At 52.5% G+C, this 71893-nt stretch overlaps 1 protein-coding gene across 1 annotated transcript; it reads right to left on the bottom strand.

Annotated features, from left to right (window-relative positions):
• Positions 1 to 26741: 26741 nt before the first annotated feature.
• DNAAF11 (dynein axonemal assembly factor 11) lies at positions 26742 to 63796 on the bottom strand. The gene is made up of 12 exons (XM_079796526.1): positions 63713 to 63796; positions 61201 to 61368; positions 57645 to 57722; positions 53539 to 53711; positions 52049 to 52272; positions 51161 to 51352; positions 45900 to 45977; positions 43633 to 43698; positions 40978 to 41047; positions 40149 to 40244; positions 31356 to 31441; positions 26742 to 27111 (listed from the first exon to the last, which is right to left on the bottom strand). The coding sequence occupies exons 1-12, from the start codon at positions 63720 to 63722 to the stop codon at positions 26934 to 26936; spliced, it is 1419 nt and encodes a 472-aa protein (XP_079652652.1). The 5' UTR covers positions 63723 to 63796; the 3' UTR covers positions 26742 to 26933.
• Positions 63797 to 71893: the final 8097 nt, after the last annotated feature.

Raw genomic sequence — 71893 nt, 5'->3', positions numbered from 1 at the left:
TTGTATCAGGGGACTGGATCAGCATCCGTAACTTAGACCACCATTGTATAACCCAGATGTCCAGGTGAGGTCGCAGACCTCCCCTCGGGGCCCAGACATCCCTCCGTGGCCCGAACGACCCTCCCAGAATCCAGACCTCTATCCGGGGCTCGGACCTCCATGCGGGTCCCAGGCCACACACACCGAATCCAGTGTTGTATCGGGGGACCAGACCACTATTCCATAACCCAGATGTCCAGGTGAGGTACCAGACCGCCCCCCGGGGCTCAGACGTCCGGCCCCGGCCCGAAATGCCCTCCCAGGACACAGACCTCCATTCGCGGGGCTCACGCCGACATCCTGTTCCCAGACCATCATGTCGGGGCCGAGAAGTTTAACCCGGGACCTGGGATTCAAAAACAGAATCCTGTCCTATACCAGCGGTGTACTTCGCCATCCGTAACCCAGGACACCATTCCACAATCCAGATGTCCAGGTGAGGTGCCAGACCACCCCCCAAGGCCCAGACCTCCCTCCACGGCCCGAACTGCCCTCCCAAGACACAGACCTCCATTCGGGGCTCAAACCTCCATTGGGGTCCCAGACCTTTAAGGCGAGGTCCAGATGGCCATTCTGAGGACCCAGACTAGAACTCAGTGGCTATTCCTCTATTGGCGTCTAAATGTCCAGGCTAGTCCGGAACACGATTTCATCATCCCGAGGTCCTGCCCTTGACCCAAACCACACACCTGGGCCCATAGCGCCCCCTAGTGACCTCACCTCTCTCCTAGCCCCCAGACCTACATCCGGGGCTCAGACCTACATCCGGGGCTCAGACCTTCATGGTGGGGCCGAGAAGGCCACCAAGGGGCCCAGTCCTCAAACACAGAATGCAGTCTTATATCAGGGGATGACCTCTCGATCCGTAACCCAGACCACCATTCCATAACACAGACGTCCATGTGAGGTACCAGACCTCCCCGCAGAGCCCAGACCTCCCTCCCTGGCCCAAATTGCCACCCCGTAAACCAGACCTCCATTCGGGGCTCAGACGTAAATGCGGGTCCCAGACCTTTACGGCGAGGACCAGAAGGCCATTCCAGGGACCCAGACTAGAACCCAGTGCCTATTCCTTTCTTGGAGTCTAAATATCCGGGCTAGTCCTGACCACCATTGCATCATCCCGAGGTCCTGCCCTTGACCCAAACCTCCCACCTGGGCGCAGAGCGCCCCCTAGTGACCACACACCTCTCCCAGCACCCGGACCTATATCCGGGCCTCAGACCTACATCCGGGTCTCAGACCTTCATATTGGGGCCGAGAAGGCCAACCCGGGACCCAGGCCTCACACCCAGAATCCAGTCTTGTATCAGGGGACTGGATCAGCATCCGTAACTTAGACCACCATTGTATAACCCAGATGTCCAGGTGAGGTCGCAGACCTCCCCTCGGGGCCCAGACATCCCTCCGTGGCCCGAACGACCCTCCCAGAATCCAGACCTCTATGCGGGGCTCGGACCTCCATTCGGGTCCCGGGCCACACACACCGAATCCAGTGTTGTATCGGGGGACCAGACCACTATTCCATAACCCAGATGTCCAGGTGAGGTACCAGACCGCCCCCCGGGGCTCAGACGTCCCGCCCCGGCCCGAAATGCCCTCCCAGGACACAGACCTCCATTCGCGGGGCTCACGCCGACATCCTGTTCCCAGACCATCATGTCGGGGCCGAGTAGATTAACCCGGGACCTGGGATTCAAAAACAGAATCCCGTCCTATATCAGCGGTGTACTTCGCCATCCGTAACCCAGAACACCATTCCACAATCCAGATGGCCAGGTGAGGTGCCAGACCACCCCCCAAGGCCCAGACCTCCCTCCACGGCCCGAACTGCCCTCCCAAGACACAGACCTCCATTCGGGGCTCAAACCTCCATCGGGGTCCCAGACCTTTAAGGCGAGGTCCAGATGGCCATTCTGAGGACCCAGACTAGAACTCAGTGGCTATTCCTCTATTGGCGTCTAAATGTCCAGGCTAGTCCGGAACACGATTTCATCATCCCGAGGTCCTGCCCTTGACCCAAACCACACACCTGGGCCCATAGCGCCCCCTAGTGACCTCACCTCTCTCCTAGCCCCCAGACCTACATCCGGGGCTCAGACCTACATCCGGGGCTCAGACCTTCATGGTGGGGCCGAGAAGGCCACCACGGGGCCCAGTCCTCAAACACAGAATGCAGTCTTATATCAGGGGACGACCTCTCGATCCGTAACCCAGACCACCATTCCATAACACAGACGTCCATGTGAGGTACCAGACCTCCCCGCAGAGCCCAGACCTCCCTCCCTGGCCCAAATTGCCAACCTGTAAACCAGACCTCCATTCGGGGCTCAGACGTAAATGCGGGTCTCAGACCTTTACGGCGAGGACCAGAAGGCCATTCCAGGGACCCAGACTAGAACCCAGTGCCTATTCCTTTCTTGGAGTCTAAATATCCGGGCTAGTCCTGACCACCATTGCATCATCCCGAGGTCCTGCCCTTGACACAAACCTCCCACCTGGGCGCAGAGCGCCCCCTAGTGACCACACACCTCTCCCAGCAGCCGGACCTATATCCGGGCCTCAGACCTTCATGTTGGGGCCGAGAAGGCTAACCCGGGACCCAGGCCTCACACACAGAATCCAGTCTTGTATCAGGGGACTGCATCAAAAATCCGTAACTTAGACCACTATTCCATAACCCAGATGTCCAGGTGAGGTACCAGACCGCCCCCCGGGGCTCAGAGTCCTGCCCCGGCCCGAAATGCCCTCCCAGGACACAGATCTCCATTCGCGGGGCTCACGCTGACATCCTGTTCCCAGACCATCATGTCGGGGCCGAGAAGATTAACCCGGGACCTGGGATTCAAAAACAGAATCCCGTCCTATATCAGCGGTGTACTTCTCCATCCGTAACCCAGAACACCATTCCACAATCCAGATGGCCAGGTGAGGTGCCAGACCACCCCCCAAGGCCCAGACATCCCTCCACGGCCTGAACTGCCCTCCCAAGACACAGACCTCCATTCGGGGCTCAAACCTCCATCGGGGTCCCAGACCTTTATGGCAAGGTCTAGATGGCCATTCTGGGGACCCAGACTAGAACTCAGTGGCTATTCCTCTATTGGCGTCTAAATGTCCAGGCTAGTCCGGAACACGATTTCATCATCCCGAGGTCCTGCCCTTGACCCAAACCACACACCTGGGCCCATAGCGCCCCCTAGTGACCTCACCTCTCTCCTAGCCCCCAGACCTACAGCCGGGGCTCAGACCTACATCCGGGGCTCAGACCTTCATGGTGGGGCCGAGAAGGCCACCACGGGGCCCAGTCCTCAAACACAGAATGCAGTCTTATATCAGGGGACAACCTCTCGATCCGTAACCCAGACCACCATTCCATAACACAGAGGTCCTTGTGAGGTACCAGACCTCCCCGCAGAGCCCAGACCTCCCTCCCTGGCCCAAATTGCCACCCCGTAAACCAGACCTCCATTCGGGGCTCGGACGTAAATGCGGGTCCCAGACCTTTACGGCGAGGACCAGAAGGCCATTCCAGGGACCCAGACTAGAACCCAGTGCCTATTCCTTTCTTGGAGTCGAAATATCCGGGCTAGTCCTGACCACCATTGCATCATCCCGAGGTCCTGCCCTTCACCCAAACCTCCCACCTGGGCGCAGAGCGCCCCCTAGTGACCACACACCTCTCCCAGCACCCGGACCTATATCCGGGCCTCAGACCTACATCCGGGTCTCAGACCTTCATGTTGGGGCCGAGAAGGCCAACCCGCACCCAGGCCTCACACCCAGAATCCAGTCTTGTATCAGGGGACTGCATCACCATCCGTAACTTAGACCACCATTGTATAACCCAGATGTCCAGGTGAGGTCGCAGACCTCCCCTCGGGGCCCAGACATCCCTCCGTGGCCCGAACGACCCTCCCAGAATCCAGACCTCTATCTGGGGCTCGGACCTCCATGCGGGTCCCAGGCCACACACACCGAATCCAGTGTTGTATCGGGGGACCAGACCACTATTCCATAACCCAGATGTCCAGGTGAGGTACCAGACCGACCCCCGGGGCTCAGACCTCCCGCCCCGGTCCAAAATGCCCTCCCAGGACACAGACCTCCATTCGCGGGGCTCACGCCGCTATCCTGTTCCCAGACCATCATGTCGGGGCCGAGAAGATTAACTCGGGACCTGGGATTCAAAAACAGAATCCCGTCCTATATCAGCGGTGTACTTCTCCATCCGTAACCCAGAACACCATTCCACAATCCAGATGGCCAGGTGAGGTGCCAGACCACCCCCCAAGGCCCAGACCTCCCTCCACGGACCGAACTGCCCTCCCAAGACACAGACCTCCATTCGGGGCTCAAACCTCCATCGGGGTCCCAGACCTTTATGGCGAGGTCCAGATGGCCATTCTGGGGACCCAGACTAGAACTCAGTGGCTATTCCTCTATTGGCGTCTAAATGTCCAGGCTAGTCCGGAACACGATTTCATCATCCCGAGGTCCTGCCCTTGACCCAAACCACACACCTGGGCCCATAGCGCCCCCTAGTGACCTCACCTCTCTCCCAGCCCCCAGACCTACAGCCGGGGCTCAGACCTACATCCGGGGCTCAGACCTTCATGGTGGGGCAGGAGAAGGCCAACACGGGGTCCAGTCCTCAAACACAGAATGCAGTCTTATATCAGGGGACGACCTCTCGATCCGTAACCCAGACCACCATTCCATAACACAGAGGTCCATGTGAGGTACCAGACCTCCCCGCAGAGCCCAGACCTCCCTCCCTGGCCCAAATTGTCACCCCGTAAACCAGACCTCCATTCGGGGCTCGGACGTACATGTGGGTCCCAGACCTATACGGCGAGGACCAGAAGGCCATTCCAGGGACCCAGACTAGAACCCAGTGCCTATTCCTTTCTTGGAGTCTAAATATCCGGGCTAGTCCTGACCACCATTGCATCATCCCGAGGTCCTGCCCTTGACCCAAACCTCCCACCTGGGCGCAGAGCGCCCCCTAGTGACCACACACCTCTCCCAGCACCCGGACTTATATCCGGGCCTCAGACCTACATCCCGGTCTCAGACCTTCATGTTGGGGCCGAGAAGGCCAACCCGGGACCCAGGCCTCACACCCAGAAGGCAGTCTTGTATCAGGGGACTGGATCACCATCCGTAACTTAGACCACCATTGTATAACCCAGATGTCCAGGTGAGGTCGCAGACCTCCCCTCGGGGCCCAGACATCCCTCCGTGGCCCGAACGACCCTCCCAGAATCCAGACCTCTATCCGGGGCTCGGACCTCCATTCGGGTCCCAGGCCACACACACCGAATCCAGTGTTGTATCGGGGGACCAGACCACTATTCCATAACCCAGATGTCCAGGTGAGGTACCAGACCGCCCCCCGGGGCTCAGACGTCCTGCCCCGGCCCGAAATGCCCTCCCAGGACACAGACCTCCATTCGCGAGGCTCACGCTGACATCCTGTTCCCAGACCATCATGTCGGGGCCGAGAAGATTAACCCGGGACCTGGGATTCAAAAACAGAATCCCGTCCTATATCAGCGGTGTACTTCTCCATCCGTAACCCAGAACACCATTCCACAATCCAGATGGCCAGGTGAGGTGCCAGACCACCCCCGAAGGCCCAGACATCCCTCCACGGCCTGAACTGCCCTCCCAAGACACAGACCTCCATTCGGGGCTCAAACCTCCATCGGGGTCCCAGACCTTTATGGCGAGGTCCAGATGGCCATTCTGGGGACCCAGACTAGAACTCAGTGGCTATTCCTCTATTGGCGTCTAAATGTCCAGGCTAGTCCGGAACACGATTTCATCATCCCGAGGTCCTGCCCTTGACCCAAACCACACACCTGGGCCCATAGCGCCCCCTAGTGACCTCACCTCTCTCCCAGCCCCCAGACCTACAGCCGGGGCTCAGACCTACATCCGGGGCTCAGACCTTCATGGTGGGGCCGAGAAGGCCACCACGGGGCCCAGTCCTCAAACACAGAATGCAGTCTTATATCAGGGGACGACCTCTCGATCCGTAACCCAGACCACCATTCCATAACACAGAGGTCCATGTGAGGTACCAGACCTCCCCGCAGAGCCCAGACCTCCCTCCCTGGCCCAAATTGCCACCCCGTAAACCAGACCTCCATTCGGGGCTCGGACGTACATGCGGGTCCCAGACCTTTAAGGCGAGGACCAGAAGGCCATTCCAGGGACCCAGACTAGAACCCAGTGCCTATTCCTTTCTTGGAGTCTAAATATCCGGGCTAGTCCTGACCACCATTGCATCATCCCGAGGTCCTGCCCTTGACCCAAACCTCCCACCTGGGCGCAGAGCGCCCCCTAGTGACCACACACCTCTCACAGCACCCGGACCTATATCTGGGCCTCAGACCTACATCCGGGTCTCAGACCTTCATGTTGGGGCCGAGAAGGCCAACCCGGGACCCAGGCCTCACACCCAGAATCCAGCCTTGTATCAGGGGACTGGATCACCATCCGCAACTTAAACCACCATTGTATAACCCAGATGTCCAGGTGAGGTCGCAGACCTCCCCTCGGGGCCCAGACATCCCTCCGTGGCCCGAACGACCCTCCCAGAATCCAGACCTCTATCCGGGGCTCGGACCTCCATTTGGGTCCCAGGCTACACACACCAAATCCAGTGTTGTATCAGGGGACCAGACCACTATTCCATAACCCAGATGTCCAGGTGAGGTACCAGACCGCCCCCCGGGGCTCAGACGTCCCGCCCCGGCCCGAAATGCCCTCCCAGGACACAGACCTCCATTCGCGGGGCTCACGCCGACATCCTGTTCCCAGAACATCATGTCGGGGCCGAGAAGATTAACCCGGGACCTGGGATTCAAAAACAGAATCCCGTCCTATATCAGCGGTGTACTTCTCCATCCGTAACCCAGAACACCATTCCACAATCCAGATGGCCAGGTGAGGTGCCAGACCACCCCCCAAGGCCCAGACCTCCCTCCACGGCCCGAACTGCCCTCCCAAGACACAAACGTCCATTCGGGGCTCAAACCTCCATCGGGGTCCCAGACCTTTATGGCGAGGTCCAGATGGCCATTCTGGGGACCCAGACTAGAACTCAGTGGCTATTCCTCTATTGGCGTCTAAATGTCCAGGCTAGTCCGGAACACGATTTCATCATCCCGAGGTCCTGCCCTTGACCCAAACCACACACCTGGGCCCATAGCGCCCCCTAGTGACCTCACCTCTCTCCCAGCCCCCAGACCTACAGCCGGGGCTCAGACCTACATCCGGGGCTCAGACCTTCATGGTGGGGCAGGAGAAGGCCAACACGGGGCCCAGTCCTCAAACACAGAATGCAGTCTTATATCAGGGGACGACCTCTCGATCCGTAACCCAGACCACCATTCCATAACACAGAGGTCCATGTGAGGTACCAGACCTCCCCGCAGAGCCCAGACCTCCCTCCCTGGCCCAAATTGCCACCCCGTAAACCAGACCTCCATTTGGGGCTCAGACGTAAATGCGGGTCCCAGACCTTTACGGCGAGGACCAGAAGGCCATTCCAGGGACCCAGACTAGAACCCAGTGCCTATTCCTTTCTTGGAGTCTAAATATCCGGGCTAGTCCTGACCACCATTGCATCATCCCGAGGTCCTGCCCTTGACCCAAACCTCCCACCTGGGCGCAGAGCGCCCCCTAGTGACCACACACCTCTCCCAGCACCCGGACCTATATCCGGGCCTCAGACCTACATCCGGGTCTCAGACCTTCAAGTTGGGGCCGAGAAGGCCAACCCGGGACCCAGGCCTCACACCCAGAATCCAGTCTTGTATCAGGGGACTGGATCACCATCCGTAACTTAGACCACCATTGTATAACCCAGATGTCCAGGCGAGGTCGCAGACCTCCCCTCGGGGCCCAGACATCCCTCCGTGGCCCGAACGACCCTCCCAGAATCCAGACGTCTATCCGGGGCTCGGACCTCCATTCGGGTCCCAGGCCACACACACCGAATCCAGTGTTGTATCGGGGGACCAGACCACTATTCCATAACCCAGATGTCCAGGTGAGGTACCAGACCGCCCCCCGGGGCTCAGACGTCCCGCCCTGGCCCGAAATGTTCTCCCAGGACACAGACCTCCATTCGCGGGGCTCACACCGACATCCTGATCCCAGACCATCATATCGGGGCCGAGAAGATTAACCCGGGACCTGGGATTCAAAAACAGAATCCTGTCCTATATCAGCGGTGTACTTCTCCATCTGTAACCCAGAACACCATTCCACAATCCAGATGGCCAGGTGAGGTGCCAGACCACCCCGCAAGGCCCAGACCTCCCTCCATGGCCCGAACTGCCCTCCCGAGACACAGACCTCCATTCGGGGCTCAAACCTCCATCGGGGTCCCAGACCTTTATGGCGAGGTCCAGATGGCAATTCTGGGGACCCAGACTAGAACTCAGTAGCTATTCCTCTAATGGCGTCTAAATGTCCAGGCTAGTCCGGAACACGATTTCATCATCCCGAGGTCCTGCCCTTGACCCAAACCACACACCTGGGCCCATAGCGCCCCCTAGTGACCTCACCTCTCTCCTAGCCCCCAGACCTACAGCCGGGGCTCAGACCTACATCCGGGTCTCAGACCTTCATGGTGGGGCCGAGAAGGCCACCTCGGGGCCCATTCCTCAAACACAGAATGCAGTCTTACATCAGGGGACGACCACTCGATCTGTAACCCAGACCACCATTCCATAACACAGTGGTCCATGTGAGGTACCAGACCTCCCCGGAGAGCCCAGACCTCCCTCCCTGGCCCAAATTGCCACCCCGTAAACCAGACCTCCATTCGGGGCTCAGACGTAAATGCGGGTCCCAGACCTTTACGGCGAGGACCAGAAGGCCATTCCAGGGACCCAGACTAGAACCCAGTGCCTATTCCTTTCTTGGAGTCTAAATATCCGGGCTAGTCCTGACCACCATTGCATCATCTCGAGGTCCTGCCCTTGACCCAAACCTCCCACCTGGGCGCAGAGCGCCCCCTAGTGACCACACACCTCTCCCAGCACCTGGACCTATATCCCGGCCTCAGACCTACATCCGGGTCTCAGACCTTCATGTTGGGGCCGAGAAGGCCAACCCGGGACCCAGGCCTCACACCCAGAATACAGTCTTGTATCAGGGGACTGGATTACCATCCGTAACTTAGACCACCATTGTATAACCCAGATGTCCAGGCGAGGTCGCAGACCTCCCCTCGGGGCCCAGACATCCCTCCTTGGCCCGAACGACCCTCCCAGAATCCAGACCTCTATCCGGGGCTCGGACCTCCATTCGGGTCCCAGGCCGCACACACCGAATCCAGTGTTGTATCGGGGGACCAGACCACTATTCCATAACCCAGATGTCCAGGTGAGGTACCAGACCGCCCCCCCGGGGCTCAGACGTCCCGCCCCGGCCCGAAATGCCCTCCCAGGACACAGACCTCCATTGGCGGGGCTCACACCGACCTCCTGTTCCCAGACCATCATGTCGGGACCGAGAAGATTAACCCGGGATCTTGGACTCAAAAACAGAATCCCGTCCTATATCAGCGGTGTACTTCTCCATCCGTAACCCAGAACACCATTCCACAATCCAGATGGCCAGGTGAGGTGCCAGACCACCCTCCAAGGCCCAGACCTCCCTCCACGGCCCGAACTGCCCTCCCAAGACACAGACCTCCATTCGGGGGGCTCACACCGACATCCTGTTCCCAGACCATCATGTCGGGGCCGAGAAGATTAACCTGGGATCTGGGACTCAAAAACAGAATCCCGTCCTATATCAGCGGTGTACTTCTCCATCCGTAACCCAGAACACCATTCCACAATCCAGATGGCCAGGTGAGGTGCCAGACCACCCCCCAAGGCCCAGACCTCCCTCCACGGCCTGAACTGCCCTCCCAAGACACAGACCTCCATTCGGGGCTCAAACCTCCATCGGGGTCCCAGACCTTTATGGCGAGGTCCAGATGGCCATTCTGGGGACCCAGACTAGAACTCAGTGGCTATTCCTCTATTGGCGTCTAAATGTCCAGGCTAGTCCGGAACACGATTTCATCATCCCGAGGTCCTGCCCTTGACCCAAACCACACACCTGGGCCCATAGCGCCCCCTAGTGACCTCACCTCTCTCCTAACCCCCAGACCTACAGCCGGGGCTCAGACCTACATCCGGGTCTCAGACCTTCATGCTGGGGCCGAGAAGGCCAACACGGGGCCCAGTCCTCAAACACAGAATGCAGTCTTATATCAGGGGACGACCTCTCGATCCGTAACCCAGACCACCATTCCATAACACAGAGGTCCATCTGAGGTACCAGACCTCCCCGCAGAGCCCAGACCTCCCTCCCTGGCCCAAATTGCCACCCCGTAAACCAGACCTCCATTCGGGGCTCAGACGTAAATGCGGGTCCCAGACCTTTATGGCGAGGACCAGAAGGCCATTCCAGGGACCCAGACTAGAACCCAGTGCCTATTCCTTTCTTGGAGTCTAAATATCCGGGCTAGTCCTGACCACCATTGCATCATCCCGAGGTCCTGCCCTTGACCCAAACCTCCCACCTGGGCGCAGAGCGCCCCCTAGTGACCACACACCTCTCCCAGCACCCGGACCTATATCCGGGCCTCAGACCTACATCCGGGTCTCAGACCTTCATGTTGGGGCCGAGAAGGCCAACCCGGGACCCAGGCCTCACACCCAGAATCCAGTCTTGTATCAGGGGACTGGATCACCATCCGTAACTTAGACCACCATTGTATAACCCAGATGTCCAGGTGAGGTCGTAGACCTCCCCTCGGGGCCCATACATCCCTCCGTGGCCCGAACGACCCTCCCAGAATCCAGACCTCTATCCGGGGCTCGGACCTCCATTCGGGTCCCAGGCCACACACACCGAATCCAGTGTTGTATCGGGGGACCAGACCACTATTCCATAACCCAGATGTCCAGGTGAGGTACCAGACCGCCCCCCGGGGCTCAGATGTCCCACACCGGCCCGAAATGCCCTCCCAGGACACAGACCTCCATTCGTGGGGCTCACACCGACATCATTTTCCCAGACCATCATGTCGGGGCTGAGAAGATTAACCCGGGACCTGGGATTCAAAAACAGAATCCCGTCCTATATCAGCGGTGTACTTCTCCATCTGTAACCCAGAACACCATTCCACAATCCAGATGGCCAGGTGAGGTGCCAGACCACCCCCCAAGGCCCAGACCTCCCTCCACGGCCCGAACTGCCCTCCCAACGTACAGACCTCCATTCGGGACTCAAACCTCCATCGTGGTCCCAGACCTTTATGGCGAGGTCCAGATGGCCATTCTGGGGACCCAGACTAGAACTCAGTGGCTATTCCTCTATTGGCGTCTAAATGTCCAGGCTAGTCCGGAACACGATTTCATCATCCCGAGGTCCTGCCCTTGACCCAAACCACACACCTGGGCCCATAGCGCCCCCTAGTGACCTCACCTCTCCTAGCCCCCAGACATACAGCCATGGCTCAGACCTACATCCGGGTCTCAGACCTTCATGGGGGGGCCGAGAAGGCCAACACGGGGCCCAGTCCTCAAACACAGAATGCAGTCTTACATCAGGTGACGACCTCTCGATCCGTAACCCAGACCACCATTCCATAACACAGAGGTCCATGTGAGGTACCAGACCTCCCCGCAGAGCCCAGACCTCCTCCCTGGCCCAAATTGCCACCCCGTAAACCAGACCTCCATTCGGGGCTCAGACGTAAATGCGGGTCCCAGACCTTTAAGGCGAGGACCAGAAGGCCATTCCAGGGACCCAGACTAGAACCCAGTGCCTATTCCTTTCTTGGAGTCTAAATATCCGGGCTAGTCCTGACCACCATTGCATCATCCCGAGGTCCTGCCCTTGACCCAAACCTCCCACCTGGGCGCAGAGCGCCCCCTAGTGACCACACACCTCTCCCAGCACCCGGACCTATATCCGGGCCTCAGACCTACATCCGGGTCTTAGACCTTCATGTTGGGGCCGAGAAGGCCAACCCGGGACCCAGGCCTCACACCCAGAATCCAGTCTTGTATCAGGGGACTGGATCACCATCCGTAACTTAGACCACCATTGTATAACCCAGATGTCCAGGCGAGGTCGCAGACCTCCCCTCGGGGCCCAGACATCCCTCCGTGGCCCGAACGACCCTCCCAGAATCCAGACCTCTATCCGGGGCTCGGACCTCCATGCGGGTCCCAGGCCACACACAACGAATCCAGTGTTGTATCGGGGGACCAGACCACTATTCCATAACCCAGATGTCCAGGTGAGGTACCAGACCGCCCCCCGGGGCTCAGACGTCCCGCCCCGGCCCGAAATGCCCTCCCAGGACACAGACCTCCATTCGCGGGGCTCACGCCGACATCCTTTTCCCAGACCATCATGTCGGGGCCGAGAAGATTAACCCGGGACCTGGGATTCAAAAACAGAATCCCGTCCTATATCAGCGGTGTACTTCTCCATCCGTAACCCAGAACACCATTCCATAATCCAGATGGCCAGGTGAGGTGCCAGACCACCCCCCAAGGCCCAGACCTCCCTCCACGGACCGAACTGACCTCCTAGGATGCAGACCTCCATTCGGGGCTCAAGCCTCCATCGGAGTCCCAGACCTTTATGGCGAGGTCCAGCTGGCCATTCTGGGGACCCAGACTAGAACTCAGTGGCTATTCCTCTATTGGCGTCGAAATGTCCAGGCTAGTCCAGAACACGATTTCATCATCCCGAGGTCCTGCCATTGATCCAAACCACGCACCTGGGCCCATAGCGCCCCCTACTGACCTCACCTCTCTCCCAGCCCACAGACCTACATCCGGGGCTCAGACCGACATCTGGGTGTCAGACCTTCATGGTGGGTCCGAGAAGGCCAACACGGGGCCCAGTCCTCAAACACAGAATCCAGTCTTGTATCAGGGGACTACATCTCGATCTGTAACCCAGACCACCATTCCATAACACAGATGTCCATGTGAGGTACCAGAGCCCAGACATCCCTCCCTGGCCAGAACGACCCTCCCAGAATTGAGACCTCTCTCTAGGGATCGGAACTACATTCGGGTTTCCGGCTACAAACACCTAATCCAGTGTTGTATCGGGGGACCAGACCACTATTCCATAATCTAGATGTCCAAGTGAGGTACCAGACCGACCCCCGGGGCTCAGATCTTTCTCTCCAGCCCGAACTGCCCTCCCAAGACCCAGACTTCTATTCGGGCCTCAGACCTACATCCGGGTCCCAGATCATCAAGGAGGGGCTGAGACGATGTACCCGGGCCCCAGGACTCACAAACAGAATCCAGTCCTGTATCAGGGGTGCAGTTCTCCATTTGTAACGCAGACCACCATTCCATTACCCAGATGTCCAGGTGAGGTACCAGACCTCACCTCGGGGCCCAGACATCCCTCCCAGGCCCAAACGACCGTCCCGGAATCCCGACCTCTATCCGGGGCTCGGACCTACATTAGGGTCTCAGGCCACAAACACCGAATCCAGTGTTGTATCGGGGGACCAGACCACTATTTTATAACCCATGTGTCCAGGTGAGGTACCAGTCCACCCCCGGGGCTCAGTCCTCCCTGCCTGTCCCAAACTGCCCTCCTAGGACCCAAACCTCCATCCGGAGCTCAGATCTACATCCGGGTTCCAGACAATCATGGCGGGTCCGGGAAGATTATCTTGGGTCCCTGGCCTCAAAAACAGAATCCAGTCTTGTATCAGGGGTGTAGTTCTCCATCCTTACAGGACCCCCAATTATATAACCCAAATGTCCTGCTCAGGCAGGAGACCTCTCCCGGGGTCCCAACCTCCCTCCCTGGCCCGAATTGCCCTCTCACGACCCAGACCTCCATCGGGGCTCAGACATACTTCCTAGTCCCAGACCCTCATGGCGGGGCCAGGCCTCGAACACAGTGTCTATTCCTATAACTGGGTCTAGATATCCACAGTAGTGCAGATCACATTTTCATAATCTAGAGGTTCTGCCCCTGCCACAAACCTCCTCCTTTTCCCAAACAGCCCTCAGAGGCCTGATCAGCCCTCCCAGGACCCAGACATTTTCCTGTGGCTGAGACCTACATCCAGGTCCCAGATGTTTATGGCGAGGACCAGAAGGCCATTCCAGGGTCCCAGAGTAGAACCCAGTGCCTAATACTTTATTGGAATCTAAATATCTAGGACATACCACCATTTCATCATCCCAAGGTCCTGCTCTTGACCCAAAACTCCCACCTGGGCCCATAGCGCCCCCTAGTGACCATACCACTCTCCCATCTCCCAGACCTATATCCAGGACAAAGACCTTCTTGATGGGGCCGAGAAGGCCTACCCGGGGCCCAGGCCTCAAACACAGAATACAGTCTTGAAATGGGGACCAGATCTCCATCCATATCCAGACCACCATTCCATAACCCAGATGTCCTGCTCAGGCACCAGACCTCTTCCCGGGCCGACCTACTTCCCTGGCCTGAACTGCCCTTCCACGACCCTGACCTCCATCCTGGGCTCACACCTACATCCGGGTACCAGACCTTTATGGCGAGGACCAGAAGGCCATTCCAGGGACCCAGACTGGAACCCAATGCCTATTCCTTTATTCGAGTCTTAATATCCAGGCTAGTCCAGACCATCATTTCATCATCCAGAGGTCCTGCCCTTGACCAAAACCTCCCACCTGGGTCCATAGCACCCCCTAGTGACCTCACCTCTCTCCCAGGACCCAAACCTCCATCCGGGGCTCAGACCTACATCTGGGTCCCAGACCTTCATGGTGTGGCCGAAAAGATTTTCCAGGGGCCCAGGCCTCAAACACAGAATCCAGTCTCTTATCAGGGGAGTAGTTTTTCATCTGTAACCCATACCACCATTCCGTAACCCAGAAGTCCCGCTCAGGCACAAGGCCCCCCCCCCCCGCCGGGGCCCAGACCTCCCTCCGTGGCCCAAACTCCCCTCCCAGGACCCAGACCACCATCCCGGGATCATACCTACATCCGGGTCCCAGACCTTCATGGTGGGGCCAAGAAGGCCATCCCGGGGCTCAGGCCTCAAACACAGAATCCAGTCTTGAATCGGGGATCAGATCTCCATCCGTATCCAGACCACCATTCCATAACCCAGATGTCCACCTTACGCACCAGACCTCCTTGTGGGGCCTTGACCTTCCTCCCTGGCCCGAACCGCCCTCTCAGGATCCAGACGTCCTTCTGGGGCTCAGACTTATATCCGGGTCCCAGACCCTCATGGCGGGGCCTAGACCTCGAACACAGTATCTAGTCCTATAATGGGGTCCAGACATCCAAAGTAGTGTAGACCACCATTTCATAATCCAGAAGTGCTGCCCCTGACCCAAACCTCCTTCCTGGGCCCACCGCGCCCCCTAGTGACTACACCTCTCTCCCAGCACCCTGACCTAACAGATGTCCAGGTAAGGTACCAGACCTCCCCCCAGGGCCCAGGCTTCCCTTCTGGGTCCGAACCGCCCTCTCGGGACCCAGACCTCTATCCGGGGCTCACATCGACATCCGGGTCCCAGAACCTCATGGCGGGGCCCAGAAGGCCATTCAGGGCCCCAGTCCTGGAACACAGTGTCTAGTCCTATAATGGGGTTCAGACATCCACAGTAATTGGGACCACCATTTCATGATCAGGTGGTCCTGTCCCTGACCCAAAACTTTCTCCTGGGCCCAGAGTGCCCCCTAGTGACCACACCTCCCTCCCAGGACCCAGACCTCCATCTGGGGCTCAGACCTATATCTGGGTCCCATATCTTCATGCTGGGGCCCCAAAGTGCCATCCTGAAGTTCAGACTTCCAACTCAGCGTATAGTCATTTATCACGGTCCAGACATCCACAGGAATGCAGACCACCACTACATGATCCAGAGGTCCTGCTCCTGCCCCAAAACTCCACTCGGGGCACATACAGTCCTCCGCAGCCGATCATCCCTCCCAGGACCCAGACCTCCTCCTGGGGCTCAGACCTACATCCGGGTCTCAGACCTTTATTGCGAGGATCAGAAGGCCATTCCGGCGCCCCATTCAAGAACCCAGTGCCTAGTCCTATATTCGGGTCCAGACCTCCACAGTATTTCAGACCAGCATTCCCTGACCCAGAAGTCTATCCCCTGAGCCACCCCTCCATCCTGGTCCCAGACTGACCTCTCATGCCCACACCTGAGTATTATGATCCAGACCTGAAACCGGGGCTCAGACCTACATCTGTGTCCCTGACCTTCATGTTGGGGCCCAGACCTCAAACCCAGTATCCAGCCCTTTATTGGAGTGTAGACCTCCACAATAGTGCAAACCACCATTCCAAGTACCAGAGTTCCAACCCCTGACCCAGACCTCCATCCAGGTCCAGACTGCCCTCCAGTGCCCAGACCTCAGTCCTAGGGCCCAGACCTTCCCTCGGGGCCTGAACCTCCCTTCAAGGGCTCAGACCTGCATATGGAACTCAAACCTACATCTGGGTCCAGACCTTCATGTCAATGCCCTGAAATATATCCTGGGGCCCAGACCTCAAACTAAGAATACAGTCTGATAATGGGGGTACAGACCTATATCCGTAGTTCGGACCACCATTCCATGACTCAGAGGTTTAGTCTACCAATCAGAGCCCTCCCCCCAAGGGCCTAGACCTCCATCTGTGTCTCAGAAGTACATCTGGATCCCAAACCTTCATGCTAGGGCCCAGATGACCATCCCCGGGCCCAGACTTCGAACCCAGAATCTAGTCCTGTATCGGGGTCCCAGAACTCCTCCGTGGTCCAAACCAACATTCCATGATACAGAGGGCCAGCCTGTTACCCACACCTCCACCCGGGGCCCAGACCACCATCCGGGGCCCTGACCTCCACCCCAGGACCAACACCTCTTTCTGGGGTCACCATCTGGGGTCCCAGGCCACCATGCCATGGCCCTGACCTCCAATCCAGTATTCAGTCCTCTACTCATAGCCCAGGTCACCATCCTGGGCCCAGACCTCCATCCGGGGCCCAGACCTCTTTCTAAAGTGACCCCAGAGAAATACAGAAAAGGTTTATGACATGTCAGAAAAGGGGGGAATTTCCTCCATGTTGGGACATCCCATTGCACTTAATCTTTGGAGGAAATTTCCCTCCCTTTGCCAGCCCTGTGCTGAGTTCCAGTGGAACAACAAGGAGAAAAGCAGAGGCTGGTCACAAATGGGAAGGTCCCAAGCTTCCCTCCCTGTCCTGGCCATTCTGCCAGGTCCTCTTCAGATCCCTCCCAACTCCCTGCTCGCCACATCCCAGAGCCTTTTCCAGGTCTCATCCGTGTGGTCAGTTTGACACCACTGGCCATCTTCTCCATGAAACGGGTCTTTCCTCAGTTTCTCCTGGTTCAGTCCCACCCTCTGGGTTCTTTACTGGGATCATGTCTGCAAGTAGGCGCCCCTTGGACCTTCTTTGCCTCTCAAGATAGAGAAATTTCAAACATCCCGCAAAATTCTGCCTCATCCATAGGATCACTTATTTCATTAGCAGCACTAATCTTACTAGTGTCTGTAGCACAATAAATCTAATACAAGACTAAGGGCAGTGAACGTGGCACAGATGGTTCCCTCATGAGGAGAAGACACGATGTAAACGGGGCCATCATTTTTCACCCGAAGCCAGAGAGTATCGGGGGGAGTAGATTCTAAGGTACTTAGTCAGGGGAGGCAGGATGTCAAGTTGGATGGAGTTTATTGACTCGAGTGCACTTGCCTTAATTATAGAATTCAACATCATGCCCAGGACCCATCGACATGGTATGAATTCATGATCCCGGGGACATCGACAAGGCAGTGTCTTAAACTTGAGGAAAGTTGAAAATCTAATGGCCTGAGTGGTGGTGAGGGGAGGGATTGAGGGATCAGGGAAGTGAGCATCTGGAATCGATTCACTGGTTTACAGAATGATTCGAGGGAAGGCTCCAAACAGAACACAAACCGTGTACCACAGACAGGACTCCTCTGTTGAGGGCCCCAGCCTCACAGAACGTGGTGGGTCTCCTGAGTGGGTCAGGGCTGAGGTAGGACTGGCTGTTAAAGGACATGGCTTGCAGACAGCGATGGGGAAGACAGGGCCCTAAAACGAGAGAGGCCAGTCAAAAGCTTAACTGTCAAAAGCCGAGTGGCTGCAACTACTACACTTGTCAGGCTGGGGGGCTGACACCCGGACGATGGAGACGGTTAATACAATGGGGCATCCTTAGGGGCAAACCAGATGGCAGGGGTGAGGGTCGTGCTCAGCTCGTGGCAGTAGAGGAAACCAAGGAAGAATGGCCACCACTGTGGTAGCTGACGGCAATCACTTTGTCCTACTAAGTGCCCCTGAGGAAGAGCAGCCCACCAGGATCGACGCCCCCAATGTAGGTGGAGAAGCAGGTCTGAGCAAGGCAAGGGGGACTGCCGCGGACATGTGGACGGCCTGTCCGGATGCCTTTTGGGAAGAACTTGCTGCCAGTCACAGGGAGCAGGGGAGCACACGCCCTCCAGTAGTTTGTCCCTTCAGGGTTAGACTGAGCTGCCGCACCAAGATCATGTCTGTGGCGGGGCAGCTAGTGACCAAGGGCAAAGGTGACAATCCCGCTATTACTCGTCCTTGGGACTCCTCCATCGCTTGCCCACACCCCTGAGTATAGTCCCCTTCATAGGCCCTCCTTCGTTCACCTCACCGGAGAGTGCCTTCACTCCGATTCATACAATGGCCAACGAGACTGGTTCACCCGCGAGACACCCGTCAGTGAAAGACTGGGGGAGGCAGCACGTTAAGGTCCTGCTTTATTGAGCAGGTCAGTGTAAAACTAGGAAAGCTCGGGTTACAAATATGAACACAGGCCTGCAATGTGCATCCTGCTCTGAGTTTTCTGGAAAAAAAAAATTGCATGTGTTCTCAACAGCCTACGGGTGGGGCAGAGTATTCTCCTCCCAAGCTGCCGACCGCCTGTCTTAGATGTCACCCACCGAGCACGGCACTGAGCGGCCACCCGCCATCAGCCTGGCGTCGGTCTCTTTCCAACACCACAGATTTCGCCAGGCTCGAGGGAGCATTTGTTCTCTGGGGGCTTCCAAAAATATTGACAGTTCTTGGGAGAGATTCAACACTAATTTGGGGGCCTCTCTCTCTCTTCTCCAGGGCGGCAGCTTCCCTGACAGCAGGTGGCCGAGCATTTCTGCTGCTTAAGTGGTGATTTTTTTCTTCTTTTTTTTTCAGATGGGGATGATCTCATCTCCGCGGTTCTGCCTGGGTGGATGAGTGGCAGAGGCACGCACGTGCCAGCCTGTGTAATGAGCTCTCAGGCGGCTGATGAGCTCAGCGGTCTGCCCGCATGACTGTGGGCTGGGGCTGGGCTGGGTCCGTGGCATCTGGGCACCTTTGCTTCTGAGATGGCATTTTATTTCCCAGCCAGCCCTGCAGCGCCTCCCTGTAGGGAGGCTGTTTCCACAGAGCCTCCTCCGCAGGCTGCCCGAGATACGCCCTCCTGGAATGTGCCCCTTCCGGGACTCTCCCCAGACCTTTGCTGTCCCCGCTCCCGGGAGGCCTGCTCTACCGTTTCCACGTGTCCAGATTCTAATGATCTTACAGATGCTGCTATTTCTATGAAGCCTTTCCCAATCTCTCGTGTTGGATTTAACATTTTCTTTGTCTGCATGTCCGTAACATTATGCTTTGATGACAACTTGGAAATGATTTCCGTGCAGCATTTCAGTTTTCTAAGCACTTTATGCATGCATTACCTAATCCTTAAAACTTACGACACCATTCCAGGAGTTCCGAAAGCCTTATCCACTGGGGCAGTCCCTGGTACTGTGCACCCTAATTCCCAGTTCTCCTTTTTCTTTTCTTTTTTTTTAATACATTTCTATGGATTTCTGAGAGGAAGGGAGAGGGAGAGGGAGAGGGAGGAGACAGAAACATCAATGATTAGACTCATTGATCGGCTGCCTCCTACTGGGGATCAAGCCCGCAACCTGGGTATGTGACTGGAATCAAACCCAGGACCCTCTATTCCCTGAGCCAAACCAGCCAGGGCCCAGTTCCCCGCTTGGCATGTGGGCGAGGCGCTGCCCCGCCCCTGTGAAGTGGAGCACAGCTGCGCGACCCCCTTTGGCCAGGAAAACAGAGCTGATGTGTCCTTCCCGGGCGAGGCTGCGGCTAGCCACACTCTTTCCCAGGCCACGGTGACCAGCCATATTTGAGGTCGTGGCTGCCGACAGCCTGGATTCTCTGCTCGGGGCTGAGGATACAAGGCGGTGAGAGCTGGTCCAGCCTTGGAGATGCTCAAGGTCACAGGCCAGACTCACCAGGCGGCTGCTGGGGCGTCCCTGGTGCTGGCACAGAGATGACTATGACGTGATGAAATACCTGCTCTAACGGAAACATTTTCAAACCCGGGTCGGCATGTGAGAGGAGGGCCCTCAGTTTGCCCGGAAAGTTCCTGGAAATGGTTACATTTAAACCGCTACTCGAAGGGTGAATCAACGTGTGCCAGGTCACAAGGCAGGCGTGGCTGTTCGGAGGCGCGTGACAGGCGCAGAGGCAGGAAATAGCTTGCACCGGAAACGGAGGCGATGAATGTCCTCCCAGAGAGGGAGGCTGCGGACAGCGCGCTGGGGCCTGCCCAGGCCCGGCTGGGGCACCCTTCCCACTGGCGGCACCAAGTAACGGTCGCTCCATGCCTCTCCCCCATGTCCAACTCCATGCCTCTCCCCCATGTCCAACTCCATGCCTCTCCCCCATGTCCAACTCCATGCCTCTCCCCCATGTCCAACTCCATGCCTCTCCCCCATGTCCAACTCCATGCCTCTCCCCCATGTCCAACTCCATGCCTCTCCCCCATGTCCAACTCCATGCCTCTCCCCCATGTCCAACTCCATGCCTCTCCCCCATGTCCAACTCCATGCCTCTCCCCCATGTCCAACTCCATGCCTCTCCCCCAGGTCCAACTCCATGCCTCTCCCCCATGTCCAACTCCATGCTGTTTCTAAGGCTGAGGGCGAGGCATCGGTTCATATTCTCTACATGGAGGGCGTGTTAGGAACCTGTGTCTCCTCCCCGTGCCGGTGCCTGTCTCCGGCTCCTTTCTCCAGCCGGCGAGGAGGCAGGCGGATCCGCGAGGAACCTGCTCCTCCTCTCGGGCTGTTCCAGTCCGTGTGAGCCTTCTCTCGGCCCCTCTCTCCCGTGGCTGCGGGCCTGGGACCTTCAGTCCGTTCCCCAGCCCGTGGGAGGGAATCCAGTCCGAGAGGCGGGATGGAGCTTCTGTTTCGTTCCTGGATTTCCTGCGCAGGCGTCCTCGCCTGGCTCTCAGGGCCCCATTCCTGCAGGTGGAGAAGCACAGGCACACGGGGTCCCCGTCCCCCCAGGAGGACATCGCCCCTGCTGTTCCTGCAGAAACACTGCTCCGCGGGCCGAGCTGTGAGCGTGGCTGCGCTCCAAGCCAGCGAAAGGCTCGAAAGCGGGATTTTACCGTTTTTTCCCCCAAGTGAGTGGGAGGCGGCTGGCTCTGGATCTGAGCTCAGACAGAGGGAAGTTGAGCTGAGATACGCGAGGATTTTCTTTTTCCATCTAAAACCTTCTTCAGCGGGAGAGGAATTCTGCGCGGAAGGGTGGTTTCCGATTCAGGTTCAAGCGCAGGCTCGTCAGCTGGGCTGGGATGTCGGAAGTACTAAGCTCTGCAAGTGAGTGTCCTTCGCTGGCCACGAGGCGAGAGAGACTCGCCGCTGAGTGTCCCCGAAACACGCGCACCCAGGGCCCGGCTGCCCAGGACGCCCCTCGTCGGCTCTGCAGGAGGCAGGCGCTGGTGATACAGCAGGTCCCCGGCCGAACCCACCTCCCACCGCCCCGACCACCGTCCCTCCCACTCTCACAGATCTCAGTTCAAGTTGCCTCCAACCCTTCAATGCCACCCTTGACCTCGCTCTCAAAAACCCCCCCAAAAACACATTCATTCCATCTGCAAATCCTGATGCGTCACTCAAAACCTGTGCGGAACTACCACTTCTCCCAACCTCTGCCCCCGCCCCGTCCAAGCCAGCGCCGCCCCTCTGGATTGTCACCACCGCTTCCAACAGGTCCCTGGCTTTCTCCTCGCCCCTAGGAAGCAGCCCAAGTGGGCCTCTGGGAACAGTCTTGCACATCGCCCCACCCTCGGTCCTCCCCGCCACACTGACGTTCCACTCGGAATAAAGAGGTGACAGAGCTCTGAGGTGCCATAGACTCTGGCCCCATCAGCCCCCTGACGGCATCTCCCTCACGTGACCTGCCCTCCTTCTCTAGCCATGTGGCCCCCGGGTCACTCTTCAAGGCTCATTCCCACCACAGGCCTTTGCATCCATTCCTTAATCCACTTGGAATGCTCTTCCCTAAGAAGTGCAGCCTGGCTCTGACAGCTCCCCGAGTTCTTTGCTTCGAGGCCACCCTCCCGGACCACACCCCGTCACAGCAGCCCCCGGGGCAGTGTCCGCGCCTCCCTCCCGCTTACACTTCTCCATCCCTCTGGCACCACGGGGCTGGCTGGCTTGCTTATGTGTTCGTCTGTTTATTAATAGCCTGTCTCCTTTTAGTACAATGTCAACTCCATGTGTTTGGAGCCAGCTGGAAAAGGGCTGCACCCGCATCCAGACCCTGGCACTGGGTGTTCATGAGGCCTGGAGAGAGACGACGGGTCCTGGAGAACAGATTCCGAAACCATGCACCCACTGCAGGCATGGACCCGGGTCACGGGCCTGCCACACAGACACGCAACAGGTGGGACCGAGGCAACGGTTTTCCTGCCAAGACTCATCCCAAGCTTTGCTCACCACGTGGGAACAAGAGGAACGGATTGCACCACATGGATTGAGGGAAACGGAAGAGGAAGCAGCTGCCCTCACTCTCGCTTTTAAGACATAGTGACCTGGCTCACTATTAAAATGTGCGTCGGTGAGCAACGGGGACAGACAGAGTGCACTGACCGCCTGGGAAGGCCCCAGCACGTGACCTGCTGTCCCACGTGAGGGAGATGCGGTCAGGGGGCTGATGGGGCCAGAGTCTATGGCACCTCACAGAGCTTATTACTTCCCGCATTCAGAAAGGTTAGCTAAAAATCACCTTTTGTGTGTTGGGTTTTATGTGCGGTTGGGGCCAAGCTTCATTTTCCCATATGGATCGTCACTTGATCTAGCACATATACTGAAGCAGCCCTACTTTCTCTCCTGCGCTCTAGTCTCTCCTTTGTTACAGAGCAAGTGTCCATACGGGGCGGTCCTGCTTCTAACTCTATTCTGTTCCAGTACCACACTTCTCATTACTAACTCAGTTGTATACATTACTCTTCTCTGTCATCAGAATAATGACTACCACCATCACCATCACCACCACCACCATCATGGCCATCACCATCATTATCACCAATACCACCATCACCATCATCAACATCACCACCCACCATCATCACTATCATCATCACCATCATCATGGCCATCACCAATACCACCACCATCATATCATCATTACTATCATCATCATCATCTTGATAATTAATAGTTATTGGTATGATTATTAAGTACCAGCAGCATCACATGAATTTAACCAACTCCATGAGATCAGTATTATTATAAGCCATATTTTACAGATGAGGAAACTGAGGCCCAAAGGGGGTGGATAGGACTCCCAAGATCACACAGCTCGTAAGTAGCAAACAAGGATGTGCTACATCTTTGTGGGAACCTGCATCTTCTAGGACTTTCTATTTTCACCTCAGTCCTTCCCTCAGCTACCATCTGCCCTTCCACTACCTGGCCCCTCTCTGGTGTCGAGGAGGCTGTTTCTGGTTGTGGGACAGATAGGCTTGGCCTAAGTTTGCTCTGTTTTATGAACAGATGAATGAGTAGATTTAATCTCAAATAAGATTATCAGTCCTTGTAAACCTTTTTAAAGATCAAGACTGGCCGCTTTGGTGTTTACCCTGGGGAGAAAATTCACGTTGCAGGCAGGGCTACCCACAGGCGGGGCTGCCTAAAGATGCACTGGAGGAAACTCCACTAGGAGCCTCCCGCTGAGCTTCCTTTTGCTGACACCCCTCACCCAGCTCCTCATCCACCTGGCATGGGGCTTGCGGGGAGCTTAGACCCAGCACTGAAGGCAGGGGTAGTGTCCTTGGTGCCAGGGAGTTGCCCCGACCCTGTCCCACGGACACAACTCACAAGTGGTCTGCCCTCTGCCTGGAGAAGCAACGCGCTCTATGTAAGGGCCAGCCCTGTACAGAACAATCCCGGGGGGACCAAGTAGCCCTGGAAGCCTGGGGCCCAGAGTGCCAGCAGCTGAATGTGCAGGGGAGAGTGCAGCCGAGGGGAGCAGAGGGTGGGAAGGACACTGCGGCCACGAAGGCCCCGCCTTCTCCGAGCTCAGGATGCTCAGGATGCTCGGAGGGCGGGCGGCTGATACAGCCTTGCTGACTCTTCTGCTGAGTCCCCACTGGTCGGAAGCCAGCGCGGAGGGGGTGCTAACTGCACTCGGGTAGCACTTGGGAAGGCGATTTCACACACTGCCTCCGAGCTGCGGAGGCACCATCAATTTGGGGACACTTTAACACCACTGCACGGTGGTGTTAACACCAGCTTAGCAACCTGGCTGGTTAAGAGGGGGGGAAAGAGTAATTTCCCCCCTGTTATTTAAAGAGACACGGCAGTGATTTAAAGAGACACGGCAGTGAGAAACTAGAGTCACTGTGAATATTTTCAGACAAGGAGAGAGTTTGGGATTCTGCACATGTCATTTGAGGTAAGGGTATAACCTTGCTGATGTACACGTATGGAATTTCTTATGAATCAGTATGGTGTCGTGTAGATCACAGTATCGCATTGGAAAGAGAGTTAGTAAGACAGGACATGAGAAGAGAGAGGCGTGGGAAAAGGTGTTATGGAACGAGTGTGGGTGCATAGGGCATCTCTCAAGTCCTAGGATGTAATGCCCCTCGGATGGCAGCCAAGGGGCGGGGGCAGGTCCATTTCTTCACCCACTGGGGCAAGGCCGGCTGAGCCCCTGACCCCGGGAGGGAATTCCTCACACCTTCCTGGACAGCCAGCATGCGCTTTACGTAGGCGGAAGGCCGGCTGTGGTGGCAGGTGGCTCCATCACTGCGCTCATTGTCAGCTACCTGCTGGGGCGTGGCCATCGTCTGCCTGCAGGTGAAGACAGGCCAGAGAGGGAAAAGGTGTTGTCACTTCCAGTCCAGTGCTACCAGCCGCCACACCCCCCGAGGGCCCGGCGGAAGGGCATCCCCCGCAGTCGTGGGGCCTCCAGGTAAAGCGGCACATGCAATCGGCAGGCGCGCTGCGTGGTCAGGGCCCTGGCAGAGATCAGACAGGCGCCTGGAGGAGAGGATGTGCCCCGAGGGCCGGGCAGGCTGGGTGGAGGAGCACTGGCACGCGGAGGGCTCCCCAGGAGTGTCTGGGACACAAGCTGTCCCTTCATAGTCAGCAGATGGGCTCAGGCAGGGAAATTCGAGTCGGGCCCCGAGCATGAGCTGATGCTGCACCTTCTGGCTCACTTTGCACTGAGCAAAGCTCAGACCGATTGGGCTCCCCTTCAGGAAGGCCCAGGCAAGGTGATCTAGAGGCTCACCTTTCACACTTAGCCCTAAAAATAACCTTGTAGTGCCCGACCGGCATGGCTCAGCGCCCACCTATGAACCAGAGGTGACGGTTCGATTCCCGGTCAGGGCACATGCCTGGGGTGTGGGCTCCATCCCCAGTGGGGGACGTACAGGAAGTACCCCATCAGTGATTCTCTCTCATTGTTGATGTTTCTCTCCATCTCCCTTCCTTTCTGAAATCAATAAAAATATATTTTTAAAAAATAGCCTTGATGTGTTGAGCTTAGTGGGAGGCGGGGCCTGGTTTCACGGTCTCCCTCCAGCAGGGCCCGCACCCCGGCCCTGGGCCTTGGCAGCACACGCTGCTCCCATGACCCTGAGAGGCTCAGCCGGCCCTGGGAACACCAGCCCCACCCTCCGAGGGCCGTGTGCACTGGCAGGAAGGGTGGCGACTCCCGGTGGGGGGCAGCTTGGTGCCCAGGGGGCAGTGGTGGGAGCTGTGACCTCACAACAGGTTGGGCCCAGATTTGTCCCCTAGGCAACCGGGAAAGGGGGCATTCATATTGGGGGCGGGGGCATGTTGACACAGCAGATGCTTAGGTTGTTGTAACAAAATACTACAGACTGGGTGGTGCTTGAACAACAGAAACAGTTTCTCACAGTTCTGGAGGCTGAACGTCTGAGTTCAAGGTGTGTCTGGTGCGGTTCCTGTGAAGTCCTTCCTGGCGCGCAGACAGCTGTCTTCTCAGCGTCCTCACACGGTGGAGAGAAGGGTGGGGGGAGAGAGCAAACGAGCTGTGGTTCCCCTTTTCTAAGGACACTAATCCCACCATGGGGCCCATCCTCATGACCTCATCTGACCTCATCACCTCCAAACACCACCTCAGTGGGATTAGGGCTTCAACATGGGAATGGGGGTGGAGGTGGGGAGGAGCACAAACATTCGGTCCATAACACCATGTTTTTTGGTCGTTTAAGAAATATTTGCATTAGGTTAGTTCTATGATTTAAGCAGAACATTTATTTTCACTAGCAAACACTTTATTCTAGACAAATAGTGGGTTATAGCATATTTAAGGTACACTTTTCTTTTTAAAGTAGTTTAAGAATATTATTGTAGCAAGTGGGAGCTACAACACTGGGGTGGTGATACTGATAAATAACTCTGTGTGTGTCCCATAAGCGAGATGCATACACCCTCTGCGTTGAGCAAAGCTGGGTCTTGGGAGGGGTCCCAGTCGATGCAGCCTGACGTGTCAGATCAGCGGGGGCACTTCCGGGTCATCTTCAAAGCCTGGATCTTCCTCACATGGCATGACTTTGGGTTCGGGTTGGACTCTTCTGGGTGCGGGTGCTTTCCCTCCGACTATGTTAGCCACGTCGGGGAACGAGTGCTTGCTGGGATCCACCTCTAGTTTCTCAGTTTGTCTGCTTCTAGAGCAACCAAAACGGCCAAAGGAAATTGGAACATCATTTAAAATTCAATCACAAACAGATTCAACTCGCACATTCATTTCTGCAGCAAACGTGGGAAAGTGCTACCCCGACAGCATAGGAACTCCAATAAGAGTCTGTGCCTGGTTTTCCGTGGCTCGGAGCCTTATAGAAGCACGAGTGTGACCTTGGAGTGATGGGAGTGTTAACAAAGTGCTACCGGGCTGTGCTAACGCCCAGGCAGCTGCGGAGTGGTCAGCTGGTCCGAGGTCTGCTTACCTAAGTCCAAGTCTGCTTACCACAGCCGGGATCACAGTGGAATCACTCCAGGCGGGTCTTACTCCTGAGTGTCGCTACTAAGGCTCATGGACCTGCTGGGTCACACAACCCAACCTGTGGTGGTTCTGCAGGAGCATTTACACTGCAGGTTCAGGTGCTTAGCCAAGTTCCGCCCACCACGTTCCTCTCCCACGAGAACCTGCTCCTACTGCCCACACCCAGTGCTCCCAGCAGCAGCTGTAGGGAAACAGGAAAGAAGCCCCACTGGCCAGGGATTCCCATTGGAACAGTCGGATCAGGGATGGGGAACGTCTGGCCCGCGGGCTGTATAATGCCCATAAAATCATTTGGCCTTGTTGGAAGCCGCCCATTGTCCTCACTAGCAGAGAGGTGTGGACAAGGAACCCGGAAGGCTGGTCAACCTTGAAGCTCTGAAAGGTCAGAGCCAAGCACCCACTGTCTGGTTGAGACAAAGGGAGCTGAAGGAACTTCCACCTTTTAGTCTCAAGTAAATCCTTACTGATGGGCTGTCATTGGAACTGCCTGCCTAAGGGCCAGGGGTGTATCCCAAAACCTGAATAAAAGGGACGGCCAGGCCGGAGCAGAGCGGAGTCCTTCCTCTCGAGCTGGGCTCCCGCCTGGCCCCCAATACTTCCAAATTAATATTTTCTAGTCTCTTTCATTTGTGTGCGGCCTCCTCCAGAACCTGAACCCTGAACCACGCAGGACATGGGGGGACACTCACATTGCCTGGCCTGGCCAAGGCATCAGGGGTGAGGTGATTAAATGTTTGACCAAATACAGCAGGCTAATTTTTAAGCTGATAATTTTGTGTGGCACACGGATGATGTTATAAACATCCAAATGGCCACTGGCAGAGAGAAGGTTCCCCACCCCTGGTCTAGATAATGCAGGCTGCTGGGCTGCTTTTCTGGCCATTTCGATTCCACAGGCCTGGAGTTGGGCGCAGTGAGCAGTATTTCTATAAAGTTCTCCCGGTGATTTTGCCAATCAGTCAGATTATTTTGGAATCACTGCACCATTCATCTAGTCAGTTATTCCATAGATACATGCTAAGTGTCTACTATATTCTAGACACCAGCCACCCAGTGGTCCGTGCAGACAGGTCCCCTGGTAACTACATCCAACAGTGTAGTAAGACCTTGATTGTACACTATAAACTATGCAGGAAGTTATAGTTTTCAAGGACCTACATGAAAGTCAGTATTAGCACTGACTGATGTGGCTCAGTTGGTTAAGCATTGTCCGTGCACTGAAAGGTTGCCAGTTCGATGCCCGATCAGGGCCCTTGTCCTGGTTGTAGGCTCCATCCCCGATAGGGGGCATGCAGGAGGCAGCCAATCCATGTTTTGCTCTCACATGTATGTTTCTCTCTCTTTCTCTCTCTCTCTTCCTCTCTCTCTAAAAGAAAATCTTTAAAAAATATTTAAAGTCATTATTAAATAGAGTTCTACTTTTTAATTACTAGATTCTTATTTAAAAGAATAAGAATAAACCACTATGATATCAGTGGTTTAATTAAGTAAACACCCAAATCATCTATTAAAGTTGCGTTGTCCTTGACTTTGTGGAAAAGCAGCCTCTCTCGCTGCCCGAGTGTCTCCTGGGCCACAACTTCCGGTCTCAGTAACAGAGAGTGAGCTCAGCCAGGATGGGTTATCTGCCACTCTCCTACCTCCGAGGCCCAGGGCTAACTGGCAGGCGGGACTTTAATTACTCATGACGCTCTGGGTAAGGAACAGCGAGCAGCCAGGCCTGGGGTGAGAGGGTTGCACTAATCCCCACAGAGAGAGGCGGCGGCTCTTCTCCCTGCTGCTTCCCCCTCAGAGCCCGAGGCCTGAAGCCCAGGTGCCCAGCGTGGTCTTACCCACCACCTGGCTGCCAGAAGCAGAACTGCTAAGTCTCGTAAGAATAACTGGAAGACAAAATTAATATACTTACTGCCAAAAAAGGAAGCAAAAAAACCCAAACCCATCAAAGATGGATTCCTTCTATTAAAGAGCATAAGAATCGTGATATGCGGGCTGGCATACTTGGCCCAAAGACTCCCATTTCCAGCTGAAGTTTTTCTGGAGGTCATGAAGAACCTGACCAGATAACAAGGAACCACCCCGATCAGAACTTAGTGAGTGCAGGAGTGCAGAGGGGAAGCAGATCCTGAAGCCACTTTTGCCCGAGGGCATCTGCTGGGCCCCTGAGGCTGTGTTTTGGTCACGCTGAGCCCATGGAGTCCGGGGACTGAGGCCAAGGTCCTGAGCAGGCCAGGTGGGCAGTCTTACGGGGCGCGGGTGGGGTCTCGGAGGGCTTCTCTCGCGTAGGAGGGAATAAGAAGTGAGCCCGCCTCCCGGGGCTGTGAGGAGGGCTGCCCAGAGGGGCAGAGGAGAGCTGAGTTGTCACCACACGCTGCCATTTCCATAAGATCTGGTGGTTTCCATGGCAGCTGGTGGTTAAAACCCTCAACCTGGAATCTAGAGTCAAGGGGTTCCACACTGGCAGTGCCTTAGGGTCTGCCCCAGAGCACCTGCCGCGGCTTCCTGGCCGAGTCAGGGCACAGGGCAACGTGGGGAATGAAGTTTGTCGGTGGCTCAGGGGCACCACACACCAGGCATGGTGGCGAGGTGATCGATTCTTATCAATAAAGATGAAAATCACATCGGAGGTGCTACTGGGAAGAATGGCGCAAAGACCTCTCTGGTCACCGAGTGTGACCATAGTGATGACGGGTTTCCTGGGTGTGAAAACCGGCTCCAAACGGCTTGTGCCACTGGGCTCCCTCCCAAATGAGGTGCTGACCTTTACATGGCTGATGCTGCTGAGGGTTAATTATGACCGTGCATATTCATGCCCGTGAGTCTCTGTCAGTTACACGTGTGTCTGAAATGGAAATCACGGCTGGGACACACGTGAGTGGGTTTCCAAGGTTAGCAACAGCTCCGCACTTCCCAGTAGGAACTGAATTCCAGACCTGTTCAAACCACCCCGTGTTAGAAGCCCCTGCAGACTCCGACAGCTATCTTTGAACGCACGCACGCCTGGCTGCTTGTATGATGCAAGAGATGAATACAGCCCCTGCTCAGGTGTTTTTATGATGACAATCCCAGCACAGACATTGGGGTCACCAAGACAGTGTGCATGGCTTCAAAATAGACACTGCCATCTGGACGGCAGGAGTCTGGAACCATGGCAAGTAGAAGGAAAGTTGAAAGAATTGGGATGTTCATTCTGAGGAGGAATTGGGGAAATAACGAGAGCTTTGTCTGAAATACTGTAAGGGGCATCCCTGCCTGGAGGGGGGTGGGGGTGGGCTTTGTTTGAGGGTCCCCAGGGGGCAGAGCCGGAATCTTCAGTGAGGGATCATAGAGGCTTGCTAACACCAGGAAATACTCAAAAGGGGTGGACGTTCTCTCGAGAGGGTGAAGGTCCCGGTGGGACAAAGCTTAAGCCACGGCCGGACGATGACCTCTGATCAGGAGGGCGACAGGAGGAGACAGGATGGGGCCTCTGGCCCCGGCAGCCTGACAGTTTGGGCTCCAGGGGGTGACCCGTGGGCCATCCAAGGCGGGCAGTGTCGCAGCACCGCACGGCGACAAGACCTCCGCACCTTCTACACCTCCCTCTCCCTCACGTTCCCATCCGTGAACTGAGGACTCAGCTCGTGCGGGTTCAACGTGTTGGCACAGAGCAAGGGCTCAGGAAACGCCCGCAGTCGTCGCTGTTGACACCACCATCCGTATTATCGCAAGAAACTGGGACCTGGAGGGACACTGATTTGTTTTCGGGGACCCAGGGTCTTGCCCATCAAGAGTCTAAGTTTTGGGAACGAACCTCCATGGTGTGACTCACTTTGAAACTTAATAATTGTATCTCTTTGGGAGGCGCTCCCAGCCGCCCGGGAGAGTGGAGAGAATGAGATGACGACGCCAAAGACAGCCCAGGGGCGGTACCTTTTGTCTGTGTGCTCTCTGCTGCCGGCCCAGGTGCTCTGCGCAGGCGTGGCCGTCCGCGGGCCCCCTGTGATTACTTCTCCCACCTGGAACAGAAACACGGCACACGCTAAGGGGTGTGTCACGCTCTGATATGTCTTTTAAAATATTACATATGAATATGGATGTATTTTAAGATGCTAAAGTGCTTTAATTTTCACTACACGGTCCAGGGCAGAGTCTCACTTTGCACTCTGCCTGTGGCCTGAAAGGGTGTAACACAGAAGAGATCTGTTCACTATAGTCTCGCAAGGCCAGAGCTGTTTCATTTGCCAAAGGACACGCCGGGGGATGAGGGGAGTGAGTTCGTTTACTAATGAGTTTCCTGAGGGCCAGCAGCAGGCCCCACCCTTTGGGGAGTGTTGGGGACCCAGATGGGACTGACACCCCGCCCCGAGGCGCTCCCTGCGAACGTGCTGCGGCGGAAAGCGCTCTGAGCCGGGACCACAAGTCCCGTCTTCCCGGCTCATTGGGCTCCGGGCTCTTCCTCTGAGAAATGAAGGAATTAGATGTGATCTCCAAGGTGCCTTCCTGGTCTGAAAAATTCAGTGATGTTACCGCTTCTTTTCACTAAATGACCTCAGTGCTGCGCATGGGAGGTCTCCACAACTAAAACCGATAGATACGATCCAACAAACGTACAGGACAGCTTGCTCAGACCCAGGACCCTCCCCAGGAAGCTCATCGAGAGAGGGGCGGGGAGGCCCTGCAGGTGCGTGTTAGCCCCAGCAGCATGCTGCACCACGCTACTGTGCGAGCCAGGCAGTTTACACGTTTCACTTACCGAACCCCCCAACTCCCCATGTCCCCAGGAGACGGGGATTGCGTGTAGGCGGCGAGAAGGAATGTGAACAGTCCTGGCCTCCTGCTGCCTTGGGACCAAGGTGGGGGCCTCCACCCTTTCTTTTCAAGGGAGAGAGCGATCCGGAGTGTCCATTCCTCTCTCCACCCTGATCAGCATCTTCTCTGTGGCAAGGGAATGCTTCATTTACTGGGCACATCTCACTGGTGGGCAGGTTACTCCTCTGACAGGTGAGGGACACATTTTAATTACATGAATGAGGCCAATGTTAGTGAAAATTTACTGCAGCATGACTTCCAATAGCCAAGATCTGGAAGCAGCCCAAGTGCCCATCAGCAGATGAGTGGATAATAAAGCTGTGGTACATTTACACCACGGAATACGATGCAGCTGAAAAAAAGAAGGAACTCTTACCCCTTGTGGCAGCATGGATGGACCTGGAGAGTATTACGCTAAGTGAAATACATCGGGAAGGGAAAGACAAGTACCATCTGATCTCACTCATATGTGGAATCTGATGAACAAAATAAACCAACAAGCAAAATACAGACAAAATCATCGAGAGAAGGCTGACAACTGTTGGGGGTGGAGGGACAGAGGAAACAAGAGAGAAAACTCATGGACATGGACCACGCGTGGTGTCTGCTGGGAGGGGGAGGAGGGAAAAGGGGATAAATGGTGATGGAAGGAGACTTGACGTGGGGTGGTGAGCACACAATACAGTGTACAGGTGATGTGTTGTAGGGTTGTGCACCGGAAACCTGTATCATTTTGATAACCAGTGTCACCCCAAGAAATTCAATAAAAAGGAAAAACATTTTAAAAAGATAATTTGAATTTCTTCTTAAAGTTGGTGGGATTAAGTAAATGATAAGACTGTGTAATAAAAGTAGATATTACAGAAAAGAATATCAGCTTTAAGAAGAAAGCTGTTGAGCCCAAGGTCAAGTTTTGTATCGCTCCATGTTGCAAATGCACCAACCAGAACGGGAGCACAGGCATAATTAGAGTCTTAAAACACCCATTTCTAACACTGCTACTTGTCACGTCACAAGCGCAGACAAAGATCCTCTGTGTTTACGGAAATGCAAACAGGATCACAAGTGCGGGACTTTCTTCGCAGAGAATTTGCTGTGCCCCAGAATCTAAATGTGCTCCTTCTTCTTAAAAGCTATTTTCAGCTCAGTTAGTTTCAAAGGCCCCTTTCCGCTGAAAGTTAGGAGGGAGTGAGCGCTCAGCCGTGTGAGAGATGCTAATGCCGACATCCACACGAACAGCAGGTGAAACTCTGCGGGAGAGAGAGACTCCTTCTCTGAGCCGAGGACCGTGGGCTCGGCGCTCGGAGGCAATGACCTTGGGCCCCTGCCATGCCCACCGGCTAGGGCTGCTCTTCCTCTGGGAAGCCATGTTCATGAACTTTTTTTTTTTTTAATATATTTTATTGATTTTTTACAGAGAGGAAGAGAGAGGGATAGAGAGTTAGAAACATCGATGAGAGAGAAACATCAATCAGCTGCCTCTTGCACACCCCCTACTGGGGATGTGCCCGCAACCAAGGTACATGCCCTTGACCAGAATGGAACCTGGGACCCTTGAGTCCGCAGGCCGACGCTCTGTCCACTGAGCCAAACCGGTTTTGGCAACATCAAGCATCTTATTCATCTGTGCTAAGCATGCTCAGGAGCGACTAACGGACAGGCGGGGAGGGCCAAAAGACAGCATCCTACCTAATAAAATGGTAATATGTAAATTACCATCACTCCGCTACGCCCACGATTGGGCCAGAGGGAGGCGCAGGGGGCGGGACTCGGGGTGGCCGGGGTAGCCGATTGGGCCAGCAGGACGCTGAGCTCGCGTCGCCAGTGGCGGCGCGAGCTCAGCGTCTGCGCCATGGCTGTGCTGCGGAACAGAAGGGGCCTCGCTGACGTCCCGCCGCGGACCATCAAAAGCGGGGGAGCTGGGTGCTTGTCTGCTCCGGCACCAGGCCTTTCGGAAGCCTCCGCCATGCCGGAGGCTTCTGAAAGGCCTGGTGCACCAGTGGACAGGCACCCAGCTCCACCGCAATCGAAAGCGAAAGCGTGTAGGGACCCTACACGTGCATGATTCAATCATGCACTGGGCCTCTAGTGTTTAATAAATTAGGTAACGTGGGACTAATGGTTTCCTGACTCCACAGAGAGGAATGTAAGCAGCTACCTGAAGTCTGGTTGTGGGAGAGGCACGAAGGTACAGATGAGTGTTTTAAGGATGCCAAGCGTCACTTTCACACTCGCAGAGCCGCGCCACGGACTGTCCTGCAGCCGGCACAGTCCCTCCCGACACCTTCCTGACAGGTGACCCCCGGCCTCTGCTTAGTGGCCCGGGATGAGGTCACACTACTTCCCGAGGCAGCACACTGCACGGACACAGTCTCTGTTCACTTTGCCAAGATGTGTGTGGCTGCTTCACCGGCTATGAGAGCTGCGGACGCGAGACGCCGGGGCCAGGTGAGCCGTGTCAAAAGCCAGTGAACAGGTGCCAGGGATAGAGACGTGGCTTTTCTTCCCTACGTTGAGGTTGAACCACAGAAATGACCAGTATCTGATCATTTTTGACCCACACAGCAGTACTTCACATGGTTCAACGTCAGAGTTATTTGTGTGAAGTTGAATGAGAAAGGGCCGACATCACTGCTTTTCAGATGCAGACTTGCTGGTGGCAAATGAAAGGAGTGACTGGGCAAAGAAAACAAGTTGTAATCAGACATATTTGCTGAGCCTGTTTGACACTGGGAGGAAGGAACGGGGCGAGGGCAGGCCTGGGCCTGCGGGGATGATGGTCAGAGGCGTCAACAGGGAAAAGGCGGGAAGAAAGACCAAGGAGCCCAGGGTCATTCATTGTTCTCCCCACAGCAATTCCCACAGTGCTTTCTTCATGCCAGGTTCTTAATACATCTTTGAGGAATTGAATAACTATTTTATTTGCTTGATTAATAATTCATTCATTGTCTAAAGTTGTTCATGATGTTGAAGAAAGCTTCCTATTTCTGAGTTCTAGCACCCTACTTCCACATTGGGACAACCCAACAGACTAAGTAATTCCCTCCCCTGGTATTAATACCTCCGTGTAATTTATTTACGCGGGCATCAGCATTTTGTTTGGTTGGTGTGTACATCTCACCTCTTCGCCTATGCCTCAGAGGTAGTTTCTAAAAATGTCTCCCCATTATTTTCCTCGTAAAACTTCCGCACTGCCCATGCCCATTAGATACCAGTGGCCTTGACATAGGCCCGTGGTCTGATGGGTGGGAGGGGGAGCAGGATCAGTTAGTGGGTGGGCCCTCAGCCATGGGCCCGCCCTACACTGAAATGGCAGCTGCTTCCACCAATCCTATAGCAGCTCCAGAGACGGTGGGTCACATAAACTATCCACCTACTTACATATCTCTGATGTTTATGTTGATTGGTTAGTTACCCATAATTCTGATATTGAACATTTGAATATACAAAGTTCAGATTCCTATAACAGAGTAATCCTATATAATAAAACCCTAATATGCAAATCGACCAAGGGGGGGGGGGCGACCGGTCGCTATGACACGCACTGACCACCAGGGGGCAGACACTCAATGCTGGAGCTGCCCCCTGATGGTCAGTGCACTCCCAAAGGGGAGCGCCGCTCAGCCAGAAGCCGGGCTCACAGCTGGCGAGCACAGTGGTGGTGGCTGGTGGCGGGAGCCTCTCCTGCCTCTAGGGCAGTGCTAAGGATGTCCGACTAATGGCTTAGGCCCGCCCTGGGAGTGGGCCTAAGCCATCAGTCAGTCATCCCATAAGGGCTCCCGGACTGCGAGAAGGCACAGGGCGGGCTGAGGGACCCCTCCAAGTGCACGAATTTCATGCACTGGGCCTCTAGTATTAATATAAAGCTTAAGAATCTATAAGACATTTTTGTTTTCCTGTGGTATTAGACTATGTTTATATATAAATCAACTCTTTGAACAGATAAAAATACCTATATAAGTCAAACATTTCTGAAGTATATTCTATCTCAAATAAGTACATGCATAGCAGCAAAGAAAAATTTAATTTTGAAAAAAACACACAAACAAACACAAAAATACTAGCTTTGATTCCAAAGTTACCCAAGTTGTCGGCGGAAATTTTTAAAAGGTGCGATTACTGATCTTTCTATGTGAAATCAATATTGACAGTTACAAGACTTTGAAGTAAAAGTAGGACATGTCTAACTAACAATAGGTCCTTCGAAATTCTTTCATGCTTGTAAGGTACAATCTCATTTGACACCCATAACACAGCCTAAAACGGAAAATATTTGAGGAAGTTAGGACGAACATCAAGGGTGATAATGATGTTTAAAAAGAAGAGAAAACATTCTTTTACAGTCTCACTAGAGAGTCTGGTGGAAATGTCCTCTGTCCACATGACCACCCTGCTTGGTCCATGCCAGCAATAGGGCGGAAGTGCTGGGACATTTATACCACCCCTCCCCCACCCCATCACCCCCACAGCAGGAGCAGCCATCAGCCACAGAGCCTCGGGGCTGGTGTGCCCCATCCCAGCCCCATCGATCCTTGGGCAGAGGGATCCCGAGGTGTGCGATTTGCATCCTAGAGCTGCTGGCTCAGTAGGCTGCTTCCCTTCCCTGCTTCCGGACCAGCATCCCCTCACTTACCAAACAGACTGCTGCACTCACAGCTCTACATTAGGTTCCGCTTCTGGGAGACCTCAAATTAAAGCAGTGTTTTCCAGTCTGTGTCCCAGTTTCACACTGCAGCAACCGTGGGACCTCAGGAGGAAGAGAACAGCCTGGTCTAACCAGACTCCCAAACGCTGACTGCGTTTCTCCTGGCTCCCGCTCATGTCTCAGTGAGCGCCCAGCTTAACTTGGTGTGCTGTGGGCTATTTGAAAAAAACAACAATTATCTCTCTCTTTATTTATCTACCTACCTACCTACCTATGAGTCCATGGTGACTTTAACTTCCTTACTGGGTTTGTGAGGCATGTGTGAGTGGGTGGTATTCGCCTAAGACTACCTTCATTCAACTCAAGGCCCAGTTTGGGAACCATTCAGACAGGCTGCAAGACCTTCTGAGGATCGGGTGTCCTCTCATTGACCTCCCTCCCAGGTCATGATCCTTCAGTCATATCGCCAAGTCGGGGAGGTTTCTAGAACCCCTATCCATGGCAGCCTCTGAAATGTGACTCTTTTCTTCTCATCCCTGCAAACATGGTTTGTGCCCTCGGCCATTCCTGCTGGATCAGTGGGCGGCAACTGCTCACTATCTTAGCAGGTACTGACAATCCTGAGATGTTTTAAAAATATGTAGTCTGTCTCCCTGAATTTTCCTCATTGTGTTTGCTATTCCGGATTCTCAAGTTGGCAATTGGCAGATGATGGAGACCTAGAGGTGTTATTTAAAATCCTTAGATTAGAAGAGATTATGTGGGGATGAATGCACATAGAGAAGAGAAGGGGTCCCAGAATTCAGTGACCAGGCCTGCCAACGCTCAGAGGCCTGGCCAGGAGAAGGAACCAGCAAGAAAACAGAAATGTCTGTGCTAAGAGTTTAGCTGTAAAGCAGGTCAGGGCACTAAATGGAAGGGGGCGTTTTTATTGTGCTCTGTTGTTAGGAAGGGAGATGGCTCAGCATGTTTCCTAATGTAAGACGCGGAGCAGCCAAGAGAACAGGGAACTGTCGAAGGGGACAGCGGTCTCTCCAAGGCCAGTGGAAACAGGACCCACACACACCTGGGGGGTTTGGATGGATCACAGACAGCTCATTCGTAGAGTCAGGAAGGAAGGCCTAGCAGGGGAAGACAAGAAGGATGAAGTATGTGGAAGTTAACCTGATGCTTCGGGAAGTTTTAGGAATGAGGAGTAATGTTCTAGAAAAGAGTGGAAGTATGAATGGAACAGGATGACCCAGCAGACCTCACTGCAGACCCACCTGAAACCATCACCCGGAGACTAGAGGTGAATTCAGGGTGGCACAGGCAAGGCTATCTGAGCAAAAAGTCCTGAGAAATGGATGTCCAACCGATAAGGAGAAGGGCATCTGAGACAGTGTTTTTTAGAATCCTGGCCTGTAACAGTGACCTTCACAGTGACCTTCACCTCTGTGCGCACGGGAGCAGAACCGAGCAATATGTTCACCCACTGGAGCTGTAAATATATTTTGCTGTTCTGGTCGCATGGCAACTTCCTTAATCTCGGTTAATTATTCTGCAAGAACCCCCAAAGGACGGAGCATATTCCTGGAGTGTCCCTGTAACTTGTCCGTTGAAGGCCTAGATGGGAGTTTAATTTAATGACTTGACGCAAGCCCCTCGGTGAACGCAAATGTTCAGTGAAGTCCGGTTAGGCTGGTCTGGGATGAGATCAGGTGCCCCTCGCTCCCCGGCCACTGATAGGGAGACTGTTTACAGGCGTATAACTCAGTCTGACCTCACACTTAAGAAAATATACGGAAGGCCAAGCACAAACTCTAGGAAAATGTAATGCGGGAATTCCCACTCAAAATGGGAACCACAACTGTACGTATGGTACCTGCAAATATGTAGCAACTCTAGAGAAAAAAAACTATAAAATCACTTCTGAGAGACATAAAGTAAGAGTAATAAATGGAAAACATACATTATTGGATGTGTAACTTTTATGGTCTTCAGGTGTATTGAATATGAAAAACTTACAGATCTAAAAACCGAGAGGATCATGGAGATAGGATGCTGTGTTTATCTGAAAGATGCATTAGCAGCGGCAGCAAAGGCTTCGGATCAGCTACCTGCCCCCGGCGACAGCACAGGAATCACGATCTCCTTTTAGGAAGTAGCAGCTGCCGTTTAGTCTTTGGCTTTTCAGTTAGAATGGAAGTTTACACACACACACACACACACACACACACACACAAAACCCCTGCTGATCACAGTGTTATACAAATGCCTCCATCAAAGTCCTTACGTTATCTCTTCCATTTCCCTATAGGATATTCTAATTAGCACTCATTTCCTTAATTCGTTGCCTTCACCAAGGACAATTCGATTCTTCCAGTTGTGTTTATTTTTTCGCTTGACAACAAATTGTACTTGCTGTTTTATTGCCTCTGAGTGAAAATACATAGATTACCCATAATCAATCTGTGGCAAAACTGGCTACGGGAAAACGAAGGATTATTAGATCATTATCGAAGCCTCCCTGGGCGGTCAAGGGCAGACTCGCTGCGGCAGTCACGCCCGGCCCGTCTCCTTCCCTTCTTCACAAGCCAAACCCCATGTTAACTTGCTTATCTATCCTTCCCCTTGGAACCGAGTGACTCGGGCAAAGCTGACCCACCCCGAGCTCATGGCATGAGATGACAGTAACCAAATAGAAAACAATGGACACTCAACAAAGCACTACCATCTCTTTGGCCAGAGATCGGTTCCCTTGTCCAGGATTGAACCACAGACTCAATCGGCCTAACCAACCAGAGGACCTGCTATTCCGCAGCCACCGGAGAGATCTCTTTGTCTCTTTCTCTGATTCATAGCAAAAGTACATCTACGCCACCCCTCCCCGCAAAGAGTAGGCAAAAAAGAGTTTTAGTTAAAAGAATACCTTGTCACCCTAGCTGGCTTGGCTCGGTGGACAGAGCATTGGCCTGTGGACTGAAGGGTCCCAGGCTCGATTACGGTCAAGGACCAAGGCTGACGCTCTGGTCTGCAGAGGCAGGGCTGGCTGCCGCGGAGACAAGAACTCCTGGCAGGACCAGTCACCCTGGGCCCCGGCCCCGTCCCAGCCCCGGCTCTCTGTTCTCCTGGGTCTTCGTTCTCCCGCCTGAGCTGGTGGGAGTAGACTTTCGGGCTTCCTCAACCAGAAGAACCTGGATCAGAAGTCCTAATCAACCCTGGAAGGTCAAATACCTGCGGGAACCAGCGTACCCAGACGTGAAGTGGACCCCAATGCCGTCCCCTACCTTGGGCATGCAGACGACCAGATGCCCTGTCGTCTGAGACCTTTTAGCAGAGCTGCTGTCAGGTTTGACCTCTGCCGGAAGGACGAGCTGAAATGGCTGAAAGTGAATACCAGGTGTCACGGAGCAAGTGCATCTGACATGAGAGAGTAGTTGCTTGAGGAGGTACTTTCGTTACAAGTTTAAGACTCAACATTCAATTTTTAAAGACGAGCTCAGATTTACTAGAAAAACACTAATACATGGGCTGTGCTTGACATGCATGATCTGTTTTACCTATTTTAATGAATAGTCCGTCTAAAGAATAATCACCAATCAAAATCAAATGAAACACTCGTCGGTCCATTTTTGTTAACGTGGCTGATAAAGAATTTGCGGATAAAAATCACTGTCATAAGACATGAACATGTTTCCATTTTAAAGTCTTCAAGCGACCTCATATGAATGATCAGAATTAGCACAGACTGCTCTTTCAAACATGATGAAACTACACTTACTATGAATGGAAAGCGTTGGCAATTTAAATTTAAAATGGGCATACTATTTAAATATAATTTCAAGTGTAGCCTATGACACATATAAAAGTCAGCCGTGGACAAAGTACCCACACAACAGACACAGGATAAACATATTAATTTATGCAGCCACACAGTGGTCAGCAAGCATTCCTGCTGTATACCCCGCCCCCGGCAGAATCACGTGCCTAAGAAACAGCTCTCTGATTGGCTCCCTCCTTTCCATTTTAATATTGCTCTAAAAAAAAATGTTCAGGCAACTAGCGTAGTCCAAGGCTTGGCTTTGGAGACTGCGCCAGCCCACAGGGCACCCTTACCTTTCCCTTGACCGTTACTCGCACATAAGTTGGCTGCACGTCAACATTGATCAGAGAGGTATCCATGTACCTTGAAAATTCAACACATGAAACACACTCAGTCTTGTGAGTTTCCAAGAACATTAAGTTCGCAAACAAATTTACAAATACAAACCCACGCTTATGGGACCCCTTTAAATGGAGAGATGCCGGAAACCGATCATTGTCCCACTAATAGATGTGGACAGGGAATCCGGAAGGCTGGTCAACCTTAATTGCTCTGAAAGGTCGGAGCTAATAACTCATTGTTTAGTTGAGACATTGGTAGCTGAAGCAGCCTCCACCTGTTAGTCTTATGTAAATTCTTGCTGATTGGCTATTATTGGAATTTCCTGCCTAAAGGATATGGGTGTATCCCATAACCTTAATAAAAGGGATAGCAAAGCCAGAGCGGGTATAGTTCTCCCCCTAGAGGTGGGCTCCCACCTGGCCCCCAATATTCCCAAATTAATACTTTTCTAGTCTCTTTCATTTGTGTGCGGCCTTCTCTAGAACCCGAACCCTGAACCTGAACCCCGAACCACGCGGGACGTGAAAGGGGTTCCCACAGAGAGAGTTTAAAATGTCCATGCTAAACAGGCCTTAAAAAATTAGCTTTGAGTTAATCCTCAGACCAAAGGAAATGCAGTGTATCAGCAATTTCGTTTTTAGACCCTCGAGTACACTTGGCATTGACTGCCCCTAACCCAAAAATATCAGAGGTCTGAAACGTCAGAGGCTTGCAAAACCCAGCTTGCCATGGTCTTTCATGAATATTTTATTTTAAGCCTCTAAGACTGACGTGAATCGCCAGGAATGCTGACTGCACTCTGCTCGGGGCCTGCAACCCCGGCTCCGCTTCCTTAGCCGCTCTGCATCCCTGGCGTTGCCCTGCAGCTGCCCGATAGCATCTCCCCCATGGGCTTTGCTTCCCTGGAAGGCACGGCCTGCTGAGTGAGCAAAGTCTATGGCAGTGACCCCGGGATCGGGTGGCAATTATTCTCCTTGACTTTCTGAGCAAATGAAAGATGTAGATTTCGCCTCTCTCCTTTAGCCAAACACTATATTTATACATTGTTTCTAAATATACACTGAGTGGCCAGATGATGATGATCTCTGAACGCATAATAATCTGGCCACTCAGTGTATATCCTATATAATAAAAGGCTAATATGCAAATTATCCCCTCAACCAGGAGTTCGACCAGCAGGCAGGCAGGCCGGCCAAGCGCCCATGTCCCCTCCCCCTGGCCAGGCTGGCTGGACCCCACCCATACACGAATTCATGCACCGGGCCTCTAATAAACACACACACACACACACACACACACACACACACACACACACTGAGTGGCCAGATTATTATGCGTTCAGAGATCATAATAATCTGGCCACTCAGTGTATACGTACTTTTTTTTCAGAGAGGGAGAGAAATATCAATGATGAGAGAGAATCATTGATCTGCTGCCTCCTGCACACCCACTACTGGGGATCAAGCCCGCAACCCGGACATGTGTCCTGACTGGGAATCGAACCGTGACCTTCTGGTTTATAGGTTAACGCTCAACCACTGAGCCACGCCGGCCGGGCTGCTTATATATTTTAAAATACTGACTGTGAATAGTAGAAAATCCAGTGATGATTCAAAAATCAGACACATTCAGGCAGGTGGGGAGCCTCGGGGTTACAGGCACAGGCTTCAGTCACACACGCCTGAGAGGGAGGACTCCCGCCTTCCTGCTTTAGTCCCTTGGACCCCGTTCCTTCACCTCTCTAAGCCTCAGCCTCCTCATCTGTAAAATCAAGATAAAAATAGTGCCTGTTCCCTGAGATAGCTATGAAGATGCATGCCTGTGGCCTAGTACATAGTTAGCGTTTATAAAACATCATTTTATTTTTATAAAATCCTGGTACTAAAAGGTAGAGTCAAGGTTTCCTAAAACTTCAGGTTCAGTAACTTCACATGAACGGGTGGCATCTTCTTTCTCATGCTTAGGGCCTCTGAAGGTATGTCCGCCTGGCCCAACCGGCGAGATCTGGGCATGCGCTGCTTTTCTGCCTCAAACACCCTCCTGCCGGTTCTGTGCTGACCTCACAGCTTCTCATCCCTGGATTTTCAGTGCTCAGATCGCTGACTTTCCCTCACTCTCTGAAAATTTACCCCCTCCTGGATAATTCCAGGATAATAAGCCCTCCTAGTTCACCAGGTTATGAGAGACCGAATAAAATAGAGCATGTAGAAAAGCCCTTAAAAAGAGAAGACCTTTATTATAATTCACGTGTACAAATGTTGACTCCCATCATCAGTATTCATTCATTCCTTCCTGTACTTATTGAATTCCCACCAGGTACCAGGTACTGTTTTAGGTGCTGGAGACATAAGAAGGGGGAAACAAACAAACAAAACAAAGTTCTTGCCTTGACCATAGATGTTTAAAAATACAAGTAAATTTATAGTTTGTCAGGTAGAAATATAAAAAGTGGGGGTGGGGAGGTGGGGAGGGGCAGAGAGAAGTGCTGGGAGAGGAGTGCATACTATTTTTTATCAAACCAAGTTTCATTTCAAAATGTTTCACAACTCAAGAGATCGCAACAGGTAGAAGTGCCGTTAAATAAGTGCACAATAAAATGTCTTTACCTGTACACAGCCAGGTCCAGGATGATCTGGTTGCGTTTCTCATCATCTTTCAAAGAGAAGTCAAGTCTAAGGAATAATCCATTTTGGGAAAAAGAAGAAAGAAAAAAAAAGATGACGTCTTTGGCAATACTTTATAGATAGCTTCGTCCCATTACCAAAAGCTAATTTCATAATTGTTATAATTTCCACTGACACACTTATTTTGGTAGCTGAACAATGTCTACGTTGATTTAAAAATTTCAACAGACACCTATAATGTGTTCATAATTTGTTTGTTTACATTGTTTAAGTGTGCGGGTCTCAAGGTAAATTACATACAAAAATGAGCATTGGTGCAGGGACAGAGACATCTGGTGGTTAAAGTTTTCTTTTCCATTTTATTGGAGTTAGCTAGGAGCAAACTCAAACACTGGAAATATTCATGGAGAACTAATGCTGTATTTGGCTCCCCTTATCCAACATGCATGCTAGTCCTTCAGTTCTAAACGGTCTTGTCTCCTTTTCCCCGGCCACCTGTTTTCTTCTCCCTTCACCGTTGACTTTTCCATCGCCTTGGGAAATGCCGAGACGCTGCCCATTATTTTATTTTATTTTTCTAAAAACATTTTTTTTATTGATTTTAGAAAGAGAGGAAGGGAGAGGGAGAGATAGAAACATCGATGATGAGAGAGAATCATTGATCGGCTGCCTCCCACACACCTTCTACTGGGGATCAAGCTGCAATCCAGACAAGTGCCCTGACCGGGAATGGAACTGTGACCTCCTGGTTCATAGGTTGACCCTCAACCACGGAGCCACACCAGCTGGGCCAGCCCATTATCCCCTCCATTTCACAGATGAGGAAACAGAGGCTCAGAGAAGCTGACGCCGCTGGGAAAGAGGCCACGGGCCCGGTGAGGCAGGATTGTGAAGCCCTAGGTCTCTCAGCTACACCAGGCCAAGCCCTCAGTGTGACTCCCATGCTGTGCAGAATCACTGTGCCAGAGTTACTTGGTCAATTTTATTTCCAGCACTTCACTTACCACATTATTCTGTAAAATACGTAACCCAGCAGTCGTAAAGAATATCAGTTAAATCGTTTGGAAAATGTAACATTAGCCACAGGTCTGGCTGTCAGCAGTATGTCTGCTTGTAGCAGCCACTCTCCTTGATTCCAACAGTCCAGCTGTACGGGACTTCAGTGACTCAAATGGCCTATGCATTTTTTAGATCTCATTTCGGGAGCTTTTTTTAATGTGCTGGCCCCTCTGCCTTAGTTGCTATTCCCCGATGTTCCAGCCAGCCAACCCAAACTCTCCCTTCATACAGCACTTGAAAGGTAATTTCAGAGGTTTCCCATGGCAGAGATTGCGTTCATTCCCCACGATCTGCTTCCCCTTTCTCACTAGGAATAGCACCCCTGATTTTAACTAGGAACATGTCTCTGCAGAATAAAGACTACATTTTCCAGCCTCCCTTGCAGCTAGATGAGGTCATGTGACTTAGTTCTGGGAAGGAAAGTGTTATATGGCGTTTCCTGGGAATTTTCCTAAAGAGAGACAGTGAGTATCCTTCCTTTCCTTCCCCCTTCTTTGTTCAGCTGAGTAGAAGAGATTATAGGAGGCCAAGAGAGGAACCACAGATTGTACTTAAGAAGCTATTGGAATTATCCAGGTTTTGTTGACACAGAATAAGCTCCAGAGGGCACTGTGGATTTGGGGTGTGTGGGGGGAGTCTAGGAAGGGGGGAGAATGAATTGGATTAGAGATGGTAGATCAGATATTATTACACTTAAGGATTTCCAGTGTGAATGTTTTTCCTCTCTCAATAACTTCATGGAGATATTTATATCAATTTTCCCCTAGCTCTCAAATGCTTTGAGGATGTGTTCCAGGAAATAAAGTAGATGGGTTGGAGACATAGCAATATGCTCAGCCAGCATGTTCATGGCAGAACTTAAAAAATTAATACACATAAGAATGATGCACTGGCAATTTTCAGATATAAAATTGTAGATGGCCTAAAGTTTCGAGGGAGACATAAACATCTAGGATTTCCATATGTCAAGATCATTTTTTGGATGCCAAGGAAATAAAATGTAACATTATGCACCCACGAACATAATGGATGTTTTGCTTTTGAATGTGCACACGTGTGGTTCTTGTTAGAGTCATTGAGCTGACGGAGAGAGGTCAGGAGGTCAGGTGTATTCTCTGCAGAGCAAACCTGTCATGGGAATGACCGACACCACCAACTGGGCTGCTTCGTCTCCACGTGGGCTCACGTACTTGGGCTCGTTCACGTTCAGGGCTCTCCCATCTGCAGTGATCAACATCCTGGGTGGTTTCACTTTCTTCTTCTTGTCGCTTAAGGTTGGGGGTGGGTGGGAACAAGGGGCAGAGGGAAGAGGGAAAAATAAACAAGAGGAATGTAAGTTACCGATCTGAGGAACAGCGTAAGAAAAAGGAATCAGATATGTGTGAAAACATCCACACTTGACTGTTAGGAAGTCCATTCTGTGCTGGAAATGGACCGCGAAGCCAGGCTTCTGTACGGTTGTGTCTATGTCTGTAAAGCGAAAATGTGAGCAAGACAATTTGCCAGATAATTTAATGGGGGGAAAATCCTTTTCATGCAATACCCATTAATATTTAAATAAGTCAATTTTATGCATGATTTACCCAGATCACTGTCAATTCTCCATTTGTGTACGCAGCTTCTGCTTTCGTTAAAATGACAATTTTTAAAATGCCACGTAGAATTCATTTTATAGAAATAAAAATACCAGCACATAAGGGCCTATGTAAATGGTCTAATCACAGAACTGTCTGCCGCGGCCACACCCTGGAACTGTCCCCAGTGCCCACATGGAGGAGGGATTGGGTCGTTGTGGCATAGTCATAAGGTATTCTGTAGCTATGAAAAAATGTGCTTTCTCTTTACCTACTGATGTAAAAAGTGACAGGAAAGTATTGATGATGGCCCTCGCTGGTTTGGCTCAATGGATAGAGCATCGGCCTGCAGACTGAAGGGTCCCAGGTTCGATTCCAGTCAAGGGCACAACATGCCCGGGTTGCAGGCTTGATCCCCAGTATGGGGCGTGCAGGAGGCAGCCGATCAATGATTCTCTCTCATCATTGATGTTTCTCTCTCTCTTCCTCTCTGAAATCAATAAAAAATAAATTAAAAAAGAAAAGTATTGATGATGTATTTAGTGAGAACCAATATATAACATAGAAGTTCATTTTTGTATTTTTGTTTTTAAAAGACCCCAAATCCTACATTTGCAGAAATAATTCTTGCAGTTATAGAGGTGATAAAAGTTCTGGTGGGATCTCCCCAAGCCCATGAACACTCATTATGCTGAAAGGTTAAGGACAAGAGGAAAAGAAATGGAACAAAGAGGGAAAGATTCCCAGGTAACAGGAAAAATGTGGCATGTAAGTTCTGTGTATTTAAAACTTTACTGAAAATATATAAAAACAAAACTAGGCACATATCTAGAAGATCAAATGGGCAAATTTGTTTAGATGACAAAATTGGAGGTAATTCCTTGCCTCGGGTTTGTATTGTTCTTTTTTTAATTTTATTTTTCAGTTACTGTTTATATTCAATATTATTTTATTAGATTCAGGCGTACAACATAGTGGTCAGACAATCATATATTTTACAGAGTGATCCCCCAATATTTCCAGTACCTAACTGGCACCGAACATAGTTCTTACAATATTATTGACTAGATTCCCGATTGTTCTTTTGGTATTTATGTCAGTTAACTTCATTTTAAAATATAGATTTATTTACACTTTCCTGCCTCTTAAACCAGGCCCCAGGCCCAATAAGTTAATGTTCCCTTGAACATGACTGTTCATGAGCCAGACGATGAAGGGGCATCCGAGAGCCCAACATCTGTTCGGGTAGAATGCAGAGCACCGAACAGCGGCCATGTTCCCCCACGTCAGCCATGCTCTTTGAGGCTGTCAGGAAAGGAAAAATGTCTCCTGCTTTCAGGCTCAATGAAATGTAATGTCTATATACAGGTTGTTCTCCAAAAAATGTATACACACTTTAACAGCTGATAGCTGTTGATTCTATTACATTTTGAAAATGAAATGTATCCTACCTTTATAATTATTCAAAGTGGACACACAACTTTTGGGACACCCTGAATATGTATACATTTATATACATATACTAGAGGCCCGGTGCATGAAATTCGTGCACGGGGGTGTGTGTCCCTCAGCCCAGCCTGCACCCTCTCCAATCTGGGACCCCTCGAGGGATGTCTGACTGCCCATTTAGGATCAGGCCTAAACGGGCAGTCGGACATCCCTCTCACAATCCAGGACTGCTGGCTCCCAACTGCTCGCCTGCCTGCCTTCCTGATTGCCCCTAACCACTTCTGCCTGCCAGCCTGATCACACCCTAACCACTCCCCTGCCAGCCTGATTGATGACTAACTGCTCCCCTGCCAGCCTGATTGCCCCTAAATACCCTCCCCTGCAGACCTGGTCACCCCTAACTGCCCTCTCCTGCAGGCCTGGTCCCCCCTAACTGCCCTCCCCTGCAGGCCTGGTCACCCCTAACTGCTCTCCCCTGCAGGCCTGGGTCCCCCCCAACTGCCCTTCCCTGCAGGCCTGGTTGCCCCCAACTTCCCTCTTCTGCTGGCCTGGTCACCCCTAACTGCCCTCTCCTGCAGGCCTGGTCCCTCCCAACTGCCCATCTTGTGGCAGCCATCTTGTATCCCCATGGGGGCAGCCATCTTGTGTGTTGGATCGACAGTCAATTTGCATATTACTCTTTTATTAGATAGGATAGAGGCCTGGTGCACGGGTGGGGGCTGGCTGGTTTGCCCTGAAGGGTGTCCCAGTTCAGGGTGGGGGTTCCCTTGGGGTGTGGGGCGGCCTGGGCGAGGGGCCTGTGGTGGTTTGCAGGCCGGCCACGCCCCCTGGCGACCCAAGCAGAGGCCCTGGTACCTGGGATTTATTTATCTTACTTTATAATAGAGAAACATGCAAATTGACCGCACCTCCGCTATGCCCACGATTGGGCCGGCAGGGGGCTGGGGGCGGGACTCCGGGTGGCATATCCGCCGTTGAGAAGATCAACATGGCGGTGCCCAGTGGCCGGGCTCATGCCGCCGCTCCCGGGGGTGCCTGGGGCAATCGGCACCTCGGGGGGGCGTGGCCAGGCCCATGCCGCCGCTCCCGGGGGTGCCTGGGGAGATCGGCACCCCGGGGGGGCGTGGCTGGGCCCATCGGCACCCCGGGGGGGCGTGGCCGGACCCATGCCGCCACTCCCGGGGGTGCCTGGGGCCATCGGCACCCCGGGGGGCGTGGCTGGGCCCATGCCACCACTCCCCGGGGTGCCTGGGGCGATCGGCACCCCGGGGGACGTGGCCGGGCCCATCGGCACCCCGGGGGGGCATAGCCGGGCCCATTCAGCTGCTCCCGGGGGTGCCTGGGCCCATCGGCACCCCGGGGGGGCGTGGCCGGACCCATGCCGCCGCTCCCGGGGGTGCCTGGGGCGATCGGCACCCCGGGGGGCGTGGCCAGGCCCATGCCGCCGCTCCCCGGGGTGCCTGGGGCAATCGGCCACCCGGGGGGCGTGGCCCAGCCCCTCCCGCCCCTCCCAGGGGTCCGGGTGTCGATCGGCCACCTGGGGGGGCGCGGCCGGCCCCTCCCGCCTCTTCCAGGGGTCCCGGGGGGCGATCGGCCACCTGGGGGGGCGTGGCCGGGCCCATCCCGCCCCTCCCGCCCCTCCCGCCGCTCACAGGGTCCCGGGGGTCGATCGGCCACCTGGGGGGGCTTGGCCATGCCCATCCCGCCCCTCCCGCCGCTCCCGGGGGTCCCAGGGGCCGAGGCTTTCCGGGCCTTGGGCACCAGCGGGGAGCCTGCACCGATCAAAGGAAACCACTGGGGGTCGGCTCCTGTGATTGGTAGCAGGGACGCTGGGTGCGGCGAGCCCAAGGCCAGGAAAGCCTGGGGCGGAGGCTTTCCCGGCCTTGGGCACCAGTGGGCAGCCTGCATGGATCACAGGAAACCACTGGGGGTCGGCTCCTGCGATCCTTAGCAAGGATGCTGGGTGCCGCCGAGCCCAAGGCCACTGCCCGGGGCCAAGCCCCGACCCTGAAAAAGGCAGAAGGCGGTGGCCACAGCCAAGGCCCGGGTCCCTGGTGCCGGCAGAAAACTGGTGCAGGCAGCCAGGTGAATGAAGGTCTATTGCACGAATCTTCGTGCAAACGGGCTACTAGTCTTCTATAATTGAAACATTGTAGCCTTGAGCAGAGGCCAGGGCTGGCCAGGGCAGGGCGGGAAGCTTGGCTTCCTCCATCGCCGGGGACAACCCAAGCCTCCTGCTCTCTCTGTAGCCACAGCCATCTTGGTTGGGTTAATTTGCATACTCGCTCCTGATTGGCTGGTGAGCAGAGGTACGGTCAATTTGCATGCTTATCTTTTATTAGTGTAGATACAGTATATAGATAAACTATACAAGTATATTGTACATATACATATATATACATATAGATGGGTGCATATACATCAGAAATACTGTACTTGTTAAGTAAACATAGAATTCCATTTCGAAGAGTTCTTGAGCCTGCAAAGCACTTTTACCTTTATTGGCCCATTTGATTCTCTTAACAATACAGTGGGGCAGGGAAGGCAGGTGTGTGGTCCCTGCTAACTGAGGAAGAAAGAGAGGAGGAGAAGTTACCCAGCGTGAATGGCAGAGCTGCAATGGGAATCCACACTTTCTGATGTCATCCAATGTTCTTCCCAAATCACCAAGTTGTGTAAACAAGTATTTTAACGAAATTCGGTCCTCATGTTTGTACCCGTCTATCTGTCTAATTCATAAGGAAAATGTGATGGAAGCAGCACTGGCTCTGCTCCTCTGTGGGTTTCTTACTGCGTTTCGGAGCTGACTGCATCCCCAGCTCGTGAATCAGAAGCATTCCCAAGGGTGACACAGTTTGCACACTGGACTTAAGCAAGGACATGAAATGGAAAGACACGGAGCCTATCTTTTAAAAAAATCCTACCCCGGAAATAATAGCTTGTGCGTTCTAGCTTTTGACAACTACACATAAACAATGTGAAAGCGAAAGCATACCGTTAAATGTCCAAGAGAGCTGTAGGAGGAAAATATAGCACCTAATGAAATTAATTTCTAATTATTGATTTTGCAAATGAAGATATACAAAGGAACTCATTCATCCCACCAAGTGGGCTTTCTCTCGGTGTCATGCTGACTATTATCACTAGCCCAGGCCCTACTAATACTCGGCACGTTTAAAGCACTAAAGACATCCAAACGAAACTCTACCTAAAATGCCGTAACTCATGACCTTTTAAAGAAGGTAATTTGATATTAATAAATGTTAGAGGATGCAATTCAACGAAACACTGAACTTAAAAAAAGCACCGTTTATGTGTGATGGCTAAGGAAGGTTGACCACAGATAATGATGAAAGAATGAGCAACCGTGAAAATAGAGTCCGTAGGAGAGTGCTACCTTACTCTCAATGATGGGAGAAATGGAATACCTTGATTTTTCTTTGTCTTTGCGTTGTTTTTCCATATGTCTAAGAGTTTCCAATCTCGACTCTGGAGTAAACAAAGAGGGCTTATTCCAGAACTCCAGGTCATCTTCCACGTCGTCTACTTTCTTTCTGTTGGGTTCCCCTTCCTGTACTTCCGGTGCCTGGAGCTGGTCTCTGCTCCCTAGAGAAGGTGGGCTAGGAGAGAACAAAGGGACACAGAGCACGTGAGACCGAAGATGGACGTGTGGGTTTCATCCCTAAGGCTGCTCCTTTCATACCTTATTCATTTTCTCGTGTATCTTCTTGACAGAACGTGTCTGAAAGAGAGCTTATCTGAGCCACGCTGGAGGAATCGCCGGCCCAGCACTGGGGCGGGCCCTCTCGGCTGGCGGCTGGCACCGGGAGGACTATGGCAGTAATCAGATTCGAGGGATCACACACCTGGCTGACGGGAGCCACCTGGGAGCTTTACAAACAGGACCGATTCCTGGGCTCCCGCAAGAGAGTCTAACTCAGCAGCTTTGGGTTGAGGCCCAGGAATCTGTCTTTTATAATATTTGGCAGGAGGTTCTGATAATCGGATGACCTCAGGGCCTACTGAGCCTTAGCCCTGGAGGAGGGACAGGGAGAAGAGGGCAGACGCTTCCTGTGAAAATGAGGTCGTTACACCCAGTCACTGGCTTTCTATTTGTGAGCCCACTGGCTGGTTCTCGGGGACAGTACCGGAGCCTCCGCGTACAGTGGGGGCTGCCAGAGCCAGCAGTGTAATAATTCACTCTTCTAATGAATCGTCTGGGATGCAGGTGATGCTGCGGACTGCTTGGGAGGAGAACACGGCTGGCCGCTTTTAACAAGAGTTAGCGGGAAGATGAACTCTAGTAATTTACATACGGATTCTCAGCGACGTCTGCGTCCCGGCGTCCGTCCGAGCCTGGGTGGCCTTCCTTCTCTCCGTGCTCCTTCTCTTCTTGAAGTTTCCTCTGAGCCTCGCTCTTGTCTCGGGCTCGTCTGAGGCAGTAGGCTTTCTCCTGCTCTCTGATTTGTCGCTCAACTTCAGGGAAGTCCTGCAATGCCTGGATCCTTTCCGAACGTTCTATTTCTTTCCCGTCCAACCACTTGAAAAAAAAAAACAGCCGACATGGAGCGATTAGCCCAGAGCCGCAATCTGAATCAGCCCCAGCTGACTTTGATGGGAATATTTTAAACTTAGAGACAATAAACAGTGCACCAGGTGATATGGGGAACACCAGAAACTCTGATCTATGTCGATGTTGATTTCATATGATCAAAACTATTCCTCTCAAGTAGATCACCGCTTTCATCGAAATAAATGGTGATTAAGATCCTCAAGTTGCCCGGCAGGCGGGGCTCAGTGGTTGAGCGTCGACCTATGAACCAGGAAGTCACGGTTGGATTCCCGGTCAGGGCACATGCCCGGCTTTCAGGCTCGATCCCCAGTAGGGGGCATACAAGAGGCAGCTGATCAATGTTTCTCTCTCTTTGATGTTTCTATCACTCTCTCCATCTCCCTTCCTCTCTCTCTAAAATCAGTAAAAACAAAATTTTTTAAAAAAAGATCCTTGAGTTAACCAGCCTATTTTTAAGTTCTAGTAAACAGTTATGAACGCTGTTTTGAGAGAGAGGCTGTTGCCTGGTGTAACCGCCGCGTCACAGCGGGCTTTCGGGCAGGAAGGACTTGCTCCGAAGCCCGCACATCAGCGGAGGGAAGCAGGGAGGTGGCTGCAGTGTGAATGGTGGGCTGTCGGGTTCAAATCGCATCCGAGCCCCGTGCCCCAAGCCCCCCACCCTGGGCCCCATGAGTGGCTTCAACAAGGAGCACCAGCTCTCCGAGGCCCGACTTCCTGCCCCGAGTGCACTCACCACCTCCCTGCTGGGGCCCAGGGGGGTCTGAGACGTGGAGCCTAAAGCACCTGGAGCAGCCAGGGCCTAGGGGTCGGGCACCCATCCGATGGCGCTCACACTTCCAGCGGGACCCTGCGGCACGGAGGCGGGCTCAGCTGGGACGCCCGCACCTTTCCGGGTACACGGCTCCCGGGTGATGCCACAGGACCCACCTCTAGGGAAGCTGCCCCCACCAGTGTGTTCTCGAGGAGTCTCTGGACAACGACCATCAGTCAGTGTCTCATTTATTCTAAACATTCTAGATTCAAGGACCCGAGTCGCTCATTCTCTTCCTCAAGGAAATGCTACATGAGAAATGTGTCCTGTTAACCCAGACATCTCAGCCAAGCCTTTTAAAGGCTCAGTATGTCAAGGAATTGGTTTTGATTTTCTGGGATGTTTCATTCTCTGAATCGGGAGAACTGCGGGTGCTCGTTGGCATTTCCGCTGAGATTTCTGCGTCGCTGGAGCGAGCGCACCTTTAACTGTCGGAGCGTTGCCACCACGAACGGCCGGTAGCCGTGGAAGTCGGCGCACGGGTTCCCCATGAGGAAGAGCTCCCGCAGGTGGACGTTGCCCCGAAGGGTCTCCACGCTGCTCAGCTCCCCGATGAAATTTACTGTCAAGTCAAGTTTTGTCAGCCCCTCACATCCTGGTGGGAGAAATGAAAGCAAAGAAATAGATCACGTTGGTCATAAAATGTGAGAGCCGTCCCCATGACCTGCCGGGAACGGTTCACAGACGTAGCAGTAGCCACAGGGCACGTAGGTCTGCTGGCGCACCGCACTGCTGACCAAGTCCGACCCCCTCACAGCCTTGCGCTGTGGCCCGGGGAAGTCACCAGCCTCGGCTTTCTCACGTGTGGAATCAGAATGGCATTGGTACCCAGTTCAGAGGTCGTTGGGAAGATAGTGTGAAATGATTCAAAACCCCAGGCACCATAGCCCAGGTCTCATTTCGATATCCCACATGTGAGAGAAAATAGAAGCAGGGTGGGGAGAAGGGACGGAGAACCCTGGGGGTGGGGTGAGAGCGAAGCCTGCAGCTTCCTCCCCAGGACGTCACAGGGCGAGGCCCCCAGTGAGAACATCGAGGGCGGCGGGTACAGCACAGTCTGAGCACACTGTCTGGAAACGCCCCAGAGCAGAGGGGAGCTGAGGCCAGGCACCCCTCGCAGCAGGGCGTGGGGGTCTGAGGGCAAAATAAAGACCCACGTTTTCCAACAAAAGTATAGAGTGCGCTTTGAGTTTTTAAACTGGGAATTTATTACTACAGTAAGCACATTAATCAGTAAAAAGATGACTTTCCAAAATGCACAAGAACAGCCCTAGCTGGTTAGGCTCAGAGGATAGAGTGTCGGCCTGCGGACTGAAGGGTTCCGGATTCGATTCCAGTCAAGGGCACGTACCTGGGTTTCGGGCTCCTCCAGGCCTGGGCCCTGGTCGGGGCATGTGCAGGAGGCAACCAATCGATGTGTTTCTCTTACATCGCTGTTTCTCTCTGTCATTCCCTCTCTCTTCCACTCTCTCTAAAATATATCCTCGGTGAAGATTAAAAACAAAAACATGTATAAGAACAAATAAACACTGTTATATATTATAGATTCTACTACACAGGTGATGGCAATTCATGACTTCACATCTTCAAAGACAATCATATATATGAATAAGGACAACAAAGTCGTTATTTCTATTAAACTAGCAACAATAGAGACAAAATTCTAAATAAGATTGTTAAGCTTATAAGACTATAATTATACTTTCCAGCATTCAATCTGACAATACATAATACAGGCTTTTAACTGTTTTCCCCTGGGTCCAGAATTTCATTTGGATACATCAACTGAGAACAGGTGATTGTACAAAGCTGATCAGAACAGCTCTGTTCACAATGGCAGACATCATTAAAAACACTGCAGGCACCACACCATAAGGATTGTTTGAAACACGTCAATATGCTTGGTAATTCAGTCATTAAATTATAAAACTGTGGACTCGGCCACTTATGTGAAGAATGAGCATGAAACCGCATGTGTCTATAAATACAATTAAGGTTACGTCTCCACGTCTGCATGTTTGTTCTGCGTTGGGAAGAAGTGTCAGATGGCGTTGATGAAATGTGGAAGATATATTTGGGGCAATCTAACTTAAGACCCAGGTTCCCGGGTCTTTCCCAGTTACTCTGACAGATTCTGGGAGCCATTTCAATGCTGTTTCTCTTTCATGTAAGAGCAGCCTGACATTTGCAAGACTCCAACGGGTTTAAGAATTCATATATTTTTGGGTTTTGCTGTAACGTTGCAGTTGAAGGACCCTCCAAATGTCCATCGTATTTTTCAGAGTGGTGGATTCTTCATTTTCCGTCTACTCAGCCCACACATTAGAAATCCAGCCACACAGGCCACCTTACAGAACAATTCCTGCAGGGCGAGCCAGGCTGGAGAATGCCTCCTCGTGGGAGTGAGCGCTCCTTTCTTTCACTGAGTCCCACCCCGGTCTCTGGCTCTGCGATGACCCAGCTCGATGACCCCCAGGGTGTGAAGGTCATTGAAATCAACCACACTGACTGCCCAAGGGGGAAAGCTCAGGCTGTCAGGAACCCCACTTCCCGGTTAGGGTGGGTGAGGAGGAGGGATGGGAAAAGAAGGCACTTTATTCTACCCCAGGGATTCCACAACAGGGAAAAAGGAAAAAAGGATGCTAGCTATTTTTTTTCCAGTCCAGCAAAACAAACAGAAATGCAACTTATGTTTAAAATTATATTGAGATTTACTCAAGTGGGTGGGCTGAGTGTGTATATGCATCTTCCTCCTCTCTCACCTTTAAAATTAAATAAAAAGTGCATATTTGCCAGCAGACAAGCCGCCCGTCCCTCCATACATATCCTCAAACCGCCCTGGCCCGGTGCATCCGTATCAGAGCTGGGAGGGGGGCGCCGCAGGAAGAGGGGTCCAGGTAACAAGCCCCAGGTGGACCCTGGTTCCCCAAGCCCCAAAAGACAATAGTGACGATGCTGCCCTCCAGTGGTGGATGACCAAGCCAGGCAGCAAACATAGAACTGTCCATGTCCTTTCAGATCCTTTCCTAAAAATAACAAGCCGTGGCCACGCCAACCGAGAGTGAGAGTTTTTATGAGTCCTCTGAAAACTTAGACTGATATTTTACGAAACTTGGACGCTGATTAATTTGTCATGCCTTTTGCTTACAGGGGAACACGGTGACAGGGCTGCAGAGCGGTAGCTGGGAGAGCAATGACGCCGTTTCTACCGCAGAAAAACGCCCGACGCGGGAAGGACCATCTCAGCGCCAGCTCTGATATGGCCTTGGGTCTGGTAGTGATGACAGTCTAGGCTTTGGGGATGAAAGTCTTAAATGCATGATGAGTATGTATGTCAATTTCTGCACCAGGAGGTGAAGAGGCTAAACTCGACCATCACCTAAGTAAAATCCTCCTAATGTTAGCCGAAACCGGTTTGGCTCAGTGGGTAGAGCGTCAGCCTGCGGACTGAAAGGTCCCAGGTTCGATTCCGGTCAAGGGCATGTACCTTGGTTGCGGGCACATCCCCAGTAGGGGGTGTGTAGGAGGCAGCTGATGGATGTTTCTAACTCTCTATCCCTCTCCCTTCCTCTCTGTAAAAAATCAATAAAATATATTTAAAAAAATAAAAAAAATAAAATCCTCCTAATGTTAGCTCCTGGCAGATGGGAGTGGGCGTGCCTGCCGCTGCGCCCGCCAGCCAGGCCGGAGGCTGGACCTGGGATCCCAACCTCACAAGGGCAGAGGAGCCCTGCCAGCCACCGAGTCAACCAAATCCTTTCAGATTAACAGACACTCAGGAAAAAAAAAAAAAAAAAAAAAAAAAACAGTGCAAAAGAGAAGCCTGCAGAGTAAAAGAGGAAACCTTCCATTGCAGAACAAGGCAAGGCGGGTTAAATAGGGATGCAGGCTAAAAGGCATGGAGGTTTGTAAAAGAAAAGAAACAAAAAGAAAAAATAAATAAATAAAAGGCATGGAGGATCGATCTAAGAGCGACCAAAATATAGTTAAAAGAAGTTTGGGGGGAGATCAGATAACACAGAGGTGATGGGCATGTCTATTACCTTTGATTGTGGTGATGGTCTCGCACATGTGTACATATGTCCAAACTCATCAAACTGTATGCTTTAAACATGTGAAGGTTTTTGTAGGTCAATTTTACCTCAATAAAGCTATTAGTTAAAAAGAACAATTGTGCTCTAAAGCAGTGGTCGGCAAACTCATTAGTCAACAGAGCCAGATATCAGCAGTACGACAATTGAAATTTCTTTTGAGAGCCAAATTTTTTAAACTTAAACTATATAGGTAGGTACATTGTTATTAACTGAATTAGGGTACTCCTAAGCTGGCCTTTGCTAAAAACTCAAGGGGCCAAAGAGCCGCGTGTGGCTCACGAGCCGCAGTTTGCCGACTGCTGCTCTAAAGGACACCATCAAGAAAGTTGACAAGAAGCCCCACAAAATGGGAGGATATATTGTTTAAGCAATACTGTTTAAATCAAATCTTAAATCTCCATTTTAATTCGCAAAAATAAGAAGAAAATTCTTACCTTCCAGATTTTCAATTTTTTCAATGTTGTTTAAAGCTAAGTTCAAATATTCGAGTTTCTTGAGTTTGCTGACATTTTCTGAAATACGCAAAGAAGGTAATTAACCTTCATGATCAAAGACATATTTGTATAATCCATTGTGAGGACGGTAAAGAGAATCAAAGAATTATTATAGCTATCAAAACCATGTCGGTCTTTCAGATCCACACCTGTACCCCACACGCTGTGGGTTGGCAACGCAACATTCGTTTCTCCCTCCATCCTTTCTCATGGAAGCCAGCTCTGCTCACATCTCTACCCGGCCCCGACTCCGGGGGTTAGGCTTAGCCTAACTGGGCCAGTGCATGGCAACCCCACGCCCCATGCTAGTAACAGCTCAGGGTTCCAGGCATAAGTCAACCAGCCCATGGCAGTCTCCTGGCAACGCTGTGATGCGGGGGAGGGCGCCCAGGCCAAGCGCTCCATCCCCACCAGATGGAAGGGGAAGCTCCGTATTCCATGCTTGGGGAGTTCCTTTCTCTTTTCCTGCTGGATGTTTACAAAGGAGGAGGTGTGATCCCCTACTGATACTCAAGTCAGCTTGCAACCAGGAGGGGACCAGGTCCAGGATGAAGCCCACGGTGGCTGCTGGAGCAGAGAGAAGGAATCAACCAACCAAGAGGCGGAGCCTGCCTACCTCTAGACGCATGGCTGGGTCCCACACTAGGGTTCCTTACTGGACAGCCTGACTGAGGTGGGTCTTCCTTTACCTGGAGCCCAAGTCACCCTGATACAGGACCACCGTTTTTAATAAACACGAAAGACTATGTAGCCCGGCTTGTGTGGACTCAGTGATTGAGAGTCAACCCATGAACCAGGAGGTCACAGTTCAATTCCTGGGCAGGGCAGGTGCCTGGGCTGTGGCTGATCACTTATTCTCTCTCACCACTCATGTTTCTTTCTATCTCTCCCTTTCCTTCCTTCTCTGAAATCAATAAAAATATATTTTAAAGGGAAGGAAAGAAAGAAAGCGTATGTAAGCAAAGCAACCACCACGAGTAAGTCAAGAAGCCAATGGCCTTTGAAAGCGGCTAATAACACCATGGCGAACACTGCTGAGTGCTTATTACACGGCACGTGGTCTTCTGAGCATGCTGCATCCATGATGTCGCTAATCCTCAAAATAACCCTGCGAGGTGAAAACCCTGTTATGCTCTGCCTTTCTAAAGGAGAATACCCAGGTGTGAAGCCTCAACCCTGGTGTGACCAGGGTCAGGCGGCAGAGCCAGGAAATCTGACTCCAGAGCTTGGCGGCGAGTCACTGTGCTCCCTGCGGTTTGAGAGAACAGTCCTCTCTCAGACCCCACGGATGTCAGAACCCCCACAAGGAGGGTGTGGGCGGGCAGCCCCGTTCAGGGACGGCTTCCTCCGCCTGTGTTTCAGGGGCAGGAAAAGACCAAATGTGATGACTTAAAACCATCACCCTTATCATCCCATTTCATTTTAAAATTTACGAAATATCATCTATGTGATCATAGACCAGTGGTCGGCAAACTCATTAGTCAACAGAGCCAAATAGCAACAGTACAACGATTGAAATTTCTTTTGAGAGCCAAGTTTTTTAAACTTAAACTTCTTCTAACGCCACTTCTTCAAAATAGACTCGCCCACGCCATGGTATTTTGTGTAAGAGCCACACTCAAGGGGCCAAAGAGCCGCCTGTGGCTCGCGAGCCGCCGTTTGCCGACCACTGTCATAGACCCAAGGATAACAGTTTCCATCTCTAAGCCTCAGTTGACTCCTTTTTCAAAATGAGAACCTCAGAAAAAATTACTCAAGTGCTCTCAGCGGTTCTGTTACCCTAAGCCGTACCGATGCCTGGCGAAGGCGCTCTAGGCGACACCTGAGCATTTGAGACTCAAAGGACGTGCAGAGTGCCACGTGACAAGGGTTTTGACAGATAAGAGTGTCTACTCTGCATCCCAAACAGAAGCACCTGAAGTTAACACATAAAGTTGCCAGCCCGCAATCAAATACCTCCTCCTTCCCACACATGTTAGATGTATTACCTCTTCAATACTAAAAGCATCATCTGGCAGAAAACATAGAGGTCAGATGTGTTGGGGAAGGATGTGCTCAAGGCACTTAGAACCAATAGGCCAAGGGGGTCGGGGAGAGAGAGGCTCAGAAGTAAAAATGCCTAGAGCCTCCAGGGTGGCAGGGAGGGGTCTGAGCATCCTCGTCCAAGCCATCCTGGAGGAAGCTGCCACCAGCCGTCATGCCCAGCCCCATCCGGCCCCAATTCAAGCAGCTCTGGGCTCCCAACTTGGCCCAGGCCTGAGGCTCATCGGAAAGTCATTACAAACACAGATTCTGGGAGCCCACCCCCCAGATTCTGAGCCCCATTTTAACAGGGCCCCTCAGCTCACAGCTGGACCGACAACTAAGCGGAGCCTTCCCCCGAGCCCATCTGCATCTCCAGTGAGGGACGGAGCTCAGGAAGGCACACTCCCACGAGCAAGTGGAATCCAAGAGAGGTCCTTTTCCCAGCTGAGGGCGTGCCTGGCTGCCTCTGAAAAATCCCATTATTAACATGCAAAGGGCTGTTTAATTTCAGAATACTTTGAAAGCCAAAGATGTAAGCCTTCTCACAGCTCTGAAAAGGACTGAAATCTATGCTCTGTCCGTCATTGTGAGGGACCAGCTGTGCAGATGGAAATGCAGGGCCCCTGTCAGAACTGCCCAATCAGAAGGGCCCTTTAATGCCATGTGCGTGAAAGCTGGTGATTGTCAGAACAACCTCTTCATTGAGCAGCGGGCTAAGTTTCCCGTTTCTGGAAAAGTCAAAGATGCTGGAAATCATGTTCTGAAGAAATAGAAAGAATTCTAATACATCTTCAAAAAGATGATGCAAATTCTAGGCTTTTGCACATTTAGAGCCAACTGGGAATTACCCAGCCAACGAGAGGCAAGCGCACCCCAGGTCGCTGGCCCTGAGCGCGCGCGCACACACACACACACACACACACACACACACACACACACAGGCCTGGGAACTTCTCGTGTGAGGCTGCCACCCTGGGAAGGTGAGTAGCATCCCTGGGCCCTGCACACCCCCCAACACCCACGCACACTGGTGACAACCAAAAATGTCTGCAGACGTGGCCAAACGCCCTGGTTGAGGGCGCTCGCACATCGCCACGAAGCGTGAAAACCTAACCTAAGGGCTGACCTCTGGGTCCAGGCCAGCCCCCAGGCGTTGGCGCTCACTCTGCCTCATCAACCCTGACCCCGCCCTTTGCCCTCCAGCTCTGGTTGGTCCTCCCTGCTGCTCCAACCTTCCTGCGATGGCCGGGCGCCCTGGGTACGTGACACCTGCCCAGTGAGCACAGGCTCCGAGCATCCTTTCACGCCGTCCTTCCACCACTCGTGATTGCTGGCTGCTATGGCTGTGTCCGTTCCCCCATGGAATTCTTTCTTAGCTGCTGCCTTCCTCTACGGGTAACACTGTCTTATCCACAGCCCTCCCATTCCAGGAGGCCCAAGAAACCAGGAGAATAAAGTCCTGGAAACTTACCGATCTTCCCGATGAGATTGTTTTGAAGGTAGAGGATCTTTAAATCGCGGCACCATTTGTCAATGTGTTCCAGCCTTTCTATTTCTTGTTGATGCAAGGAGAGCTCCTCCAGGGAAAAAATCACACACTCGTTGTGCTCGGCATTCCGTCGAATGAGGTCTTCTGTGACTGCAAGGACATTTGCCACAGATCACACATCTGCCCTCATGTTCATCATCGGTTATGACATGACTGCCGCATGGGTCTTTTCCTTGCAGTTAAATCAAAGAGCTTAGAGCAGTGCTGCCCCCTGCTGGAGGTTCTGACCCACCATGGGTCAGAGGTTTACACACATTTTAATATATATATATATATATATATATATATATATATATATATATATATATACACACACACACACACACACACTCACACACATATTATTGACTTCAGAGAGGAAGGGAGAGGGAGAGAGATAGAAACACCAAATGATGGGAGAGAATCATTGGTCGGCTGCCTCCTACACGCCCACACTGGGGATTGAGCCCACAACTCCAGTATGTGCCCGGACCAGGAATCCAACCGCGACCTCCTGGTTCATAGGTTGATGCTCAACCCCTGAGCCACGCCAGCTGGGCTACACACATTCTGCAGTATGGATGGAGACAGAGTTGATGTGTGAGGACTGTGGGCATGTTGACATGGCATCTCGTGGTCAAACGGGGTGAGACCGTGGAGGTAAACCAAGACAGAGCAACTGGCTCCTGAGAGGCACAGTGGGGCTGACAGAGGCAGCAGTGAGGAGAGGTGCAGCCATTCACTCACCCAGCTGGTCAGCATTAGTGTAATAAAAGCTGCAGAGGAGAGAGGGACACCCAGAGTTTGCATCGCAGTCTTATAAAGCAACCGCCACACGGTCTGTTTCCAGGAGGAACGGCAGGGGCCGCTCAGAGGAGGCGGGGTAACAGGAGTCTCCTGCTCAGGGATGGGTAGCACTGGGCTGGCCTGACGGTGGCACCAAGGGACTGGAGACAGTACCCTGGGGTCCACAGCTCGAACCAAGGACAACACATAAGTCATCTTCATAGGATACACTAAAATCGAGGGGACATTGACAATGGAGAGCCCCTGCATTTCCAGGGCTGTTAAAAATTATTAATCCAAGCCCTGGTTGGGTACCTCAGTTGGTTAGAGCATCGTCCGATATGCCAAGGTGGCGGGTTTCATCACCCATCAGGGCACATACAAGAATCAACCAATGAATGCATGAATAAGTGGAACAACAAATCGATGTTCCTCTCTTTCTCTCCCTCCCCCCCTCAAGTCAATCAATCAATCAATCAATCAATCAACTTATTAACCCATTTGATCCTTACATTTTAGGAATGTGAAAATAGTCCATGTTCACCCCAAGAGAGAATAAAAATTCATTTATTGCTCATTTACAAGGGACCAGGCAGTTCCCTCAATGCTTTGCATGTAATAACATATGCATAGAAACAATATCTATTTATGTTTGTCAGGAGAGGAGTGAGGGTACAGTTTGTCAACTCGCCCAAGGTCCTAAATGTGTGGAGGCAAAGCCCTGCACGGCACCTTCGGCTGCCCCCGGGCCATGCCACATCCTCGAAGTGGAGTCGGCCTTTATTAAAAAATATGAAACGTGTATGAACCCGATCATTCGTGTGCAGTTAGCTGAACCCTCCGGTGACAGGAGCGGCCTGCAGTGTCCGTTCTTTGGAAGAAAGACCAGGGAAAGGGAGAGGTAGAGAGAGAGATGCCACGCAGGGAACTGCCTCCTGCCCTAAGCTTTGGCTCCACAAACTGGCAGAGACGACTGCACACGTGGCTGGGGAGGAATGAGGCTAACTGGCAGCCCGCCACCCGGGCCTGCTGGGCGCCCACTGCCCGGGGCACTCCCCGGTCTCAGGAGGCCCCTGCTAGGCGGCAGGCCCGCTTGCAGACATGGCCTGGTGCTCTTGGTATGTTAAAGGAGCACCTTGACACCACTGTGCCTGTAAAACCATATTATTACTGCCTTCTTGTTTTGGAGACGGGGAGGCTTAGGCCCAGAGGGGTGAAGTCCCTGGCTCCTAGCCAGCAGCTGGAGGTGGGAGGCCCAGCTCGGTTCCCGGGGCCACTGGGCACACTGCCTTCCCTGGAGTCTGAGGGCTGAGGCTCTGGGCAGTGAGGAGCCCGGACCACACAGCAAGCAAGGCCTCGCGCAGGCCCGACCCGGTGTGTCCGACCCAGCACTTCCACGGCGCCTTTCAGCCACCCCCTCGCCCACCCCATTTCACAGAGGAGGACCCCGAGCCCCTCAAAGGCAGGCTGCCAGGCGGGTCGGAGGAGGGCCTGGCACAGCGGGGTCTGCCCAGGGCGAAGGGGCGGGATTTGCCGAGCTGGGCTGGGGCCGCGGGCTGGAAGGGGCAGCGGTGGTCCGAAGCTGGCGCCGAGGGTCCTAGCGGACCGGGGCCGATGCCAGGAAAGGGGGCTATCGAGAGCGGAAGGTGGGAGAGGAAGGGGCGCTTACTCCGGCCCATGGTGCCTCTGCGGGTTCGTGGGCCCCGAAGCCGGACCCAGAGTCCCGCGGACTCCCCTCACGCTTCCCGGTAGCGGCTCCGCGCGTCCAAACCTGCCCTGGGAACCATGGCAACGGGGACTCTACGGCGGCCGCGCGGGGCCAGGCGGCGCCGCGTTTCCTGAGCGCGGGAGGAGCAGAGCGGTGAGACCCGCGGTGGAGGGGCCCCCGGGGCTGTCCCCACCCCAAACCTCGCCTCTTCCCCGTCCCCACCCTCGACCTGCCACAGGCTGATCCCCATTCCCACAAAGCTCTGGCCAGATCAACCGAGAACCACCCGGGCCCTCAGTTCCCGGTGAGATCCGCCTGCTGGGCGTGCCTCCCGGCCTGCCCCCAACCTTCTTATCTTTTTGTATTTTATCTCTCTCACACCTTCCGTAGCCAGGCGATCTGGGTTTGGCCTCCACTCCACATACGAGCGGAGTGACCTTAAGCTTCCTGAGCCTCAGTTTCCCCCTCTGTAAGATGAATAATGATAATGACCGCAAGGGTCCCTGGGAAGCTTGAAGGAGATAATGGGAATGAATGAGAGACACTTGGTAAAAACAGCGGCTCAGTATCAAGGTTCCTTGTCATCTCTTTAAAGTCACAGCCCAACACCAGTCAGTTTCCTACTAAAAAGTTTTCTAAAAACACCACTCACTATGAAGGCCTGGGGGCTGGGGGGCAGGGATGGGCTAGAAGAGGTCAATGGGGGGAGAGGGGAGGTAATTAATTTCAACAATAAAGATTTTAAAAAATAAAAAAATAAATAAAACACCACCCACTACCCCTCCGTCAACTCTCCCTACGCGCCACTGTCTTAATGGTAAAGGGTAGGAAGTCTACCTGCTGTGGGCTCGCACTCACCTCCCAGGAACCCAAGCCTCTCTCCTAAGGTGCCCCATACACTGTCCCCCCATTTTGGACCAGGGACGCTCATTCGCCCCTCAGATGTTTGGATGTCTTACGCCTCCCAAAAGTTGTTTTATTTTGAATGTGTTATTATTAGAAAATGATCACCCTCGACCCCATTTGCAACAACAAAAAGGCAATATGTAAAAGATTAAAACAGAAGCCTCCTCCCTGCCCAGTCATCAGTCTTGTCTTGGTACGTGTAGGATGCTTGCATTTCCAGAGAAGATCCATAGAGCACTGTTGAGTGTTCATGGTTCGTGGTGGGCAGTCGTTAGGGTTTGCAGGATGGAGGCAAACGCATTGGATCGAGTCACAGCGGCAGAAAAGCCAAAGCAGGGGGAGTGGTGGAGGGGCTAATCAGTGTGGCAGTGGAGATGCCTGCAGAGAGGGGCTTCTGGGACAGTGAACCTGAGAAATTAATCAGGGTGGTGGAGGTGTAGATGCCAGGCCAAAGGAACGGAACCGGAATAGTGGGGTTTCAGTGGGGTTCTAAGGAGATGCCCAAAGCCACTCAAACTATAAATTGAGGGGATATCCACCGTCATTTCACCATGTTTCGGAAGGAGGGCGGTGTGGGGTGGAGAGTCTGACCTCTGGCTTTGGAGATCCAGCTCCAATCCACAGATTTATTATTGCGTGGCCTTTGCGTGGCACCAGACAGGTGACTCCACCTTCCTGAGCTAAAGCTTACCCATTTCCACATGGAGGTGACCACACAGACGATCATGTATGGCCGAGCCACTGGCAGCTGTGTGTGCTGGTGTCTGATTCCTCCTGGAGGAGATGGCCTGCCGTGAGTAGCAGATATGCCTGTGCATGAATTTGAGCATGTTGACAGTGAGGGGTTCATCAAGGCTGAAACGACCTGGCTTCTGGCAGGAAGCTGGTACGAGGGGGTATCCAGATAAGAAGGTAGTTTCTAAGACGACGGAGGCATGAAGTGAGGTCCAGTATAAAGGATCTCAGTGTCTGGGGTCCAAAGAGGAAGACAGTCTAGGACTCTAGAAAGTTCTCAAGAGCAATTGCAGCCCAGGTGACTGGTGTATTGACTCTGAGCTTCCATCCTCGCCTTCAGACAAGCTCACTCGTGAACTCTCAACCTCACTCTTAAACTCTGCAGTGGTCCTAGGGGCCTTGAATTCTCCCTGCAAAACGTAACGTCTCTGAAACTGGGGTCTTCTATTGGTCCCCCCACAGGTGAAGCAGTGGGACTGTCATTCTGCGTATGTGCTCAAAACGCCGCCCACGTGCTCTGAGGTGCTGATTAATTCTCACAGCAACCCTGGGCTACGGGCAAGGTTATCCTCTGCATGTTACAGATAGGGAAACTGAGGCCCAGTGAGATTATATAACCAGGAAAGTGGATCCAGGCTTTTGTGGCCTCCCCGGCATCCCATACGGCATCATTTTCAAGGCTGAAAGCTACGTAAGGGCAGGAAGGGAGTTTGTCTTTCATCTCTGAACCCGAGCTCTCAGCACAATTCCCGACACTCACCAGGTGCCCAGTACCTGTTAGCTGGATGACTGAATGAATGCACGAGTTGGTGAGCCAGTCCCTCCTGGATAGTGGCTGTCCTGGGAGAGGACCACGCCTCAGGACTTCAGCAGGATCATCACGAAGGCGTCCATTGTTTAGGGAGATGTAGCAGGCTACCCCGGAAGGGTGCCCCACCCTCGGGTCATCAGACACTTCCGTGTCTTTGGGACCTTTTCACCCAAATCTAGGATAAGAACTCCATCCAGGAACAGGGTCTCGACAGGCGATTCCCGCCCCCTGGTGGGACAGAGGGGAGCCTTGGGTGATGAATCAGGGAAAGCAGGAACCCCGCTTACTCATGTGTCACGGGCCAGGCGGGGCTGGTTATGCCGTGCCCTCCTCCAACCAACATCACGGTGTTTCTCAGCAGCAGAGCACCCATGAGGCATGAAGGACAGGCGTGCCGATGAGCTGTGGTCGCTGCAGTCCAGGGACAGGAAGGGAAATGGGGCAATCAATCACACAATGTGACAGCTCCCAGTCAAGTCGAGCTCCTTTCCCTGAAACTGGCTGAGACAGTTTAAAGAGCCCGGTGTGTGTCTGTTTATGCAAATCATTATTCAAAACAGACTCATTTCTTTGGCTCCTGGAAATACAGCAAGAAGCGTGGTGCTTCCTGAGGGAACTGCCACCACGTGTTTGTGCATATAAGCGGGTTCGAAGGAAATCCGGAAGAGGTGTTTGGCAATTCCAGAAAGAGCAAAGTAGCCTTCCTCCTTCTTCTGTGCTGGATAAACTCCAGGGACATTGACCTAGAAAGCTATTTGGTTCTTATTCTCTTCATTACTATATATAACTTAACATTTTTATGAGAAGTAGTTAGCACTGTGGTTACAATTCCATTGTATCCCATTAATTTTCCTTCAGCAGTTTCCTCATTGCAACGTCATGGCAGGTCCCCAAGCTCCCGTGTTTACTGGCACCTCTAGACTTTCAGTTCATTTCTTGTTTCCTCCCTTCCTTCCTTCCACCTTCTTTTCTACTTTCCCCCTTCCTTCCCTCTTTCCTTCCTTCCCTCTTTCCTTCCCTCTTTCCTTCCTTCCTTCCTTCCTTCCTTCCTTCCTTCCTTCCTTCCTTCCTTCCTTCCTTTCTTCTTTCCTTCCTTCCTTCCTCCCTTCCTTTCTTCCATCCATCAGCAAATATTTATCAAATGTCTTCCCATACACCAGGCACTGTGAGGAATAATTGAGACAAATGAAAACTGTATCTACAAAAACATTAATCTTGCCTTAATATAATCTACCGGGGTAAACTTGAAAGGAGACCCCTGGGGAATTGCAAGTAGCTGCCAATTTTGCTAATGATAATAAGTTTATTTTAATTGCTAATACATTCCTAATTACTCTAGTTCTAACGTGTTTACTTCGCTGTCAGTCATCTGCTTTGATTTATGTGCTTTGTGGAAAGACTTTGTCACATCCATCAAGTTTGGTGGCAGCTGCTGAAAGTGATTTCACCTTCCTTGTCACACAGCTATCAGGGCACCACTTGTCCAAGGGCAGAGAGAGGCTGTCCCCACCAGTTCTTCTGGAATCCATGGCCTCCCACTGCAGCTTAGAGGAAAGTCATATTTTAAGGGCTTTGGTTACATGGACAAAGGAGGCTGACATTGTCTGTTCCAAACTCTGTTTTTAATGTCATCTTCCCCTACCTGTTCTGTCTCCTCTCATCTACCTGAACATAGGTGTGTATGTGTGTGTGTCCAAATAATTGTTTCAAGTATGTGACAAAGATCCCTAACCTGGGTGGGCATCAGAGAGGCCCATTAATCCAGTCATGCATTATCTCCTGCCCCACAAACATGTACGGAGCCCCTAGGGTTGGGGATAGACTAGTGACCAAGACTGATAAGGTTTTGACCGTCCCAGAACTTATATACTCATAGGAGAAGACAGATGGTGAACAAGTCAGCACATAAATACGCCATAAGGTGGTTGCCGATGAAATGTGCTGTGACAGGAAATGGGCTGATAGGTGAAGTTAGGAGGAGGGCTGCTTTGGACAGTCAGCAGAGGTCACGTTTAAGGTGAGACCCGAGCACACGAAGGAGGCAGTTATTTGAGAGCTAAAGGAAGATTCTTTCCCCCCTGGGAAGAAAAGGTGCAAGAACGCTGAGACTGGGGAGCACCTAGGCCTGTGAAAGGAATAGAAAAAGGCTACTAGGGTGATGGGACAGACGAGCTAAGAGGAAACGTTGAGGGGTAGCGGGGAGGCAAGTACTCATGGAGGAGCTCCTAAGGAGATAGGGGGTGAGTCCAGGTGATAGCCACGGGCAGGTTCAGAAGGTGGCCGTCCACTAGCCCGGACGACCCTGCCCTTACAGCCCTCAGAAGGAACCAAGTCTTCCGACACCTCCAGCTTCGACTTCTCACCTCCTGAACCTCAAGAAAATAAGTTTCTGTCATTTAAGCCGCCCAGTTAGTGGCTCTCTGTGATAGCAGCTCTAGCAAACTAATATAAGAGTTAAGGATGACTCCCCAATTCTTTATTTTATATAATAAATAAATAAATAAACTTATAAATAAATAAGTAAACTTATTTATTTATGTCAGAGGGGAAAGGAGAGGGAGAGAGAAAGAGAAACACCAATAATGAGAGTCATTGATCAGCTGCCTCCTGCACGCCCCACAATGGAGATAGAGCCCACAACCCGGCATGTGCCCTTGACTGGGAATCCAACTGTGACCTTCTGGTTCATAGGTCGACACTCAATCACTGAGCCACACTGGTCAGGGCCCAATTCTTTATTGGAAAAACTGGGGGGGAGGAGGGGATGTCATTTCCATTAACTAAGATGGTGAGGTCAGCGGAGGGGCAGATTTGGAGGAGGTAGGAATTAGGAGCTCTGTCGGGGACTTGGTAAATTTGAGATATGCTCTAGACACCTGGAAACTTTGAGAGAGCAACTGGGTATATGAAAGGGGAGCAGAGGTTGCGGCTGGAGTAACAGTAGGAGTGGTGTTTACACTCATACGCATGGGAGGGACCACTGAGTTTCCACAGAGAAGAGGGCCAAGGACCGAGTCTGAGGACACTCCACAATGTAAAAGTTGGCGAGATGTGGAAGAATTAGCAAAGGAGACAAAATCGGTGAAGTCGTAGGAAAAGCCAAGTAAGAAAAGGGCCTTAAGGAGGAGGGAAGGGCTAACTACGTCAAGTCCAATGATGGCCTAAGAATTAACTATCGGATTTAGCAACGTTGAGGGCTGCTGCAGCTTCGACAGGGGCTGTGGTGGTGAATGGTTGGGGTGAGATCCTGATTGGAGTAGGTTCAAGAAAGACTTGGAGGAGAAGACGTGAGGACAAAAAAAACAACAGAAGGCAAACCTATCCAGGAAATTTGCTGCCACTGGGAGCAGAGCAATGGACGAGGGGAATAGTTGGAAGGGATATGGCGTCAAAAGAGGGCTTAATTAAGAAAGGTGCTATTACAGGTGTTGGCAGGCTGCCACCGTGGGAGAGGACAGTTCCTGGACTGACTTCCATGGACAGGTAAGAGGGGGCGGGTGGCAGTCATGGGTAGTGACTTGGCCTTAGACAGCAGCAATGACTTTCTTTTTTAAATTATTTTTATTGATTTTAGAGAGGAAGGGAGATGGATAGAGAGAGAGAGAAACATCAATGATGAGAGAGAATCATTGATCGGCTGCCTCCTGCACACCCCCTACTGGGGACCGAACCCGCAACACAGGCATGTGCCCTTGGCCAGAATTGAACCTGGGACCCTTCAGTCCACAGGCTGACGCTCCATCCATGGAGCCAAACTGGCTAGGGCAAGACTTTCTATCTATGGAACTGGAAGGCATGAGAGTAGGAACAGATGCTTGTGGGCGTACAGATAGGGTGCCCATGGCTAGTTGTGTCTTCATAATTGTTTCTATTTTCTCAGCGGAATGGGAAGCAAGGACATCGGCTAAGCACGAGACTCAGAAAGGGTCTCCTGAAGGCTTGAGGAGAAAGGACAAGGTATGAAATAGTCCCCGGGGTGATGGGAGGGTGAGTTCACAGGATGGGGTAAGAGGATTGCAGGCACCACTTAACACACTGTGAGGTTCATGGTCATGAGTTGAAAGAAAGGCCTGATTGTGTGTGTTTTCTCTCCAGCTGCGTTCACGGCGTGGGTAACGCTGTAGCATAGGTGTAGCCCTGGCTGTAACCGGGGTTGTGGTTTTGCCAGGGAAGCACAGTGACCAGGGGGAGGTGCAGGGGAATGACTTCAGTGAGAGCTCGTGGAATCCAAGGTGGAGAACAAAAATGAAGGGACGTTAGGGGCCTGAGAGACCGTGAGAAGGTGTCTAGATCAATAGAACTTGACCCCAGTAACGCTGAGAAGTTGTTGGAGGTGGAGAGGGAGTGAGCTGGAAGGATGGTGATGGTTAGGAGCGGAACGTGCAACATGGAGGTGATGACGGAGGGGATGACAAGGTCCAGGGTTTGACTGTGAGAGTGCATGACCGATTTAGGGGGGAAGACAAGACTTTCTTAAGGAGGCCCTAAAGAATGTGACAGTCAGGCAAGAGGCACATTAAAGATGCTCAACGCCATTAGACCCCAGGGAACTACAAAATCCAGACAACAGTAGGTACCACTCCACTCCCCTCCCTGCCTGAATGGCTATGATAACAGGGACAGACAGTACCCAGTGATGGTGCAGATGTGGGGAAACTGGAACCCTCGCTGACTGCTGGTGGGAATAGAAAATGGTGAAGCTGCCAAAAACGGTTTGGCTCAGTGGATAGAGCATCAGCCTGCGGACTGAGGGGTCCCAGGTTCGATTCCGGTCAAGGGCATGTACCTTGGTTGCGGGCACATCCCCAGTAGGGGTTGTGCAAGAGGCAGCTGATCGATGTTTCTCTATCATCGATGTTTCTAACTCTCTATCCCTCTCTCTTCCTCTCTGTAAAAAATAATAAAAAACAAAACAAAACAAAAAAAGAAAATGGTGAAGCTACTTTAGGAAAGAAAAGTAATTACTTAAAATGTTAGCTATAAATTTACCATATGACCTAGCAATTCCATTTCTAGTTTTCTAGCCAGGAGAAATTCAAACACATCCTTGTATGTGCATGTCACAGCAGCATGATTCGCCACAGCCAAAGCGTGGCAGCAGCCCAGATGTCCATCGATGGGCAAATGGACAAACAAAATGCACTGTGTCCATACAGTGGAACAGTATTCTGCCATGAAAAAAAGTGAGTGGCGATTCATGCTACACCATAGATGAAACTTGAAAACTTTCTGGTAAGTGAAAGAACCAGGCACAGAAGGCCGCATGTTACATGATTTCATTTATATGATGCGTCTAGAGATGGCAAATCTGTGGAGACAGAAAGTAGATTAGGGGTTTCCTGGGGCTTAAAAAAAAATAAGAGAAGGAAAGACACCGAGTGGTCAGTGTTCCAGTGTGTATTGAAATCGCCAAGACTGACAGAAGTTGTGCTGGGCAGGAGTGACATGAGGGAGGTGCTAAGTCTTCAAGGAACGAGGCGTCAGTAGGTGACTACACCAAGAAATGTAGCTCCTTCTGAGGTTCAAATGCAGCTCTTTTGAACCTCAGAAGTCCACGTCTTGCGATCCTCTCCCGAGTGGAGCATCGCCTTGTTGTCATGGAGAAGGTCAAAGAGGACAGAGTGAGCAGACACAGTGGCATGAGAAAGAATTCACTTTAAAAATGACCAGTCTGCCCGGCCGGCGTGCCT

The sequence above is a fragment of the Cnephaeus nilssonii genome, assembly GCF_951640355.1.
Source record: "Cnephaeus nilssonii genome assembly, chromosome: 18".
NCBI classification, from domain to species: Eukaryota; Metazoa; Chordata; class Mammalia; order Chiroptera; family Vespertilionidae; genus Cnephaeus; species Cnephaeus nilssonii.
This window is presented reverse-complemented; position numbering and strand designations above follow the sequence as displayed.

What these genes read in the sequence shown, in the direction of transcription:
- DNAAF11 (XM_079796526.1), bottom strand. An exon ending in CTGAACGTGAACGAGCCCAA is followed by an intron (nt 43,699 to 45,899) that starts GTACGTGAGCCC and finishes ATTATTCCTTAG; the next exon opens with ACTTGACTTCTCTTTGAAAG. An exon ending in GAGTAACGGTCAAGGGAAAG is followed by an intron (nt 40,245 to 40,977) that starts GTAAGGGTGCCC and finishes ATTCACTTTCAG; the next exon opens with CCATTTCAGCTCGTCCTTCC.